A 72089-nucleotide genomic window follows, 5' to 3' on the forward strand; every position below is an offset into this window, starting at 1 on the left:
GTGCATACTGCACATCTTCTGTAACAAGAGCCTCGACAGGTAGATTTGCTGTGAAGACCAATACGTAAGAGGTAAGTGGCATAACAATCACTGGAAGAGTCTCTACAATAGGAGCATTTGAAGACTCTAGCACATTGATCTCCTCTAACTTTGCTTTGCCCTTGTTTGAATCATCAGACTTATAAGTGTCATCGGATTGTTTATCCTTCTTGCTTTGCTGCCATTTCCTACAATCCTTCTTCACATGCCCTTTTTTATGGTAGTGATAGCACTCGACATTACGCATAGAACCCTGAGACTTACTGCGTGAGCCTCCACGTTCCTTGCTTTGGCACGACTTTGAGTGCGACCCCTCTGTCTATCACTAGCAACATACGCATCACTATCCTTCTTGCCTTCGAGAGATTTCTTACGAATCTCCTCGGTAAACAAACTCCCAAGGACGTCATTGTATACTAGACCGGTACCAGGTGCTGAGTTGCTAATTGCAGTACAGAACGTATCCCAAGACGAGGGTAAACTACATAGCAAGAAGATACATTTGATTTCCTCATCGAAGACCAAACCCTGAAACTGAGTGAAAATGATATTAAACTCATTAATGTGAGTAGAAATAGTGTCCTCTTCCTTCATACGAAGGTCAAACAACTTCTTCATCAAGAAAACCTTATTAGTGGCACTTTTGTTATTATAACTAGAACACAATTTATCCCATACATCTCTATCAATCCTTTCTCCAACTATAATAAAGTACACAGATTCGACCAAATGCAAACGGAGGGTAGATTTGGCCTTAGCATCAAGTCTCTTCCACTCAACATCTATATACTCGCCCTCTGGGCGCTCCATGATAGGATCCAGCTGGCCTTTTTGTATAAGAACATCTTGAATCTGCTCTTTTCAGATGGCAAAATTCATCCGATCAAATTTTCAGATATTGTAAATATTCTTTTCACCACTAGATGACATGGCTATAAGCTAAAGATAATATGACGACTGGTAATTCTAGGAAAAATTTGGCAGAGTTTCCCCAGAAAAACTGACAGAATCTCAATCCAAGACTGTCACAAGAGATCAGTAATGCATCAAAAGTAATGCTCTCAAAGCATAAGACAGGCGCATCAACCACTAACTGTGCATAAAAAGTCAAAAGCTGACCCAAGACTGCCAACACGACGTCAAATGCACCTAGCCCTCTCTATACATGTCCTATGGCAAGACCACAAAAAAGGGTACTCCAGCAACCTGTATCACCGAAAGGATCTCAACATTCGAGAATCCCCCAGCTTAAGAAAACCTCACGCTATCGACCCTCACAAAAGGTTATGCAAACAAGAAACCATCCCAGTCTTAGAAAGAGCCTCCGAACCGAGTCTCAAAAACGGTCGAGACTGCTAGAAACAAGCCAAATTGGCTCCATAAAAGGCACATATGGCAGTTTTCACAACTCAACGTACATCCACTATCAACAATATTGCAAGGTGCAGTATATGCGCTCAAACAGGCGCCAAACAAAATTTGCAAGCAGTAAAAAAATCCCAGCGGGGAGTAAAACCGCTCTCAAAAGAGCTCAAGCACTATCAAAAGTGCCAAAACAATGCATATGCCGTCAAGTACTCCCACTCAAATCTGTGCTGAAACACTGCAACCTGTAAGAAACCTGGATGTCCTGTATGTATGCAAGAATTTGTGAGGAGATGGATGCCTGAAAAATCTGAGGCAATGTCGATGCTGAAAAGTGCTCCTAATCAGCCCATAAACACCGTCTCCATAGCATATAATAGCCATGAAACGGCTATATACCATCCCAAAATAGTCTCTGAACAACCTGCACCTGTGTCCTGTAGCAAAAGTGGAGTTGAAAAATACAACTCCTAAAGCGTAGCTCGATGAAGCTTTCGACTGCACGAACAGCTTTGAAAGGGGGGTAAAATGTCAGGACACCTGATGGAAACGCTCTCAGAACGCTGAATTTGCTGATGCCAAAATCAAAAACCTGTTTGAACTTTTGAAAGTGCGCGTGCGCGGACGCGAAAAATGCAAGCACAAACCTTGCTCTGATACCAATTGGAGGTGCCACGGGAAGCGTGTGCGAGTACAAGTGCGAGAGCAGAGAGAGAGAGAGACCTGTTTTGGGTGGAGCGCACGACAACGTTATCGTGTGCAACTCCTTATTCTGTTGTATTAAAGAATAAGTGTATACATGGGTTAAGTTAGTAGATGGGTTAGTAGTAAGTGGGATGTCCGGCTAGTTGGCGTGAATCCCAATAGCACTACCATCCAATTTGCATGAGGATCATTGTAAGAAACACATGACTACAATTAACCATGTATCATGACAAATATTGTAGTGAGAGTCCTATCCTTGCTTAAAGAGGTTATGGGACCTTGTGAAAGAAATACAATGTTTAAAGAAGCACCAAACAAGGAAATGAATTTTTGTGCATTGTCTATTTGAAAATGATCTTTTGGATTGGTTCCTCCACAAAGCTATCATTTGTGAATGTTTTGATAAATTTTTGGTCATCATGGCCATCTTAGAAATGTGATGGTAGGATGATATTATCATAATCTGCTCAAAGATTAGTTTACAATACTGATTTCCTTAAGAAAAATCTCGCTCTTGAATGCAAATGTGATAAATTTACAAAATTTTGTAGATTGTTTGAATGCTTTGGGGAACATGTTTGTACTTCTCACTTGAAAAGTATGGAAAGTTAGAAAGCAAGAAGGTTGATTTCTAAAGATTCGAACCATATTCTAGTTCATCTTAGGGATCCCCATCTTGCCTTTTTAGCCTTCCTTGTCTATTTGACCTACTTGGTTAGTATACTTTAACTACAATCATCAATCCAATATGGCTTGTGCAGATGCTTGAAAGAATTCTTTTTTAACAAGATCACACACTTACCACCTCGATGGCTCTCACTTAATAACTCTTGGATTACTTCAGAGATAGGATCTACTTCCAAAGTCTTTCATAATAATGGTTTATTGTCTGGCTTGACAAAGCTTCTAGTGCTACTTTCATGTGTAAAATGCTTGCTTAATTAGCAGCTCTAGCTGTCTCATGGGAACATAATTTGTCCTTCACACACTCACTCCCATTCTTATCTCCTCTATCATTGAAAACTATTGTGGCATTAAATTACATATTCTCTTATTTATTTACAAAATTGATAACACGAGTTTAGATGGATGTTTGATGCTTCTAATGGCATCTATATATCTATATAGATACAAATAAGGGTATCACAACCTCTCTTAATCTAATTATCTCTAAATTTGAACCCATTTGTGAGGAAAAACAGAAAAGTTGTAGAGACTTTTTGCAGATTGACTCCAACCCCCTTTGGCTTGTCAAAAACTTTATTGAGGTTAATCTCCCATAGAAATTTTTGTGTATAACTTATCTTCAATTTAACTAGTTCATATGCAAGACCTTTGCACTTTCCTTTGGAGGCTCTATGAAGCTGACCCAGAGGAAATAATTCTAGGGAAAGAGGGTATCAAAGTTTATCTCGCATAGGTGCCCCATCCAGCTCTTTCATCCAATCACTCTCCTCTAGCAAATTGAACCAGGCATCATTTGATGGTATGTCAGTTGCCTCTGACGTCCATGTGTGCTATTTCCTCATTGCAAAACCAGCATTGTGTGCACAATCATACTTTTCTTCTTGCATATTGGTGTTTTACAAACGACCACGTTTACTTGGTCTTCACGCCATCCAACAACAGTGATGATATCACACACCATTCCATAACTATCTGACTAGTAGACAACAACGAACACACCTTTATCATCTGCTGGTGACAAAGCAAGACGAGCAAGCTGTCCAAGCCTGCATACTTCCATTCTATTCCAATCTGGCACATTGGAATCAGATAGCCCATACACAGGTGCATTGGTTGGTAAAAACAGAATGGAAGCATTTATTACAAAATCCACGGCCGATCATGCGTAGGATGAAGACATTTCTCCATGACGTGTGGGCTCATAGTTCTTAGCAAGGCATTCATCAAGTCATCTTCGGTTTTGTTTGAACCAAAATGCACAATTTGAATATGGTCACCAACACCATGTAGAAAAACCCTCAAACATATCAAGCAGGATTCTGGAACACATTGCAATTGCATTCAAGTTTATCACTCACTCGTTGATGGGTATGTTACCAAAGGCAAGTCCAAAACATGCAATATTTTTGTCTCTAGACTAGTCTATCACCTCCTTTGCTGACATTCCACTTCTCTTTCCTGATCACCAAGGAATGCACAAATTTTCAAGTGAAAAAAAATATTGATGATCTGAAGGCTAGTCAAACATACACACGTTTCTCCCTTACACGAGCCAACCCTCTCGAACTTGATTCCTCCTTGGACTTCTCCATCTGCAAAGCAACATTGAATAGGTTATCTAAAACTAGCTCGAACAATCGGGGTAGCCACTATGTAATTATGAAGGCAATAACTTTGATATATGAGATGTTGTATCAAACCCCTCCAATTGAGGCCTTTGGACATTGGACTCTACTATTGTAGATGTTTGTGCGCCTCCGCGTGCTCTTCCTCGCTATCCTTCACTGCATCATTGTGTGACTTCTCCTCATTCGGAGAGAAGTTTCCCTCACCATACTCCAAGAAATAGGGCAAATCCTGGTAGACTCTGCTCCTAAAGTTGTGTGCTATCTGCATTGGGTTAAAAATATGCTCCACTTTTTCAATATCAAGCATTGCATGTTGCAAGCTCCTGACCCCTTTTATATTAAACTTGCGCATCCACAACCATCTAGGACAAACAAGAGTACTGTTAGCTGCATATTTTAGATCTTGATTGCACTGTAATTTAAATTGTGCGTACCTGCAAAGACACCTTTTCCCTACATCTGCCAATGCCTTGCTCACCTCAGACTGTGTTCCCTTTTTCATCACACCCAGCTCATAAGCAAAGGTCTTGCCCCTATGTATTAATTTAGCGTCCTCAATGAATGACTTTAGGTCCAACCCAGGCATCGATTGAAAATGTATACTACGGGTACAACTGTACATGTTCTCTGCCTCTCTAATAATGGAAGGCCAAAAAACTTCGATCCTCAACCACTCTAAAAAAACAGCAGACTCTCCTGTGACAACGAGAAGAATGAATATGTCAAATGGACACAATCTATCTCTATGACTTGAATGTTTAATGTGGCAATCAAATGCTGTCATAAGTGATTTTCTCATATTGAACTGATCATTTAATGTGGGAGAATAAATGGGAACAAGAGTTAGAATATAGACATGTGCTTATGGATCTATCTCAGCATGGGACCAAAGGCGATGGGTCCAAATGGGAGATGGTTTGTCAAAGAGCAATGCTAGCCAATGGAGCTTGAAAGACCTTAGGGTTAGCTTCGTTAAAGACCTCCAAAGGTTAGTGTTACAAGTCCTTAGACATAGGACTTTAGGTTAAGCTAGGCTCATGTTTTAGGTTTTAATAATTAAGGTGCTTGACATGTTTGATAGCTAAGGTTCATGGTAAGTTGGCCCTGTGCTTGAAGCGGCCAAGTCCAAGTCAAACTTGGGCCCTACAAAGAGGGGGGGCGAGCCTACAAGCTAGGGGCAAGAGATAGATAGATAGATAGATAGAGAGAGAGAGAGAGAGAGAGAGAGAGAGAGAGAGAGAGAGAGAGAGAGAGAGAGAGAGAGAGAGAGAGAGAGAGAGAGAGAGAGAGCCCATGCTCATTCTAATTCCATGCTTGATGAGTAAGGTGCCTGAGAAGATTCCCATGCATGGGGGGTAAGGTGCTTGAGGGGCTTGAGTAAAAAAGAGACCCTACAAAGGAGGGGGCAAGCCCCAAAGTAGGGAAAGCTTTGACTTAACCTCCCACTCACCTAAAGGGCACCTCCTTCCTCAAGGGGCAGATGGACACATGTCAGTCTCTCCCTATGCTTAGCCACATAAAGTTCTTGAATCCTATTGGCTAGGCTAAAGAGGGGTCCAATGAGCTTTTATTTTAATTAAGCAATTATATAGATATTATCAAATGCTCTCTCTGAATGGGGTAAGGAGAACACTTGTCCGAAGCCTACCCATGTTGCTTGAAATGTACAAGGCATGTGATTGGCCAAGCTTTAGGGGGTCCAACCAAGTCTCATGTTGAGCTAGAAGAGGGGTCGACTATGAGAAGCTAGGTGGTTGCTTGAGGGGTATACATCCTCTCACACACTTATTTTCACATATTCTCTCTTTGTGAAGTGCAAGAGCTCCTTATCCAAGCTAGAGAAGTTGAGAGTCTACACCAACACTCTTGGCTATGGAATGCAAATCCAACCAAGATCCATGCTTCAATGCTATGCTTGCCATCTTCTTCATCTCCATTACTATGCTATTATGCTATGCTAAGCTCTATGAGTGATGGTATGAAAGGACACTACTTCTTTCTTGCATGTTACTTCTTCTTCATCTTCCCTACCCTCATTCCCTGCTAGCTCTCTCCACCTTCGAAGGTGTTTGAGGTATTGGGACAGAGGTCGGGGACAAGTTAATGCTTTCATTAGATTAAGTTACGGGCATAATTGTGGTGCATGAAGCTCTCTATCTTCATTGCACCATCAAGGTCTCAAGCAACACAAAGCTTGTATTGGACCAAGTCTCTCTTTACGGGAGAAGCTATAATACAAAAGCCTTTTGGAGGGGGACCGAATCCACATAAATTCGGTCCTCAATTGTTGTCAAGTTCTCTAATTCTCTCTCTTGCAAAGTATTGTTCATGCAAAGCTAATTAAGTATAATAGTTATGTTGCTACCTCTAATCAAGTTATCTCTCTATTTTCTCAAGTATTCCCATAAAAATGCTCACTGCAACTCTCTAAATTACGGTATTCTAATTGTTCATAGTCCAATTCCATTACATTGGTATCAGAGCAATTGGTGTCTCTTTTCTTACTTAGAAGAGAGGTCCTTAAGTTGTCCATGAAAGGTTGGACCTCTTCATTGCAAGAGGGTAAGTGGGATAGGGATCTATTAACTTGGTTGAAAAGGACTTAGTTTGAGGTACACCGTTGGGAACTATAGACTTAATAATGGAGTCTTTCGGGGCTTGCCTTCGGCTTAACCATTATTGATCTACTAGAAAGCTCAATAGGAACCATAATCAACCGAGCAATGTCAGACCCTCTCCACTACTCTTAGCAATCGATAGTCTCTAAACAAGGGTATGGCTCCTTGAGAGCTAATTTTCAAAGGTAAAGAAGAGTAGCAACTAAGGTTTTTGGGGTGCCAAAGCACAAAGTAGCATATACATAAATTTAGTTAGCATGGCTGACAATAATAAAGAGAGTAGAATGAATATTGACAACTTTGGGTTTGCACATGAAGGTGCTACTGATAATGCCCCAATGTTTGTGAACTATCTTGTTACTAGGTTGCAACAAGCTATGGGCAACCTTGCCTTGCAAGCCGAAGTTACCGAACAACTTCGTGCTTATGGGATTTCCTTACCTCTCCAAGAAGAAAGAGAGCTTAGGAAGCCTCTTGTTGAGACTTCCAAAAGAAGACTCTCTTCGATAGAAGAAGTGGAGGAATCCAATGAACGAGAAAGAAGTGAAATCTCCATATTCCTTTGAAGATGTGGCTCCACAAAGACGGTGGTCTCAATGATCCCCAACTCCACCCAAGAGGAAAAAATCATCCTATAGTCCTTCTCCTACTCACTCGAAAAGGGAAGAGAGGAAACAAAGGAAGAAAAAGGCGAGAAAGAGGTCGCCCTCTTTTCCTTCTTTATCACCTTCCTCCTCTTTCGATGAAAGCAGCGGAGATTCTCCTAGATAATACAAGAGGAGAGGATGTCGCAAATCCTATCCTGCTTGTAAAAGGTCCCACAAGCTTAAGAAGTTCAAAGGGAGAGGAAAGAGTATCTCTTTTCTCACTTATGATGTCACCTTTGGTGCTACTGACAAAGTATTGGCTTCATCCAGAAATTCAATGCAGCCTTTGGAGAGGAGGGCTTCAATGAATCCTCAAAGCTACATCATGTAGCTACGCACTTTCAAAAATCTGCTCATCAATGGTGGGCTAGCATTTGTGGCAACAACGAAGCTCCAAAAACATGGAAAACTCTATGAGTTTCCATCATGAAGCAATTCCTTGCAAGCGACGCCAAAGATAAAGTGCTCACTGAATGGAAGAGTTTGAAGCTACTCTCCAACGAGTCTATCTACAAATATCTGGACAAGTTTGGGATTTACATCTCAAAGCTATAGTCATTCAAAAGATAGACTTCATCGAGCAAAAACAACAATTTGTGCAGGATTACCCGAAGAAATGGCCGAGTATGTCAACTCACAACGGCCTGGTTCTATCACCAAAGTCATCCACCACAATATGGTTGCTTCTTGTATTAATTTCCAAAAAGGGACTAAGAGGAATGCCAAGCTAAACAAAGATAAAAATGATTCAAAGGGGAAGAACAATGCTCAAAGTTCTTCCCAAGGCAATTCCAACAACAACAACAACAACAACAATACCAAGGAGAAGGGAGCCTATATAGGTAAAAATAAACTCTCTCCTAAAGAGCTAGATGCTTTTTGCAAAGATCATAAATGCATTAAGTATGGGGAGCAAGGACATGGCTATTGTTCTTGCCCCAAAAGAAATGTCCGCAATGAGACTCCTAGAGCCTCCACGGTTGAAGCTCCAAAAGAGGACGCGCATTGCAAAGGGGCATCCCTTTCCTATGATTGGGGAAAGGTGAGGGAGCATGATGCCTTCATCCTTCTTGATCCTGGCTCTTCTCACAAATTCATATCAACGGAGTTGGCCACAAAGATGGGCATACAAGCTTTTGAGATGGGAGATACTGTAATTGCTGATGGAGCTTTCGAGGGAGAGCAAGCCTCCATTACTCTCTTGATTAAGAAGTTGAGGCTTCACGTCCAAAGCTACATCGACAAAGACTTTTTTTTATCTCCCCTCTCAAACATGAGGATGACATCCTAGGGGCACCATGGTTCAACTGCATGGCTGCCAAATTGAAGTTCCCTAAAAGGAGAATCTACATCACCTACAGGGAAAAGAGTATGTATATAGATCCTAATGAGTCCGGTTGTACTATACCACTTGTAAATTCACTTGCTTTTGATAAGTCAATGAAAAGCTCGGTCTTCTCGTACATGATTTTTGTCAAAGAGTCTCTAAATGATACTGATGTTTTAACAAAACAAAGTGGTGGGAATTAAGAAGAATTACACTTGTCTAATTTTCTAAATAGATTCCAAGATGTATTTATTGATGACATCCCTATGGAGCTACCTTCAAAACAAGGGGATGATGACAAGAAGATAGAGCTTCGACCTAGGAGCTCACCGCCTAATAAACCTCCTTATAGAGTTTGTCAAGCTCAACAAGAGGAGATTATGAGGCAAGTGCATGAGCTCCGGTAGACAAGGGGATGGTGAGGCCTAGCTCCTCTCCCTTTTGCTCACTAGTCCTTTTAATGCAAAAGAAAGATGGCACATACTGCATGTGTGGACTATCGAGCACTAAATTGTACCACTATCAAAAACAGATTTCCCATAATACGGGTAGAAGATCTGTTTGATAAGCTACAAGGTTTGACCTTATAAGTGGCTGTCATCAAATAAGGATAGTGAATGAAGATATCGTAAAGACCGCGTTCCATACAACGTTTTGTCTTTATGAATATCTTGTCATGCCTTTTGGTTTGACAAATGCTCCAACCACGTTCAACCGCCTAATGGAGAAAATCTTTAGACCCTACCACAAGTTCACTGGAGTGTTCTTCTCCACGACATTATCATCTTTTCCAAATCTTTGGAGGAGCATAAGCAACACCTCCAAGTAGTTTTTCAAGCTATGAGGGAGAATAAACTTTTCATTAACCAAAAGAAGAGTGAATTTTTCCTCCAAGAGATTCAATACTTAGGTCATATTATCTCTCAAGATGGTCTCCGTATGGCCAGCCAAGCTTGAGGTAATAAAAGGATGGCCTAATCCAAAACAAAGCTTTATTGGTATATGTGCATACTATAGATGCTTCATAGCTAAACTCTCCCGAATAGTAGGACCATTACATTGATTGACAAAGAAAAATGTTAAGTACATATGGACTGCTAAGGAGAAAAATGCTTTTGACAAGCTTAAAGAAAAGCTTACCTCTTAACCCATGCTTACACTACCAAACCTCTCAAAACCTTTTGAGGTCCAATGTGATGCTTGTGGAATCTAAAGGGGATACACCAAGCGATCAAATGAGTGTACCACCCCATTATAAGAAATACACGCTTCAAGGTAAAAGAATAGTGATACAACAACTTGTGAGAGAACTGAAGAAACCTAGCAAATCTTATGACGGTCTAAAAGATGCTAAGAAAATAGATCTTGCCCTTTCATGTGAGGATCTTAAGCCAGCATACATTTCCACTGACTTATCTCTTGAAGAAGAGTATTTTTTAAAAAAAGATCCTACAAGAATATATACATGCATTTGCTTGGTCTTATAAAGACGTAAAAGGGGTGGACCCAAAGATCTGTCAATACACAAACTCCATGAGAGATGATGCCAAACCTTTAAGGCATAAACCTTACACCTATAATGAGACCTTTGTTGAGAAAATAAAAGTGAAGATAGAAAAGCTTAGGGATGCTCATTGCATGTCTGAGATTGAACATAAAGATTGGGTTCTACCAATTGTGGTAGTGCCAAAGAACAACGACAAACTGAAAGATCGTGTGAATCTCAAGAAAGTGAATGTAGTCACATAAGGGATAATTATCCTCTATCAATCATAAAACATGACTTGGAAAGCATAACAAGTAAGGAAGCTTATAGTTTTATGGATGGTTTCTCACAATATAACCAATTGGCTATACATCCATCAGACTAACACAAAACAAATGACAAACACAAATAGCAAGAGGACAAGCCATTTTGGAAGCTCGTTTGCATTTCCATGAGAGAAAACACAATCAAACTTGCAATTTTTGCTTGTTGGTTTGCAAACGTCTTGCATTGTCCCCATTGATGGTTTGGGTAATTCATATGCAAAGCGGCAAGCATGAATCGAAAGATTCCGTTTTTGGAGTTTGCTTGCATTTTTTTCTCTTAAAAATGTAATGGAAATGGCCTATGAAATTTGAGAATAGCTGAATTAAGAGAATGAGAGTGAGCCTTTTCATGAGACTACTTTGAGAACATAGAGGGTGAACTTAATTAGCAGTAGCAACATAGCCATAATACTTAATTAACTTGGCATGAACAATCCTTTGGCAAAAGAGAGAGTTTAGAGAACTTAAAAATAGTTGAGGATCAGATTTATGTGGATCCAATCCCCCCTCCAATAGGCTTTTGTATTATAAATTATCCCATCCTTGGTACAATACAATCCTTGTGTTCCTTGTGACCTAGGTGATGCAATGAAGATGGGAAGCTTCATGCATCACAAGCATAACATAATCCTTTGTAAAAACATTAACCATACCCGGCATCAGTCCCAAGGCCTCAAACACCTTCAAAGGTGGAGAGAGCTAGCGGGGAATGAGGGTAGGGAAGAGGAAGAAGAAACATTCATAGGAGAAAGAAATAATTCCTCACTTATCATCACTCTTCTTGCTTAGCATGGCATAATAGCATAGTAATGAAGAAGATGGAAAGCTTAAGCATTGAAGCATGGCTCTTGGTTGGATTTGTATTCCATAGCCAAGAGTGTTGGTGTAGGCTCTCAACTTCTCAACAAGCTTGGAGAAGGAGATGGAGCTCTTGTACTTTGCACCTCAGATAATGAGAGAATGTGTGTGTGTGTGTGTGTGTGTGTGTGTGGGAGAGTATACCCCCCAAGCTAGTCCCCTCCTTGCTTCGGTCGACCCCCTCTTCTAGCTCATGGCGGAAGCTCATTGGACCCCTTCAAGTATGGCCAATCACATGCAGAGTGCATATCAAGCAAGCATGCTAGCCTTGGGACAAGTGTCCTCCTTTCCCCTTTGAGAGAGAGGGCTTGGAAAATGTTTTAGACAATTAATTAAATAACTAAATGTTCATTGGACCCCTCTTTAGCTTAGTCAATAGGATTCATGCACCCCATGTGGCTAAGCATAGGGAGAGCTTGACATGTGTCCTTGTGCCCCTTGAGAAAGGGGTGTCCTTTCGGTGAGTGGGAGGTTGGTCAAATCAGTCCCCTAGCTTTGAGGCTTACCCCCTCCTTTGTAGGGTACTTTTTGACTCAAGATCCTCAAGAACCTTACCCCCCCAAGCATGGGAATCTCTTAACACTAGACTGGTAACATAACACTTTTATGTCCTTGGACACTTTTGTGTCCTGTTAAGTGACCATTTTGCTTGAATTATTTGAAGAGTATGAAAATGAATTTCTAGGTGCTATATATCCACAAAGTTGCCTTATGAGCTGAAAAAAACTTGACATTTTTTTTGGAATATCGATCTCACCATTAACCTTACTCTTGCACAACATTTTTGAACGTAAACTGTGTGGAAAAACGGGTCCAGGACCTGTTTTTGGTCTCTTTTCAAATTTTTGCAACTATACACTCTAAAATTCATGTTTGTGAGGTCTAGATTGCTAGAGGATAATTTTTTGTAGTTCTTAACATGTTTTGACGCTTCTAGGTAGAACTAAGTGTTAAAATTGAAAGTTATGACCAAAATACAAGAATTGCCTAAATTTCTCGTTTTTTGGCCAAAATTAGCACTTTTATAATTTTTTGGGGTCTTTCTTGATATTCAAATGCAATTTTGATTTGTGTAAGTGTCATGTATAACATAAAGTTAATCTTCCTTGAGTTTTGGGGGACCAAATATGCTATATAGTATAATATATGATGGTGGTTGAGTTTTTTGATTGCTGAAGAATACAAGACATTTTAGTGTAGCAAGTGTAGCTTTTTCAATATTGCTAGTTTCTTAGGCCAATTGTGTGTATTTTTTAAGGTAGTAACCATATCTATCATAAACTATAAATTTGGCTAGATATTGAGTCATTTCTATGGGATTCTAGAGGTCATAATGCTAAACCAAGTTTTGTCATGTTTGTTGTAATTGGCACTTCATCATTGTCCCCAAGGTTCCACTTAGTAAGACATCCTTTATTCGTTTGATATGTTCCATGGCTCCCTGATCCAAAGGCCGAAAGGGAACTAAGAAAACATGTATATATTATCTGTATTGAGCGTGACTATATAAATTTTGATGCTACGTCCACAGAGTGGCAAAAATGCAACTTTTTTGTACCTATTTTTTTGCCCAAAAAAAATAGTGAGGCAAAAGTAACCATATGTTTTGATCAGCAACCCATTGAAGTTAATAATTTTTTTAATCTCATGTCCTATAAAAATCCCCACTCTTATTTATATGCAATCAATTGTAAGAAATGGTTGTTTTGAGAAAAATGCAACGGTCCAACAAATTTGGAGGCTTTGTGTGATCAAGACATGATAAATTTTAAAAATTTCTCATTTTTGCCATATGTAGTAGTCTTTGAACTGTAAGCTCATGAAAGGATTTTTCAAAATGAGTGGATGTACTATGGTTTTGGAATTTTTTTTTCAAAACCCTGAAAGGACACTTTTATGTCTTGTTAGGTTACCAGACTAGTGTTAAGCACCTTAGTCATCAAGTGCAAGCTTAACAAGAGTATGGGATCTCTCTCACTCATGCCCCTAGCTTCAAGGGCTCGCCCCCTCCTTGTAGGGATTGGTATGATTTTTCAAGCTCATGCCTAGCTTAAGCATGCACCTTAGTTATCAAGCATCACATCCATTTTAATCATCAAGCACCTCAAGCATAGGCCTAGCTTAACCTAAGGTCTAAGGACTTTTACACTAACCATTGGAGGTCTTTAATGAAGCTAACCCTAAGGTCTTCCAAGCTCCATTATACAAGCATTGCTCTTTGTCAGACCATCTCTCATTTGGACCCCTTTAACCTTGGCCTCGTGTTGAGAGAGATCCATAAGCACATGTCTATATTCTAGCCCTTGTCCCAGTTTATTCTCCCACATTAAATGATCAGTTTAATATGAGAAAATCATTTGGGTTGGTTAGATATTTGATTTTATGACATTACCTCTCTCTTGAAATCATAGTCGTCCTTGACTATAGAGGTAGAAGAGATAAAGCCTTAGCTATAGGCGATGTTTCTTAGCGGATAGAGGATCCCTTTTTACCCTACGACATCATCCAAAATGGATGACTAATCCATTTGGGGTTGGGGAGACTTAGCTACCGCAAGCATGTATGCTCTTGAGTCCATTTCATCTTCCCAAAGTAAAGTGGCAAAGTCTACTTGGTATTCAAGAAACGTCGTCATCACAAACATAATTCTAAGCATGCATACTACTTAAATTTGTGCACAATAAAAAGAGAATTAGTCTTATAAGACAAAAAAATTCATATTTTTTTAAAAGAAACATGTACATTGCTTATTGTAATGTAGCATTGTAAGCACTGAAAAGGTTCATGTACATTGCTTACTGTAATGTAGCATTGTAAGCACTGAAAATGTTCTCACTATCCTTAAGCTATATTCCTTGCATCCAACTAGCATCTTCAAAAGGATAATTTTTGAACTTAATAAGATACCATCGAATAATCTTACCATTTCGTAGTACCTTGTCTCCATGCCTAAGGATAGCTTCGGGTTGTAGCACCTCTTCTTGGTCTTCAATTTGTGGAGGGTTTTCAATAACTGGTTCTCTTGGTGGCTCTCCTTTGTAGGGCTTGAGTAGGCTCACATGAAAAGCATTGTGTATGAGCCAATGGTTGGGCAACTTAAGTTGATAAGCCATCTCATTGATTGGCTTCAAGATTTGAAAAGGAACATTGTATCTTTTTGCTAGTTTAGAATATTACTTTTGATGGCTTGTAGGATTTTTGCATGTCGTTTTTCTTAATCGAGCCTTGGGAAAATTGAGTCCCAATCATTTTCTTTGAATGTTAAGGCCCTTCTGTGCTTATCAGCAGCCTCCTTAAACTTTTGGAAAGATTCTTGTAGGTCACGACTATACTCATCAGCATCAAAGATCTTCCCATGTACTTTAAGTAGCAATTTAGGTCTTCCCTCTATGGTCTCAAAAGGTGCCTTTCCCGTTACTATGGACAATATTATTGTACGCATACTCTATAAGGGGTAACTACTTCTCCCATTGTGAGCGTCGATCTACTTCTGTAACATAAGTCTTTAGTAGACCGAGAATCATAAGATTGGCTATCTCACTTTGACCATCCGTTTGTGGGTGACAGGCCGAAGAGAAATTCAATCTTATACCTAGATTTTTAAAGAGACCTTCCCAGAAATTACTGGTCATTCTAGGATCTCTATCTGACACGATGGATTTTGGTAATCCATGGTGTTTGAAAATCTGTGATATGAAGAGAGTTGCCATTTGGTGTGCCTTAATAGTATTTTTGATAGGAATAAAGAGTGCTTGCTTGCTAAACTTGTCAACTATTGTCCATATTCCTGTATTCCCATGGATAGACTTGGGTAATCTAAAGATAAAATCCATGGATATACTCTCCCACGATGAATTAGGGATTGGCAATGGATGGAGTAATCGAGGTTGCTTCCTTCTATCATACTTGGTCTTTTGACATACCACACTTTTTGAAACATACTCTTGTATGTCCACTTTCATGGTAGGCCAATAGAAGTACTCCTCGAAGAGTAGGTTGAATACCCCGCATAGGGAGGAGCATGGGATTCATACATGACTTTCTCACAAAGGGAGTGGGTAACACATAGCCTATTGCCATGGAGAAGATAACCATCTTGCAAGGTGAATGGTTCTTCTTTTTTCCCCAGTGCAAGGGTTGACATTATGTCTTTAAAGTCAAGGTCAGTAGCATACTCATCTATCATAGAAGATAGATCATTGTGAGTTGCCATAGACACCGCATTAACTCTTGGTCATCATGAAAGTGAATCGGCCACTTGATTGTGCTTACTAGCAATGTGAGCAATATGAAAACAAAATTGCGAAATAAAATTTGCCCATCTCATTTGTTTGTTGAAAAGTTTGATTTGTGTCATGAAGTACTTGAGACTTTGGTGGTCCGTTCGCAAAATAAATGGAGTCCACAATAATTAGTGCTTCCATGTGTCTAGGGCATGTAGAAAAACTAAAAACTGTTTTCGTATATGCCCAAGACTCATTCATTGGCATTGAGCCTCGACTCTCATATGCTATGGCATGCCCTTCTAAAAGCAAGACTACTCCAAGGCAATCACCACAAGCATCACGTTGGACCTCAAATGGATTTGAGAGATCCGGAAGCATAAGGACTGGTTGGGAGGTAAGCTTCTCTTTGAGCTTGCCAAAAGCATTTTGCTCTTTAGCAGTCCATGAGTACTTAACATTCTTCTTTGTTAAGTCATGTAACGGTCCTGCTATTTGAGAGAATTTTGCTATGAAGCATCTATAATATGCACACATACCAATAAAGCTGCTTGCTTCTTAGCTCATGTAGATTCCTTGGATTAGGCCATGCTTTTATTACCTCTAACTTAGATGGATCCATACGGATTCCATCCCAAGAGATAATATGACCTAATTATTTAATCTCTTGAAGGAAAAATTTGCTCTTCTTTTGATCCATACGGATTCCATCCCAAGAGATAATATGACCTAATTATTTAATCTCTTGAAGGAAAAATTCGCTCTTCTTTTGATTGATAAAAAGCTTGTTCTCCCTTAAAGCCTGAAAAATTACCTGGAGATGTTGCCTGTGTTCCTCCAAGGATTTGGAGTAGATGATGATATCATCAAAGAACACTCCAGTGAACTTGTGTTAGGGTCTAAATATTTTCTCCATCAAACAATTGAATGTGTCTAGTACATTAGTCAAACCAAAAGGCATGACTAGATATTCATAAAGACCAAACCTTGTACGGAATGTGGTCTTTAGGATATCTTAACTCACTATGCTTATTTGATAATAGCCACATTTAAGGTCAATCCTACTGAAGTAGGTTGAACCTTGTAGCTTATCAAACAGATCTTCTACCCACGGTATGGAAAATTTGTTTTTGATAGTGATATGGTTTAGTGCTTGATAGTCCACACACATGCGGTATGTACCATCTTTCTTTTGCGCTTAAAGGACTGGAGAACAAAAGGGAGAGGAGCTAAGACTCACCATCCCTTTGTCTACCAGTTCTTGTACTTGCCTCATGATCTCCTCTTATTGAGCTTGGGAAACTCAATAAGAAGGCTTGTTAGGTGGTGAGCTTCTTGGTAGGGGCTCAATTCGATGGTCATTGTCCCCTCGTTTGGGAGGTAAGTCCATAGGGTATTACCGACGAACACATCTTGGAATCCATTTAGAAAATTAGACAAGTCTAATTCTTCTTGATTCCTAACACTTTTCTTTGTCAAAACATTAGCATCATTTAGAGACACTTTGACAAAAATCATGTACGCAGAAACTGAGCTCTTCATTGACTTATCAAAAGCAGTTGAATTTACAAGTGGTATAGTACGATTGGACTCACTAGCATCTATATACATGCTCTTTTCCCTATAGGTGAAGTAGATTCTCCTTTCAAGGAACTTCATGTTGGCAGCCATGCGGTTGAACCATGGTGCCCCTAGGATAACATCCTCATGTTGGAGAGGAGAGATGAAAAAGTATTCTTTGTCGACGTAGCTTTGGACATGAAGCTTCAACTTTCCAATCAAGGGAGTAACGGAGGCTTGCTATCCCTTGAAAGCTCCATCAACAGTTACAGTATCTCCCATCTTGAAAGCTTGAATGCCCAACTTAGTGGCCAACTCCATTGATTATATGAAGTTGTGAGTAGAGCCACGGTCAAACAAGATGAAGGCATCATGCTCCCTTACCTTTCCCCAAGCATAGGAGAGAGGTGATCCTTTGCAATGAGCATCCTCTTTTGGAGCTTTGATTGTGGAAGCTCTAGGAGTCTCATTGCGGGCATTTCTCTTGGGGCAAGAACAGTAGCCATGTCCTTGCTCCCCACACTTAAAACATTTGTGGTCCTTACAAAAAGCTTCAATGCCTTCAGGAGGGTCTTTTTTTTACCTTTGTAAACTCCCTTCTCCTTGGACCGGTTATTGTTGTTGTTGGAATTGCCTTGGAGAGAATTTTGGGCATTGTTTTTTACCCTTGCATCACTTTTGTCTTTGCTTTCCATGGGCTTGGCATTCCTTCTAGCCCCTTGTTGGAAATTGATGGGCAAAGCAACCATAGTGTGGTGGATTACTTCGTGATAGACCTAGCCGTTGGGAGTTGAGGTACTCGGCCATCTCTTCAAGTAATCCTGCACAAAATTGTTTTTTTTGCTCTGTGAAGTCTATCTTTTGAAAGGCAGTAGCCTTGAGATGTAAATCCCAAAACTTGTCCACATATTTGTGGATAGACTCATTGGAGAGCAGCTTTAAACTCTGCCATTCGGTAAGCACTTTGTCCTTTGCATTGCTTGCAAGGAATTTGGTTCATGATGGAAACTCGTAGAGTTTTTTATGTCTTTGGGGCTTCGTCGTTGCCACAAAGGCTAGCCCACCATTGACAAGCAGATTTTTGGAAGTGCATAGCTACATGGCATAGCTTAGAGGACTTTGCGAAGCCCTTATCTCCAAAGGCTGCATCAAATTGTTGGATAAAGGCCAATACTTTGTCGGTTGCACCAAAAATGCCATCATAGGTGAGAAAAGAGATACTCTTTTCTCCCTCTTTGAACTTCTTAAGCTTTTGGGACCTTCATCATGCAGGGTAAGATTTGCGATGTCCTCTCCTCTTGTATTCTCTAGGAGAATAGCTATTGCTTTCGTCGGAAGAGGAGGAAGGTGAAGAAGAAGGAGAAGAGGGTGACCTCTTTCTTGCCCTTTTCTTCTATTGTTTCCTCTCTTCCCTTTTGGAGTGATGACGAGGAGAAGGACTATGGGTTGACCGTTTCCTCTTGGGAGGCGTTGATGACCGTCTAGACTACCATCTTTGTGGATCCACATCTTCAAAGGAACTTAGGGATTCTCTTCTTTCTCGTTCTTTGGATTCCTCCTCTCTTATGGGAGAGAGTCTTCTTTTGGGAGTCTCATCAAGAGGTCTCCTAAGCTCTCTCTCCTCTTGGAGATGAAGGAAAATCCCATAAGCACGAAGTTGTTGGGTAACTTTGGCTTGCAAAGCAGGGTTGCCCATAGCTTGATGCAACCTAGTAACAAGATAATTAACAAACATGGGGGCATCATCATTAGCACCTTCATGTGCAAAATCAAAGTTATCAATGTTCATTCTAGTCTCTTGGTTATTGTCATCCATGCTAATTAAACTTATGTATATAATGACTTTGTGCTTTGGTACCCTCAAAAACCTTAGTCGCCGCTCTTCTTTACCTTTGAAAATTAGTTCTCAAGTAGCCACACCTGTGGTTTAGACACTAATGATTGCAAAGACTAGTGGAGAGGGTCTAACATTGCTCCACTATTAAGACTATAGTTCCCAACGGTGTACCTCGAACTAAGTCCTTCTTAACCAAGATAATAGATCCATGTCCTACTTACCCTATTGCAATGAACATGTCCAACCTTTCATGAACAACTTAAGGACCCTCTTCTTAAGCAAGAAAAGAGAAACCAATAGCTTTGATACCAATGTAATGGAAATGGCCTATAAAATTTGAGAATAGCTGAATTAAGAGAATTAGAGTGAGCATTTTCATGAGATTACTTTGAGAACATAGAGGGTGAACTTAATTAGCGATAGCAACATAACCATAATACTTAACACTAGTTCTATAATTGGACACTTTAGTGCCCTGAGACACTAAAGTGTCGTGCTTTTCTTCCAAGTTTTGGCAATTTATTTGTCAAGCTAGAAAGAAGTTTTTTATACCTTGCTTCTACCATAGGTTGGTCATGAGGGGAAGAAAACACTCGATTTTTCTCCATGTCAAAATACAATCCTTATGGATAGAATTCTGGTAAGTTCTAAGTCATAAATTTTAGGAAAATTTCAAGCTGTTTTGCCAAAAAAATCATAAAATTTTGATATCTTTTTGTAGAGATGGCCCTTTTTATGTTTATAAAAGCCAAGTGTTAGCATTTAGTGGTACGAAACAATGGAGTGCACTTTAAAGACAAGTTTCCAAGTCACACACAAGTTATAGACATAATTTTATACTTGAGCACGTGCTAAATTAGAGCTTAATTTTGGTCTTCCAAAGCTCCCCTCATGGAATTAGGGCTATTCTAGTGCAATTTGACAACTACAAATGACTTTATAAGTTGAAACCAAGAAACTATGTATTTTTTGGACTCCCTAACTCAATTAAATCTCGTTGCTTGAACTCTATCTTGAATTTTTTATCGTGGAAAAACTCTTAAAAATCTTGAGTTCTCCATAATAACATTAAAACCAAGTTTTTGGGCACCCCAATTGTGTATGTACCATGTACTTTGATACATTTAGTTGATCTACGTAGAAAGTTTGATATTATTTGAGGTTTTGAATGCTTATGTCTCAAGAATGAAAATATCAAAGTTCTCTCTTATGTTGTTTTGAATATTTAAAATAATCCAATAATTGTTGCATACCAAAGCCCTTCTATTTGCCACCTTGAGTCCTAGATGGAAAGGGTAAGCAATGCATCACTTTTTAAAATTCACAAATTCATCAAAAACTTATTTTTCTTTGTATACAACGATATGCTTGAAATGGCTATATCAAACACATAGAACTTTCCATTATTTTATATATTCCCAAGTCAATTTTTTTTCACATGAAACTTTCAATTATCTATAGCAAAATTATGGAAAAGACACCTAAAACTTTCTACAAGGTCGCTTCATTTTTTCTTGAGCTTATAAAGTCAATTTCTTAAAACCATCAATCGCAGTCTTACGAGGGTCAACTTGATGAGTATAGTTCTTGATCATGGTAGATTCTAAAATGCAAGGTTATATTTTTTAAAGACCCTCTAGCTAACATATTTAAGAATATCAAGAGGGTTTTCGTAAATAAACTGTCTAATGCAAGTAGCATCTAATTTAAATTTGTAAAAAAAGGACGCTTACGTGTCCTGTTTTGGTACCAAACTAGTGTTAATTAACTTGGCATGAACAATACTTTTGCAAGAGAGAGAGTTTAGAGAACTTGACAACAGTTGAGGACCGGATTTATGTGGAGCCGATCCCCCCTCCAATAGGCTTTTGTATTATAGATTCTCTCATCAAGAGAGACTTTGTACAATACAATCTTTGTGTTCCTTTTATGACCTAGGTAATGCAATGAAGATGGGAAGCTTCATGAATTACAAGCATAACATAATCCTTTGTAAAAACATTAACCATCCCCAGCCTCAGTCCCAAGGCCTCAAACACCTTCAAAGGTGGAGAGAGTTAGCGGGGAATGAGGGTAGGGAAGAGAAAGAAGAAACATTTATAGGAGAAAGAAATAATTCCTCACTTATCATCGCTCTTTTGCTTAGCATAGCATAGTAATGAAGATGAAGAAGATGGAAAGCTTAAGCATTGAAGCATGGCTCTTGGTTGGATTTGCATTCCATAGCCAAGAGTGTTGGTGTAGGCTCTCAACTTCTTAACAAGCTTGGAGAAGGAGATGGAGCTCTTGCACTTTGTACTTCACACAATGAGAGAGTGTTAGCAGCGGCTAACACATGCTACACCGATTATGCACCAAGTTAGGGATGTGCTATGGATATGCACAATATTTTCTATTCACATGGGAGTATCCTCTTAGTGTTAGCGGCTTATAATTTGTTCGTTAAGATTTGGCTATGTAAAGCCGCTTAGTGATGGCCACTCTAAATTTGGACCTTGAAAATCAAGGTTTAATGGAATTAAAATAAATATTTTTCAATTTTCAGTCGATAAATTTACACTACAAACCGAGATATGTGAGCATTGTAGGGTTGGTTGCTCTAAACAAGGTTAGGACCGGTTTAGGGTTTAGTTAGAAGTTGATCATGTAAAGCCTCATAGGGTTGTCTCTCTAAAGTAGCTAAGGGTTGGTTGTATAAATATGCTTAGGATTGGCCACCCTGAAGCTACTTAGGGTTGCATTCGTTTGGCTATTTCAATCTGCTTAGGGCTAGGAGCTTTTGGTTTGGCCGCTTAAGGTTGGCATATAAAGCTACTTAGGATTGGCCACTCTAAATCGACCGTAGGATTGCATTTTTTTTTGTCCTTTCAATCCACTTAGGGATAACCACTTAGGGTTAGTGGCTTTTGGTTGGCCGTTTCAGGTTGGTTGTGTAAAGCCGCGTAGAAATGGCACTCTAGATCGGCTTAGGTTCGTGTTGGTTTAGTCATTTCAATCCACTTAGGGTTAAAAAAATTTGGTTTGGTCTCTTCAAGTTGGCCGCTTTAAATCAGCTTAGGGCCATGTTGGTTTGGTTGTTTCACTCCACTGGGTAGCTACTTAGGTTTAGGGGCTTTTGGTTTGGCCGCTTAAGGCTATCTATTGAAATTTGCTTAAAGTTGGCATTGTAAACGGCTTAGGTCCGCATTGGTTTGGTCATTTCAATTTTCTTGGGGCTCGTTGCTTAGGATTAGTAGCTTTTTGGTAAATACACCCTAAATCGGCCGCTCTAAACTGGCTTAGAGCCGTGTTGGTTCAACCATTTTAGTCTGCTTACAGCTATCTAGTTACAGACAGTGATTTTTGGTTTGGCGACTTAAAGTTGGCCGTGTAAAGATGCTTTGGATTGGTCGTTCTAAACCGGCTTAGATCTATGTTGGTTTTGGCGTTTTAATGTGCTTAGGGCTAGCAGCTTAAATTTAGTGGCTTTTGGTTTGGCCGCTTAAGGTTGGCTTTGTAAAGCTACCTAGAGTTTGTGCTCTCAATCTGCTTAGGGCTAGCAGCTTAAAGTTAGTGGCTTTTGGTTTGGCTGCTTAAGGTTGGCTTTGTAAAGCTATCTAGAGTTTTTGCTCTCAACCAGCTTAGGGCCACATTGATTTGGCCATTTTAGTATATTTAGGGCTAGCTGCTTAAGGTTAGAGATTTTTTATTTTTTTGCTAAGAGTTGGTTGTATAAAGTCGCTTAGGGTTGGCAGTTTAAAGCCGCTTAGGATTGGCTACTCTAAACCTTTGATCGTTTTAGTCCACTTAGTGCTAGTGGCTTAGGGTTCATGGCTTTAGGAGTTGGCCATGTAAATTTGCTTAAGATTGGTTGTTTAAAGCCACTTAGGGTTTGCCACTCTAAACCGGCTTAGGGCCGCATTGGTTTGGTTGTTTCAATCCATTTAGAGCTAAATGCTTAGGGTTGTCGTCTTTTGGTTTGGCTGCTAAGAGTTGGCCGTGTAAAGCCATGTAAAGTTGCTTGGGGTTGGCCGCTCTAAATCAACTTAGGGTCGCTTCACATATGGCTTACCTAAACCATTAATAGTGAGAAGGGCAATCCGTGTGCAAAAGCAACAAGTAGAAATGACAATTGTGCAAGCCATTTCTAAAGTCCCTCTATGTCATAAAATCTAATATCTAACCAACCCAAATGATTTCTCATATTCAATTGGTCATTTAATGTGGGAGAATAAATGGGGACAAGGGTTAGAATATAGACATGTGCTTATGGATCTATCTCAATACGGGGCCAAGGTTAAAGGGGTCCAAATGAGAGATGGTCTTTCAAAGAGATATGCTTGTATAATGGAGCTTGGAAGACCTTAGGGTTAGTTTCATTAAAGACCTGCAATGGTTAGTGTAAAAGTCCTTAGACCTTAGGTTAAGCTAGGCCTATGCTTGAGGTGCTTGATGATTAAAATGCATGTGATGCTTGATAACTAAGGTGAATGCTTAAGCTAGGCATCGGCTTGAAAAGTCAAAGCAATCCCTACAAGGAGGGGGTGAGCCCTTGAAGCTAGGGACACGAGCGAGAGAGAGCCCATACTCTTGCTAAGCTTGCACTTGATGACTAAGGTGCTTAAGAAGCTTCCCATGCTTGGGGGGGGGGGGGGGGGGGGGGGGGTAAGGTACTTGAGGAGCTTGAGTCAAAAAGTGCCCTACAAAGGAGGGGGTGAGCCCCAAAGCTAGGGGAATGATTTGATCAACCCCCACTCACCCAAAGGACACCCCTTCCTCAAGGGGCACAAGGACACATGTCAAGCTCTCCCTATGCTTAGCCACATGGGGTGTCTGAATCCTATTGGCTAGGCTAAAGAGGGGTCCTAGTTATTTAATTAATTGTCTAAAGCATCTTCCAAGCCCTCTCTCTCAAAGGGGAAAGGAGGACACTTGTCCCAAGGCTAGCATGCTTGCTTGATATGCACTTACATGTGATTGGCCAGACTTGAAGGGGTCCAATGAGCTTCCACCATGAGCTAGAAGAGGGGGTCGACCAAAGCAAGGAAAAGGCCAGATTTGGGGGTATACTCTCTCTCTCTCTCTCTCTCTCTCACACACACACACATACACACACACACACACACACACACTGTTGGGGATCATCATAGCATCACCTCCAAGACAAAAAAAATTATCAATCCATGGATCGGCAACCCGGCTAGAGCTTGGAGGCATGAGCATCATTGGATGTATTAAAGGAGAGGATTCAAGAGAATGCTCTTCCAATGCAATAGAGATTATCCATGAATCACTAACTCTAATCACACCATAATCATGGATCGTGGAGAGGGCTGAGAGCCGTGATTATCCATGTGTTCTGATATGGGACTAGCGGTAAGTTATCGGCCATCCCAATGGCGTGGTATGCAATTCGGATCAAAACTTTTGGAGCTCCCAAGTATGTTACTTTTCCTTCCTTCTTTGTGCTCTTGAGTGTTGTAAGCACATATTGATCATGATCTATTATTGTCTAGTTGATGACTTCAATACTTGTGTAAACGTGGTTGCAACAACATGATTTGCGATAGTGTCCCTTGGTGGTTTCTTGGCGAGGAAGTGGAAGCACTCATGATATAGACGGGCGGGATTCTCTACTTGCTTTAGCATAAGGTCGGAGAAGGTGACGGCAACTGTACTCTTTGTGAATGTTCCAGCTGTTTTCCTATCTCTGGCTTTATTGTCATACCTTTAGTGGGCAGCTTTAGTGCTTTAGCCACTATGTCTTTGTTGATGACTACTTCAACTTTCTGTCCTTGCTGATCTGTGATCTAGGGAGATCCATCCTCTTTAATCGTTGACAGTAGTTCGTAAGCCCTCTGGAAGTGTACTCAACATGGTTCTCGATCATAAAATTCTCGAAGTCCTAACCTCCTGTTGGCTTCTTTCATTGTTGGATCAGCTGCTACATCATAGACTTCTTTAGGTAACATTTGCAACTCTACCTGACTTCCATCTTCACTTTTGAATCTGCCGGTGAAGACTGTGGTGTTGTGCTCCTTAAGTTTTTCTTTCGACAGGTAGGTTACTTTGGCCGTTTTCATAGAACTGGGCTCCAACTGATATGGTGGCAACTCTTCCACCTTTTCTTTTTGGGTATTTCTCTTCTTTGCTCTCTCAGCAGCTTGCATTGCACCTATTAGAAAAATATAGTTTCAAAGTTAGAAAATTCCACAAATTCCGCTTTGATATGCCCTGTGTCTGAATCGCTAGCAAATGATGTCCGTTTTGCTTCAAACCAATTTTGGAGCATGCATAAAAACATGTAAAGATCAAAACCATTCAATTCAGGCAAAAATTAAAAGCAAAATAAATAATCGCAATTATTTACCTCAGGGGAATTTTTCCATATTTTTGCATTTTTTACCTTATAGGCTTGAATAACATGTGATTTAGATACTTTGAGTGAAGTGTGAGCTCATTTGAGTGTACAAGGTGGAAATGGTACCAGATTTAGTCTTCAGAGTGTGAAACACTAGATATAAAGGAACTTTGGGTTTTTGAGATCCAAATGTGATCAAACTTGATTGTTGGGCTTGTTATATCATCTACTTTGGTCCCATGAGATAAAAAATGAGAATTAGGCTCATTCTGGCAAAAATGTAAATAATCACGATTAATTACTTTTGCATCAATTTGAATATTTTTTCTTGCAAATCGATTCTAGGCATGGTATAGACCCTCTGTGTGAGATATGGGAGGTTTTGACTAAAAAATGTGACAAACAACTCAAAATTTGGATTGAAGAGCTTTTTAGTGCGTTTTTTTGCCAAAATCTGAGAATTACTAGACATTTTGGGCTCATATTTGACATGAGACAAATGTGTACAAGTGAGAGGTGAGCCATGATGATGATTTTCAAGCCAATTTTGTAAAAAAGTAAATAATCGCGATTATTTACAATAGTTGAATTTTATGCTTGAAATGATAATTTTATGACCTACACATTTTTATTACATCTAAAACAAGTCCTAAAATGAGTTTGATAAGGTTTGGTTATGTCGGCATCACTTTGTGCTCTTGTTGACTTTGAAATCACCGATTTATTTAGCACTTGGTGTGTAGAGATGTTTGGTCATTGTTGAAGCCATGGACTTATCCGCTACATAGTCTTGATGTTGCTCATCCAATTTGGACTCATTCGGAGTCAGTTTGACTCCATATGTCAAAATTGATGCTTGGTAGTTTGCGAGCTATTTCCTGCTGTTAGAGGGATTTCCTTGACTATTGTCTTGAAACCATCTAGGTACATTGTGTATAGACCTTGTCTATAAGCTGCCCGTGGAGTCAGAATTCAATTCTGGCATGTGGCAAAAACCTAGATTATTTACTTGAGACCCCCTTGATCCCTGCCAAATGGCCATCTAATGATATAGAAGTGTTCTACTATCTAAGGGTATGCTACAGTTCAAATCTTGTCTACTCGGTTGAGCTGATAGGCCACTATGGCCGTTTTTGTGTTCTAGGAATTTGTACACAGCTAGGATTCTAGGTTTTTTTTGGGACCTAGACTTGCTACCCGACTACATAGAAATATCCTTTGATGAGTTTAGAACTTACCCTCATGTCTCGTGTAAAATGACGCTGAAAATGGGTGACTATGGACTTTTGAAAATCGCACGCGAAGAAGGTAGAGAGCTCTTTTCTCCAAGAGTGACTAGTAGAAATGAAGTGATTTTGGACTACCTAAGATATCTATACTCGGACTTCCCAAACTACTTTTCCCTAGATTCCCTTGCTAGTCCTAATAGGTCGTGAAATCTACGTTAGACTCGAAAATTTCCTCAATTAGACTCTATTAGCTCATTCTACAAGAATTTGCAAAAAGAGACTCTGACGGCCTAATTTAGGCCTTCCGCTTTCGTTTGTCGTTTTGATCAAAAATATTGTGCTTGTTCGTCTAGTCCTCCAGATCATCAACGTATTTTCAGTTCCTCCATCTGAGCTCATGTGCTATTTATTATTAATTTTTTCAATGTTTTTATAAAAAAATCAAAGAAAATAATATAATGCACTAGAAAAGCAAATTGAAAGATCAATAATTAAGAAAATCCATTGAAAAACACTATTTTATTACTTTTTGGTGGATTTCTCCATTTTTAAGCTCTAATATCAAGAAAAATTAATGAAAATAAAAAAAGGGCTATTTTTTGATGTAATATAGTATATACACTATTTACACTCATCGAGGAGATTTTATCAGCTAAAATTTCCCTGTTGATGATTTTTAAGGACATTATTGGGTAATTTTGTAAGAAACCACACGTTAACATCCAACTTTTTCTTCCCTCTTCAAACATTGCCCTTAATTAATGAAGTTTCCTTCCACCCCTCCTAGATGGAGTACTCCAGGACGATTGTGTGCATGGGTTAAACAATTGTGTCTATGCATAGCCGTGGTTGGCTCTATCATGCTTTGAAGGTCAATGCAATTCAAATCAATACGCGGTGCAAGAGTTGGGTCTTGAGTCGTTAACTCAAGGGTTTCCGTGGTTGAGGTTTCTTGTTGATGTTTTCTAAATAACAGATTTTGTAATTTATGTGCTCTTTGCCTGATTGTACTGTCTGGATGCTTTGGCACACTGATTTCCTAAACTGTCGGTAATAATAATGGCGGTTGCTGAGATTTAACTCTCCATTGGTATTTTGGTTTTCGGTTGATGAACTGTTGTGGTGGAGTTTATGAGATTTAACTTTCCACTGATTCATCGTCTTTACTGTTTGTGGAGAAGATAAAGGCTCCTTTGGTTTCCAAACCCATCTAGTGCTAATTTATCTTTTGAAAGATGTTTTTCTTTGAGTTATTAGATGTGAGACTTCCTTCAGTATGGTAGATGAATTTTTGGGCACCCAAACTTGAGACGGATCGTCCTTGATTTGTGCTTTTGGTATCCAAATCTGCTTGACTCCTTGCATGTTTCTTGTAGCATTTTCTTGTCTAGAGGATGACGTAGATTGATTATTCCTTGGTTTCTTTTGTGGGCGACCTCTTTTTCATTCCTCTTTGCTCGGTGCAATTGAAACTAAGGGTTGTCCTCCTTTAAGTGATAGCTTGAGTTGATTGGTGTCCCAATCTGGTACTGCCTTGTATGTTCACATCCACGAGATTCCAAGAAACATTGTTTCATTCATATGTTCATCTGGTATGCATATAAATTGATGAGGGCATGAAAATTCGTTTACTATCAGATTCAAGTTAACCACTCCCAATGTCAGTGTTGGGTTTTTGTTGCATCCTTTGATAGCAGATATTCCCGATGCTATAGAATAATTTGTAGCTTTCTTGTAAGTGGAATAACTGAGTGCATTTATTCTAGCGTTGGTATCTACTAATGCATTTGTGCTATGATTGTTCAATTGTACTATGATGCGGAGGTAAATTCCATCCAACCATTCATCATCCCTTGGTACTGCATCATTTTGTTATTCCCATAGTCTTTCATCTGGTTCCAAAGTGTTGATAGGAATAGGTGTTTTTATTTTTGAAAGCAACTTTCCTTTTGAGTACTCAAAGTCGAGCTTCCTCTTGAGCTTTGTCAATAACCTGTTGTCGTTTAATCTTTCTCTGCTTTGCTGCATGCATTTTTTCTAGCAAATCATTGGTTAGTGGCAAATGGTACTTCTTTAAGCGACATCCACTAATCCAGTTAGCCATTGGTTCACCATCTATAGTGGACAATTTAACTGCTCCACTTGGAGATACATCTTCAATGACAAACAGTTCATTTTTCTTTTTACTTGGTGAGCCAAAGGCTCTTTTCCGTCTATGTGGTCGCACAAGTCACCACGTGGCAGGTTCTCATTAGCAGCTTTTCACGTAGCCAAAAGCTAAATAAAACACCTGCTTAATAATAAAAACGTCGATAGCAGCTTGGCACGTAGAACAACGTTCGCAGACAGATCTCCACAAGCACCACAGGCAGCTCGCAGGTTCCCCACAAGCAGTTCGGACAGCCAGTTCCAGTTCGCAGGTTCCCTAGAAGCAGCAGGTTTGTCTGACGGGGTTGTGGAGTCCAGAATATTTGTCCCTTGGGCTGCGCGGCATTAGCTGGAGATGGAGGAAAATTAAGAAGAGGAACATCGCACAAGCAGTAGCTGCAGCGGCGCCTGCACGAGTAGAGGAGGAAGCCATGGCCAAAAGACGATTAGGAGATAGTAGGTGCTGGGTGGACGCGTCTTCTGTTTCAGTAGCACTAGAACAGACCTCTGCCGTGGCTTGATCGCACAAAATATTGAACTTTGACAGTGCTCATCACGTCGGCAACCATCCGAAGTACCTTCCAGCTTGATGATCTGCGAAATATAACTGGCAGCTCTTCCATGGCTTGATCGCACTAGAACAGACCTCTGCAATGGCTTAATGAAAGCTATTTAAAAGTAAAATCATTATGCACTGCTATATAAAAATTTCTCTGCACTATGCGCAATCGAAAGCAAGAGGCAGAATCAGTTCGAAATTCACTATGCGCAATCGGAAGCCAGAGGCAGAAAGTTCACTGTGCACAATCGGAAGCCAGAGACAGAAACAATTCAAAATTCTCTAGGTTTGTCTTGTCTCTAGCTACTCTTTGAGAGAGAGAGAAAGAGAGAGAGAGAGAGAGAGAGAGAGAGAGAGAGAGAGAGAGAGAGAGAGAGAGAGAGAGAGAGAGAGAGAGAGAGAGAGATTCCATGCAGCAGGAAAAGGAAACCCGAGCATGGAATCTGTCACAACAACCCACAAATGAAATGAATTAACCAGCTGGCATATCCAAAAACAACCCCAAACGAAGTAAAGCAACCAGCTGGTGTACTTATGGTCTGGCTACATCAACTCGTTATCCTGTGAAGATCATAACTACCCATAATAGGGAGACCATAGCTCACTGCAGGCATTCATCACACTGCTAGGCAGGGCGAACTTGTGAAGAGCTGTTGTCTTGCGTCTCCTAAAACTGCACAAAAAATACACAGCTCGCTATCCCCTTCTTGGGTCACATGAAACAGCCCACGTAGGCACCAATGTAGACATCCACGAAGGGCGAACTGTACTCTGCATGTCTCCTTTCTAAGAAACAAAAACTTTTTTTTTCCTTCCTGAGCTAGACTCGTAGGTCCCCATATCACCATGTTTAATGACTCAAGGGGCCATGCCCATGCATTAAGTCCCCTACCATCCATCTCCTCAAAAGATGCCATTCCCATGATATTGGCTCCCTAGGGTTAGGAGACCTTAACGCCCTAAAAAGTGATGTCAAATCACAGGGTCGGGTGGTAGTGAAGGGTCTCCCCCAAAAGAGCACATCGACGTCGATAAAGACCAAAGTGTCTCCACCTCCAAAAGAGCTATGCCTTGACAACTACCAACCTCATACACATGCGTAGAATGGACCAGAAACCCACTATAGCACACATCACAACAAGCGTACCGCTCACGAGTTGCCTCTCGACGACCGTATATCCTATGGTTCCATCTGTCCCGACAACGACTAAGTGTTGAGTGCATCACCAATTCCACCCGCCACTCGCTCGAGAGCCTGGTTCTCAACTGGCCATTGCAATCAGGTGTATGCAAAGAATCCCTCAGTGACAATCTAGCCAAAAGAGCATTGCAATCAGGCCCACATCGTACTATCATACAAGGAGAAAGCGCACCACAAACAGAAAGCTGGATATACCATAAGATAGGATAAGAATTTGATGGCCGAGAAGAGGGAGATAGTGCAATTTTAGCAAGTAAAAATCTACAGAGAAGCACTCATAACTCTTTATGTACCAGACCTTACATAGAACATGAAATTTGATATGTTTCTCTTTATGCTTAATCAATATGCTACATCTCATGTACTTATCATAATGCGTGTTTTGTGTCTAGAAGGGAGAACATATATTCACAACACTGAACGTTTCAATTGCAAAAGCGCAACTCCAGTTGCACTACACTGCAAGGTTCGTTATCTGAATCCAATTCTCCATGACTATACGTTTGCTTGGCGCAACACATAAACGCTACGGGGCAGGGCACGGCTTCCGTTTCTTATAATTTTTGGAGAGACCACAGTGCTAGCTCTCCACCATACTTTTGTATGGCACTTCTGCATGATGTACACTATATACTTTGCAATTTCAATCTGTGACATTTCATTGTATGACATAATGTTTAACTATTCACATTCGTTTCTTGTAGCTCAACTCAAATATCGGCTTGTAGAGTGGATAATTGAAAAGTACTAGTACAACATTGCAGGTCAGTAAAGAACATTTCATGTTGTAGTTGATCATTAATGCTTTATCTATTTTCTTGTTTTCTCACCAGTACATGCTCAATCTCAATCATCATATCTATGTATGAAATAGATACAAACTTCTCTTCTCATAGATACTTGATGTCAATCTAGATATGTTTTGTATGTTCTATAGTGAAGCCCACCAAGCAAGACTAGTTCTTGAATTTGGGAATGTGTTGCTTAAGGGAATAAACTAAAACTAGGTCCCCTTTTTTTGAAGATTTTTGTGACTAGATGTGAATCAAAAAATTATTTTTGCTTACGTTTTTGTGCATAGATGTGAGCTACAGTTGTTAGCCTTTGTTCATCAATCTTTTCTAAAACTTCAAGCCTCTTTGACAATTCATGTCCTGTCCACTCGATATCCTTAGCTACCCTTAGTATTGGCAATATAAATTCTATTGGTAGTATGACATCAAGACCATAAACAAGGTTAAAGGGTGTAGCATTTAAATCTATCTTGAATGAAACTCTATAAGTCCATAGAGCAGCATGTAGATTCATTTCCCAATCAGTTCATCGTGAACTAACCACTTTAGTCAATACCAAGCTAAGAATTTTATTCGTGTGCTCAACTTGTCCATTTTCTTGTGGATGATATGGACCGGATTTATTATGGATGACTATAAATTCATTCAGAAGAGACTCAATTACCTCATTGAGAAAATGAGTTCCCCTATCATTGACAATTTCTATTGGAAGTCCATATCTTGTGAATACATACAAGAATGCAGCTATGATTCTAGCATCATTCTTCCTGGTTTCCTTAGCCTTTACCTACTTGGTCAAATAGTTCGTAGCTACAATGATATATTGAGATTGAGTTCTATGAGAAGGTGGTTGTATTGGTCCGACAAAATCTATGTCCCATTTTGCAAAAGCTCTAGTCTCCATCATTGGTCTTAAAGACATTCCATCATTGGTCTTAAAGACATGTCATTTTTGCTCGCTGGCATGCATCACATCTTTGAACACATTCTTTGGCATCTGCAAAAAGTGTTGGCCACCATATGCCTGCCATTAAAATTGGTCTAGCGATGGTTTCACTAGAAAAGTGACCTCCAGCTAATCTAACATATGCTTGTTCTAGAGTGGATATATATTCACCTTCATTTGCACAAAGACGCAAATGTTGATCCTTTCCTCTCTGATACAATTAGTTTTCAATAAGAGTATAGTCTCTTGCTTCAGTTTCAATAGCTCTTTGGCGGCGTTTACTCATATCCTCTGGAAATGTTCTGCTTGATAAGTAAGTAACTATATAGTTACTCCACTTAGGAACGAGTGAGATTTGAAATAATGTCACATGAGGTATGGGTGTTTGTTTCTTGAATTGAAGACAATTTTTCACAAATGAGTGAACATCACTCCTCATGGTTGGCCAAAAGACTCCAAGTCTCAGGATCTGTTGTATAGTTTGGTTTTTCGCAAAGTGAAGTCCTACTATGGTAATGTGTGCTTGATTTAGGTATTGGGTTTTCTCCTCAGGATTAATACACAAAAGAAATACTCCATCTTGATTTATTTTGTATAACCTTCTACCTAGTAATTGATACATAGCCGATTGCCCAATTAATCCTGGTGTAATAGGAAGCGATATTTGAGAATCCACTTGAGCTATAGTCATCAATAAAATCATATTCTCTGACCAACGGGATATCATTTCCACAAAGAATAGATATGCATCTGGTAGATCATCGTCTACCCCTTTTGGTGGTTCTCCTAAAATAATCCTTAATAAATTGTCTGCTCTTTGATGTGTGGTGCCCTTTTTTACAACTACAGTGAAATCAAATTCCAAAAGAATGATGAACCATCTCACTATTCTCCCTGTGTTGCATGGCTTGTTGACCAAATACATTAAAGCTTGGTGGTCCACAAAGAACACAAATTTGCTGGCTAATAGGTAATGTCTATACTTTTTTACGACATAGATCATCTCTAATCCTTCTCTTTCGGTGGTTGAATAGTTCTTCTCTGCCACATTCAGTTGTCTACTAGCATAAGAAAGGGGAAATCAAATTTCTCGTCTCCTGGTTGAGCTAATATACACCCAATGGCAAGATTGGAAGCATCAACATGTACATGGAATATCTTATTCCAATCTGGTGCTTTCAATATTGATGTTGTAGTGAGAGGTTTAAGATTTATGAAGGATTGTTCACACTCATCAGTCCATACAAAGAGTGTAATCAGGCCATACATGGGTTTTGCGATTATAGCATACATATAAATGAATCGTCTATAATATCTACAATGTCCCATGAAAGGTTGTACCTCTTTGACTATTGTTGGTCTAGGAAATTCAACAATAACATGAATTTTATCCATATCGGTTGCTATGCCGTTTTTAGACATTGTATGTCCAAGAATTTTTCCTTGTCTGCCCATAAATGTGCACTTTTCAGGATTTAAGCAAATCCTATAAAGTCTACATTTTTTGAAGACCTTTTTGAGATGTTCAAAGTGATCAGCCCGGATCGATGAATGTACACATAAATCATCCATATACACTTCCAAGAAATTCCTAAGATATTCTTTGAAAGCATGGCTCATCAATCTTTGAAAGGTGGCAGGAGCGTTAGTTAGCCCAAAAGGCATTACCCTATAGGCAAAAATACCCCATTCAATTGCAAAGGCATTTTATGATGATCTTTTGGATGAACCAAAAGTCGATTGTACCCTGAAAAGCCGTTTAAAAAGCTGTAAGCTTCTTTTCCTTCAACTTGTTCTAAAACATGCTCGGTGATTAGAAGAGGGTAGTTATCTCTAATGGTGGCTGCATTCACTTTTTTGACTCTTAGTTTTCCATTTTTCTTGGGTGACACCACAATTGGAGGCACCCAATCTGTGTGTTCAATTTCATAAATGAATTTGGCTTCCTTGAGCTTTTCTATATCTTCTTTGATCTTTTTGACAAATGTTTCATTATAAGTGTATGGCCGTTGTCTACCTGGTTTTGGATCATCTCTCATAGATATGGTATGCTGATAAATTTTTGGATCAACACCCTTGAGATCTTTAAAAGACCAAGCAAAGATATCTCGGTATTCTTTTAATAAGCTTAGAAAACACTCTTCTTCTTCTTTAGTCAAGTTGTTCGCAATGTAGGCAGGTCTGGGCTCTTCTCTGGCTCGACTAAATCTATTTTCTTTGCATTTTCAGGTCTTTCATATGACTCACCCTGCTTTCTTAGTTCTCCTACAGGTTGTTCCACTATGATCTTTTGGTCTTGGAGGGTATATTTCTTGTAATGGAATGGAACGCTCATTACATCTTCACTTTCTTCCTCGATTGTTTCCATTTCCGTGGTATACACTCCTTTAGAGTTTTCTTCAACTCTTGATATTTTTCTTTCGTTCAACCCATGTCATGGATGATTCATCATCCTGGTGCTTAGGTTTTGATCGAGTTTCTTTCTTCATTTTCCTTGATGTTTTTGATGTTCCTTGCTTGTTGTCTGAAGGATATCTATTTGTTATTTTGTCTTTGACTGTTAACCCTCACGCACATTCCTATCACCTACAATGGGCGCTGCATTATTTATTTGGTAGAGTCAGGTACCGGGCTGTCGATCCAATAGGAAAAGGGTAAGAGTGATCATTGATGAGAGGCGCACTCTAACTGGAACATTCAAGGGATTAGTTGGCTAAGCATGGGCGCCCAAGTGTGAATGGGGCGAGCTCATATAAAAGTCGCTAAACCTAAAATTAACGGATTCTCTCATTTATGCAATTGAAGAGTGCTCTTGCTCCATCTCCATCTTCTTCTTCTTCATCTCCTTGTGTGTGTGTGTGTGTGTGTGTGTGTGTGTGAGAGAGAGAGAGAGAGAGAGAGAGAGAGCATTGCGGCGGCACGACGACGGTGAGGCGGTTGAGCACGGCGTAGCGGCGTCTCCTTCTTCTTCGCGGCGAGGAATCCTCCATGACAGTAAATGTAGAGCGGTGAGTAACACACCATTGCCATCTTTGAGCTTACTAGTTTAGGCTTGTTGTGTGCTTGGAGCCATTTGTGGCTCGCACACAGTGTATGGGCAAGTTCCTTGCATTGACAAGTGCGACAGACGCACATATTTTTGGCGCTGTTTCCAGGGAATGCTATACACTAAGCTTGAATGGCACTCTGTGCTTCTTTTGTGGTGCAATTTCAATTGTAGGAAAGGTAGGGACAGAGGGTGTGTGTGTTGAGAAGAAGGATTCTGTTTTTGCTACTATGTATTTCCTTGTTAATGAAGTTTTGAAAGGTACCGTGTTTTCTCTGTGATAAGGAGTTAGTATTAAGGTTGTTAGTTCTGTGTAATGTAATGTACAGTAAGTAGGAAGTAGATCTATGAGAGCTAATGAAGTGTGTTAGTGTGTAACAGTAGGTGTATTAGTTGTAAGTAGGTAGGTAGAGTGTGTATGTGCTCGCGCGCAGACCGTGGCGACCTTTTTTTTTTTTTTTAAAAGTAAAAAATTTCAAAGGCAGGACCGGGATCAAGAATATCTCCTAGACCTAAGCCCAGACTCAAGCCCAAGCTCATGTTGAGGCTCAGGACTCAGTCACCCTTTGAAATTACGTATTTTAGCTTCACACGTAGCTAAAAATCGACTTTTTTGAGGACCAACGGAACTTTAGGTGATCGAACATTGTGCTGTAAAGCACAGCGCGACCCTCTGAGTGATACACTCGTTTTGAGCTATCACACACTTTAATTAAAAAAACCGATCATTAAAAAACATTAAAAAAAAAAACGAGTGAAAACGGACGCCTAAAAAAGTAAGCACTTAACTTTCGAGGTTATTCGCCCACGCTTGTAGGGTGTCAAAGGCACATGCATCTGCGCTCTGATCATGTGCTAGAGACGCAGTAACTAGAGAGAATTTCGATTTACACGAGTTCTCATTATCTGCCTACCTTAGGTTCTGGGCCCTCGGCGGGGACCCAAGGTAGTACAAACCAAGACCCCAACATAGCGGCTAGTGACTCTTCCTCTGACTACAACGTCATGGAGGGTTTCCCAATGCCTAATCTCAATAGCTCAATCCAAGACATGCATGCCATGGGCCCGCGGTCTGGGCCGAGTGTGCTTAGCCGCTTGAAGGAAACCTTTAGTAGAGCCACTTGCTCCGAACATGGAGTTAATGATGTAACTGAGGGGGGTGGGAAAGTAAATTCGCCATTCATAACCAACGTAGACCCTATGCCCTTAGAGAGTGTGTATGTGGATACTTCATTCACTGCACCTCCTGACTCTTCAGAGCTATTCTCCTCCGAGGTCATATTACCCGATGGTAGAAGCCTTGCCGAAGTGCAAGAGGGAAAAGGAAGTCGAGAGCTTATGCAAAGCAGAGCAACGAAGAGAGTTCAAAGTGAAATCCCGTATGTCAATATCCTTGCTAAGAGAGCAATCGAGTGCTCCTGACTTAGCAACTGCTAAGGGCCAACCCCTAGAAAGCAACACTGCATTTAGCTCAAAAGACACCCCTAGCACCTCAATTCTAGATGGAGCGTTCTTAAATGAGAACTGGGAGTACGAACTACAAACTGAAACTCTAACCGACCTATACACAGGTCACACCTATCACGTGGGTTGATTAGATGTCCTACAATCCACAATGGGTGCTACTAGTGTGGAGGATCAACAACAAAGAGTTTGTGAGGTCATCCATAGGGTCATTGAGTTAGAGAGACAGAACAAGGGGATCAACATGCCTTCAACGGGTCTCATGAGATTCTTGGATACAGGAAAGGCTAAACAACTGACCTTATCGCAAATGAAGACTCCCTCGGTAAGTCCGATGGATCCTCCATATCTTGTTTCTCCATGGCTCTCGGTGCAATCTGAGCCCACAAGTGATAGCTTTACCTTTCCAAGTCTAGCTCATCTTTCCCTTGATGACACCACCACTACCATGCCTACTCCAATGATGGGCATGCCAAGAAACACGCCATGGATCTCATTTGTTAGTAAAGCACCGTTACATGGTAGCTCAATGCCTGCAACACTACCTACAAGTGTGTACCAATCGTATACACCCATGGGTCCTCGTACTCATGTAGCCCCTACCCCTCCCATTGTTTCAACTACCTATGCTCCACAACCACAACACCCAAGTTCTTATTTCCATGGGACTATACCGACTAGCATTAGCATGTCACATCCAATGTCTGCTATGCATAGGGCCACACATATGAACTTTGGGCCACCACATGGCACACCATTGTACCCAACATGGAACCCAAGGGCTTTCTATGCGCCAAGCCCAATGTTAATACCTACTCCACATGTAGTCTCCGGAGCGCCTTCACCCACGGTTCCTACTCACTTAGGTGACTTGGCAACGTTTGCTCAAGCTATGGGTCGATCTATTGATGAGAATATGCGTAACACGCCTGATAGAGATCCTAGAAGTAAGGCAATACAAATAGCCAAGCTCACACAAAAATTTAGTGGAGACGGGGATGTGAGAAAGCATATCGAAGTGTTTGAACAAATATGTGATTCTCTAGGAGAACACAATGACCTACATAAGAGTAATGCTTTAAGACTAACCTTAAGTGGGAAGGCAGGGGATTGGTTTAGAACCCTAAGGGTGGAAGAAAAAACGATTTACCCTACTCTTAGGAGACTGTTCTTGAAAGAATACATACAAGAGGGACTGCTTTGGGGTGTAGCCTCACAGCTCCAGAAAGCCCAACGAGAGGAAGGAGAGTCGGTGAGAGACTTTATTAGTCGCTTGAAGCATTTGAATTCTCGTTGTAATCCAAATGAACGCTTCAATAATAATCAATTGCTTGATAGATTCATTAGGGGATTACGACATGAGGATATCTACAATGGCCTAGTCATTAGAGGTATCACCACTTGGGAAGCAGTCACCACCAATGCGATCCAATTGGAGGATAATTTAATGATTCAAGGAGAAAGAGTGTTTGTTGAGCCTAAATCTATTAGCTCGCAAGCATCAGGGCATAAACCAATGACCCTAAAGCCTATTGCTAAGGAGCCAAATATATATGAGATGACTTTAGCAGATCTCACCAAGGCTATTCAAGAGAGTCTTAGAGATAATCGTGCTCCACAAAACAATCATATGTATCCAAGAAGGGAGCAACAATGGTGCTCAGTATGCTATGGACCGCATAGTACCAGTGAATGCCCTACTTTTATAGTAAAATTCAATGGGAACTGCAATGCCTATGGGAGGTATGGTCATCAAGCTAAGGATTGCATAGTATTTAAGCGCGTGATGGCCAATAGACCAACCTTAGCATGGACAGACACACCTCGAGTGCCTGCATTGATGCTGGCCCCACCTCTTGAACAAACAGTACAACACATGGTCCCTAGGGCCCAAAATGTTATTCAAACAACACCCTTACCACCTCCAGTGCTAGGACCACAACCACCACATTCGAGAATCACTTCTGTGAATCGAGTAGGTTGTGAGTCATCTATTGCTTGTTTGGAAGGCTGTGAGAAAGATATGGACCCTAATATTGCCTATGGGATGGATGTGCTTGAAGAAAGTCCACAATACTATATGGAGGACTATTGGGGACAAGTCAAACCTGTCTATCAAGTAGCTGCTCTTACGGCAAGAGGCCAAAAATATCAATTACACTGCTAAGAGACCGCCTCTTCAATGCTATGAGTGTGGAGGTCCACTTTGTATAGCCGAGTGTCCTATTAGGATACAAAAGAATGCCACACTAATGCAAACCAATCAAGCGAGCATGTCTACAATGCCGATACTCATGTATAATCGATGTGGCATACATCATTTGATTGCCCAATGTCCAAATAATCCAAATGCACCAAAGATCACACCATTAAACTTGATTGGAGTTATCGAGGAGCCATCACAAAGTACACTTGTGGTACCAGTAAACATACTCACACGATCGATGCTCCAAAAACAAAAATATATTCTTGAGGAAAGAGACACGGCATCAATTGCCCAATCTCAGAAAAAGAAGAAAACACGAAGGAAGAGATCGCAAAAAGCAGCGAAGTCAGACCCCAGTTCAAAGACCAACATAGGATTGGTGACGACCCCGTATATATGAACAACGCTGAAGAGGATTCTGATTCAGGTGAAACCATGGAGACCAGAACGACCACTAAGATAGAAACCAACAAGGAAGATCTTCATGAGCCACAATGATGGCCAGGATCCAAGAAGAAGATAGGAACTTATCCAAACCCTACAGAGGAGATTGAGCGAGTTAAGCAATTAATGAGTTTGATAGAAGATACCCAAAGGGATCTAGAACCAACACCTAGGCAGAACCAGCACCTAAGCAGATCCAGATTACAGACACCGTGTTCCCTACGCAACAACAAACTCACCAAGTCCATAGACCCTTAGCCATACCTAGTGTCATCCAAGAAGAAAGTGACTTAAAGTCATGGGAAAGTGGGCGTACTCACTTCTTGATGGAAAGAATGTTTACAGAGGGACTACCTGATCCTATCGAAGAAACGGAGATCCCATCTTCCCCATGTCAAGGGACCGAAGTCCAAAAGGTGCCGTTAAACATTGCCAAATTGATGGATTTCACGTCTTCAGAAGTTAGAACCACCAACATGTCCAAACTATATAAAGACCCTGAGCTAGTCTCAGCTCTTCAAGCGTTCCTCAATGGAGAACTAAAGTTTGGGCTACCACAATTTGCACAGATCGATGGAGCTAAGGAGATGCCAATAGAGGAGGAACACTTAGATCCACAACCCAACCTAGATGAGAACCTTGTTATAGAAATACCTGTTAACAAGTTGGTACAATACTTTGAGGGTGATGAATCCAATGCAACCATACCAATCACTACTAAGGGATTAACTGTGAAGGAAATCCTTGATGGTGGCGCTGGGGTTAGCATTATGACTAAAAATTGCTGGGAAACTATGGGAAGACCTCACCTTGCGACCACAACAATTGTAGTGAAGATGGCCAATGGATCTATCGTTGGATCTATCGTTAAACCTATTGGGATGCTAGAAGATCTCAAGATCAAGATCTTTGGACATAAAATAAGGATTACCTTCATTGTTATGGATTTCTCCAAACACACTATGGAATCGGAGATGATTTTAGGACGTCCTTTCATGAGGGAAGCAAAAATGGTGCATGACTGGTCTAAAAACCATGTCTACTTGCAGTTCCAAGATTCTGTCATTCAAGTGGATCTTGTGACTGGTCGAGCACATCCTCTAGGAAACAGGTTTATAATTGATCATAGATCTGACACCACAGTTCACTCGACCCCATTGCATTATTGTTACACCTGTAAAGTGAACACTGATGTTAGGAATTCTCCTTATATGGATGTACTACCTGGGATGACTGAGTTGGACAATGTGGATTGGGTCCACCTAGCAGCAACCATAGACACTTGGGGAAATAGGGGGACGACTTGGGTAACACCTGAGGGCGATGAAATGCCACCACTCGTACCCTTAAATATGCTAGAAGCAATGCATATAGCTTCTGATGACCTACAAGATGAAAGTTTGACTGGCATTGGAACCAATAGCGCCTTACAAGACTATAGCCCACACGATTTGGGGTTAGAATCATCAGTTGAAATTGACTCTGAGGACGAAGAATCTGAGTTAAATCTTAGTACAAATGTGGGGACAAACCATTCAGGACCCAGTGGTACCCCAGATGACAATCTATCCAAGGGAGCAGAAGACACAAGAAGCGATTCATCTAGTGACTCTTCATTGGAGATCTGTTGTAATACAAAATTAGACAAGAAGAGTAAGAGATATAAGAGGCGACGATATCAAGCAAATGTGTGTACTAGAATAAATGAAAAGAAATCTACTGTAGAATGGCTTAATTATATAGAGGCATGTGATGCTCATCGAAAGTTAGTAGATAACTGGGGTGAATACCTTCAAAGCGTTGTGTGGTGTAGCCCACAACCCATTGACATCGCACAACTAGAGGCTACAGAGAAGCCAAAGTTGGGCCGTACCATAAGGAGACGACAAAATCGAGAGTTAGCTCAACAACAAAAGGAATCAGAAGTGAAATCACAGTCCACAAAACAACAAGACCCCACAAACTTACACCCTGCACCTGAACATTTCAAATCCTATAGCACAGAGGAACGTAAGGTTGTGTATACAAAGGATCAAAGAAAAACTATCGATGGGAGCAATGGAGTCTATGATGGTCTAGCGATAGTTAAGGAAATAGAGTTAGCAAACCCAGGAGAAGAGTCCAAACCTATTTTCATTGCCCAAGATCTGACAGAGACTGAGGAGTGTGTACTTAAAGAACTTCTCAAGGAATTCAGGGATATATTTGCTTGGAAATATCATGATATGAAAGGTGTTCCACCTTCCGTGGTGCAACACACAATCCCCATGAATAGCATGGCTAAACCAGTTCAGCAACGACCCTACCCAATGAATCCTAAATATGCAAAGATCGTTCAAGAAGAGATTGAAAAGCTTGTGGAATGCGGATTCATATACCCTATTGAGCACTCAGAATGGGTGTCTCCAATAGTGATTGTGCCAAAAAAGAATGGGAAACTCAGAGTGTGCGTGGATCTCAAGAAGGTCAATGCCGCCACTAGGAGGGACCATTACCCCTTGCCATATTCAGAACATGTGCTTGAAAGAGTTGCAGGGAAGGAAGCTTATAGCTTTTTAGATGGGTACTCTGGCTACAATCAAATCACAATTGTGCTGGAGGACCAAGCTAAAACAACCTTTATAACTGAATTTGGAGTGTTCGCATTTCGTGTTATGGCTTTTGGCTTAACCAATGCCCCTGCTACCTTTCAAAGATTAATAAACACTGCTTTTAGAGAATATTTGAGGGAGTTTTGTGAAGCTTTCTTAGATGACCTTTGTGCTTATTCCTCTTGGAAAGAACATCTATGATGCTTACGAAAAGTGTTTGAGAAGTGTAGATTGTATCGCATCTCCTTAAACCCTTTCAAATGCCAATTTTGGGTTAAACATGGAGTCATTTTAGGGCATATAGTGTCCAAAAATGGGATTTCCACAGATGAGAGCAAAATTAAAGCCATTGCTAAATTGCCACCACCTACAAACTATAAAGGAGTTCAAAGGTTCATGGGCCATGTTGGTTATTACCGACGGTTTATTTTAAACTTTGGCGAGATAGCTCATCCTTTGTACAAGCTTCTTATTGAGTTCCAATGGACTGCGGAGTGTGACCATGCTTATGAGTCATTGAAAAAGACCTTGACTAGCGCTCCTATTCTACGAGTGCTCGATTGGAATGTAATTTTCCATGTACATAATGATGCATCAAACTTTGCTATTGGGTGTGTTCTAGCTCAACTAGGAGAACATAAACTGGACTACCCCATTAGCTTTGCAAGTCGTCAATTGAATGATGCCGAGAGAAACTACACCACTACAGAGCCAGAAGGTTTAGGTATGATTTATGCAGTGAAGAAATTTTGCTACTACCTTTTGGCCAACAAGTTTGTATTCTATGTTGATCATCAAGCCTTGTTGTATCTAGTAAATAAACCTTGTTCCACGGGGAGAATTACATGATGGTTGTTAATTCTCCTTGAGTTTGATTTTACCGTTGTGGCAAGACCTGGTAAAAGACATGTCATGGCGGATCATTTGTCTCGCATACCCAATGGTGAAGCCCCTACTGGAGTCGATGATGAGTTGCCCGATACTTCTCTATTCCTAGTCGAAACCATATCTGAATGGAGTGAGAAGATTGTGAACTTTCTAGTTAATGGTTTTCCACCCAAAGAGCTTCGTAAAGACATAGCTCGAAAACTGTTAAAAGAATGTGAACCTTACTCTCTCATTGCAGGAACTCTCTACAGGCTAGGGAAGGATGATATTCTTAGACGTTGTGCCCATGAGGATGAGTATTTATACATATTACAAGAAGCCCACATGGGTATAGCCGGAGGACATTTCTCAGGGGAACTAACAACTAGAAAGGTTTGCAATTAGGCTATTGGTGGCCAACCTTATTTAAGGATGCATCACTTTTTGCAAAAGGATGTGATGAATGCCAACATTACAAGATCACACAACGAAAGGATAGGATGCCCTTACATCCTGTTAAAGTGACTCAACCATTTGAAAAATGGGGTTTGGACTTTGTAGGGCCAATTAGTCCGGTAGCTCGTAGCACTCAATCTCGATATATTATCGTTGCCACTGACTGTGTGACAAAGTGGGCGGAAGCCAGGGCGACATGTAAGGCTGATGCGAGGTCAACTGCCAAGTTTATCTTTGAGAACATTATTACAAGATTTGGTTGTCCCTTTGAGATTGTGAGTGACAATGGTACTCATTTTATAAATGGAGTAGTAAAAGAACTCACTACCAACTTTATGATAGCTCATCATAAGTCCACACCTTATTATCCACAAGCAAATGGCCAAGCTAAGAGCACCAACAAGACCTTAATCTCTATCTTAACCAAAATGGTGAAAGCTCATCACACAAATTGGGATTTAAAGCTTACATCAGCTCTATGGGCTTATCGTACTGCGTACAAAGTTGCCATTAACTGCACACCATTTAAGATGGTGTATGGCCAAGAAGCGGTTATGCCATGGGAGTTTGTCGTTCCTAGTCTTCAAGTAGCTTCTCAAGAAGGTTGGGATGGTAACCCCTTAGTTGAGCGATTATATATCCTTGAAAGGTTAGATGAAGAGAGGCAGTTAGCTGTGCAAAATGCACTTGTGAAGAAAGATAGGAGGAAGAAATGGTTTGACCGTCATCTAAAGAACAAAGATATCAATGTTGGTGATAAAGTCCTTATGTAAGGAGTGCGTAACGAAAAGAAAAAGTTGAAATATGAGGGAAAAGGACCATATAGAGTATGTGAGATCACCCCACAAGGAACCATTCGTGTGGAGACTCTTGATGGAGTTGAAACCATTGGATTCCTCAATGGGAGAAAATTTAAAAGATACTATGATCCTTTGAGCCAAGAGGAGCTACGTGCCATCCATACAAAAAAGGTAGCCAAGGCACAAATAGAATTGAAGAAGATACAAGCTCAAGCAGAGGCTAAGGAGCGACAACAATGCATAAGAAGAAAACGAGAGGCTAACCTTGGAGTCACACATGCATTCCACGTTGAAACCGATGAGGATTGGTTGGACTCTGACACACCTCTACGATATCCTATTAAGCTAAACAGCACCTATAGAAAAGTGCTATATAACGCCTTATTGGACACGGGTGCTAAATATAATCTGCTATCATATGGGGTGTGGTGTCAGTTAGGGAAGCCACCTCTATTTGAGAGTATTATCCAAGTCAAGGGTGTCAACAAGAAAAAAACTGCGGTTTTTGGAATCTAACACACTTCTGTCAGTTATGACAATGGGGTTGTAGCTCAAGACTTTTTGATCATGCCTGTTGGAACTATGGAGGGTAATATAAACCTAGGACGCACGTGGATGATAGCCACCAAATGCACTATTGATTGGGGGACAGGGGGTGTCACAACACAGAAACCAGCTCTTAGGCTTGCCACTCAAGCCATATTCCCTGAGATATTGCCTCTTAAGGAAATAAAACCCAAAACATTGCATGTCCAAGAGGTTGAACCATATGTCCCCATAGCCCAACTCTCTAGAGCTTCAACTGATGTAGTTGAAATAAAGCTTAAGACACACAAGACCCATCCCAATATAACAAAGAATACATACAAGTGGGTCCCTAAAACTTCTTTAGTGACCATAGCCAGTGCTAAAAGACAGGAGCCCGGTAAAAGACGTCCCATTCGACCCAAGAAATGTAAAGAAAAGTTGCGCTGGATTCCAAAAAAAACTATTGGAAGCCCAAGGCTACTATGAAGGAAATGATCAAATCTGGGTGCCAAAACGTAAATTGTACTCTTACTTGTCACCAGGCCCATGTGAGCTCAATCCTGTGGCTCCAAAACAAATTGAAGATCGCGGAAAGGAAAAAATCACGCAATGCTATACACCTGCTCCGGAGCCAGTTTGGGTACCAAAGAAAGAATGATTTGTTTCACCTAGCTCAGGAACAGGGAAATCAAATGAAGCTTCTTGCTCTTCGTGTTATTCATATACGAAAATAGAAGCTTCAACACAACCTCCACCTACCATTGTACATATCCATACAAGCAAGAAAGAGTTTGCACCTCCCGTTGTAAGTTCACCACCTACAACAATGTTGCAAATAAAATCATGGGAGAGTACCTTACCACCCTTGCAACTAGATGAAATGCATAGGGCGGTCAAAAACTATTGGTTGAAGCCTTCACCTATAACAACTTGGAACAACTGGTTTCAAAGGGTGACGAAATCATTCCAAAAGGTATGATCTACCCAAGGAAGGGGGGAGTGTTTGCTGACATCCATCATTCACTTGCTTCCCTCTCACCTTTCTCCCTGACCTCTTAATCTCCAATCTTAGGAAATGTATATATAAAGCCTTATACTCACAAAAACAAGATAAAAAAGTAAAAGAGCAAGACCCTTAACACAAAATCATAAAAACACATTATGCACAAGAACACGACCCTTGTAATATTTGCACTCTAACCATCATCTATTTGCGTGTACAAATATGGCTAGTGTACAGATATGGCTAGTACACTAGAGTCATCCACTCCTGCCTTGGGTGAGAGGTACCCTCATTACTTTTCACAAATGTTTCACATGGTCTTTCCGGTGCTTGCCTATGAATGGGATTTGGTAGGTACGCTAACATGTGAGAGGAGTTTCGAGGAGTTAGAATGGCTGATACGTCTCTTAACCACGATTGATCCATACTTAGTAGAGAGTGTATCTCCCATTGCATAAGCCTATCCTTTTGACCAAGATGACTCTAGGCGTATACTGACCTTCTTAGTAAACATTGGTGCCTCTCATGATGAAGAAGATTTAAATGATTATACGGATGGCACATATGGTCTCACGGATGATGACTTTGTTTTTCTCGATGATAAGGATAGGGGTTTATCCTTAAGGTTTCCCCCCAATCTCTACAATATCCTATTCCCTTGACTCTCTAGGGGGAGTTCAAATAATTAGGTTAGGCTTCCTTATGTTTTTCAATTGTGTTCAATAAGTGTTGGTACCTTTTCCCACTGATGTGCCTCCTAGAGGTATTCTTTGTGTTTCTTAGTGTGTACAGGAACGTGTTGTTGTTGTTAGGATTTGGACCTTCATGGGATCTTTCTCTCATTCACACTTCAAATCAAGCGCGACTATCAACACAAACAGGTGTTTCTTGTCCATTAGCATTGCCCCTTATCTTTTTGCATCCATGTTTGTCAGCTTTAATTGTGATTGATAGCATAATATCCATCAATTTGCTTAGTATCAAACATTTAATTCAATGTTATTTTCTGTCATAATCACTTGTTTACGTTTAAAAATCAAGCAGTCTGACTAAGCTAGTTTGATCAAGCTAGGTGTTAGAGATCTTCTCTTAATACCATGGGGAATGCCTTCCTAATAATCAATGGTTACTTAGGTTCTTAATCCGATTTAGGCAGCATTGTGTGAAATGTACTAGGGCTTTCTAGTGGGCTTAGTCCCTATTGACCTTTAGCTTAAGTATAATAAAGGGAGTTTACTAATGTGATGAGCCTGGGAAGGGTAATAGTGTTATATGACCCCCCAAAATTACAAAATTAAAATGTTGAAAACGAACAAACAAAAAATCAAAGTGCCACAATGTAAAATCTTAAGCTGGAAGAGAAACTTCAGCTTGATTTGGTACTCCACGCACATGTATCGCCTATGGTACTAGAGCCCTAGAGGTTCCCAGTGTGGGCGCTTTTCCTGGAAAAGCAAAAAACCCAAGGCATACAAAATAAGCACACACATCAAAAGTGAATCACTGTGAAAAGACTTTGGGGGGTCAAAGAAAAGGTAATCAGTCAGGCGATTGTTTCATGAGAAATTCCTTTTATCGTAGCTTCACTAAAAGGTCTTCTAGGTATAGCCTCTAGTCATCCCTCGGACATGAAATACTTGGCTCTCGCGATTAAACAACTTAATTGACCAGAGAAAATTGAGAAGCTTGCCCATGGTATTAATAGTTGATCTTTAGTGCCTTTCGACCGTTAAATTAGCGCCCCATACTTGTTTAATTTTTTACCTTTACAATTGTTTATGCGTTTGATTATATTGCAATTTAATGTTTATTGCTGACAAATGGTTTAGAATTCTACTACCAATCAATTTGTTTGCCTAAAACTGCATATGATTTTTAATTGTATATGAGAATGCAATTACTGTGCCAATGTTGTTTGATTTTGCAGTGACTCAAGAAGGCTAAGGACATTCATCTCGAATGCTCTTCCACCTCAACAAAGGAGCTTCAACTCAATAGCTTCCGAGGACAGAATCTACATCAGGAAGGGGGACATGTTAACCCTCACACACATTCCTATCATCTACAATGGGTGATGCATTATTTATTTGGTAGAGTCAGGTACCGGGCTTGTCGGTCCAATAGGAAAAGGGTAAGAGTGATTGTCGATGAGAGATGCACTCTAACTGGAACATTCAAGAGATTAGTTGGTTAAGCATGGGCGCCCAAGTGTGAATGGGACAAGCTCATATAAAAGTCAACTAAACCTAAAATTCACGGATTCTCTCATTTGTGTAATTGAAGAGTGCTCTTGCTCCATCTCCATCTTCTTCTTCTTCATCTCCTTGTGTGTGTGTGTATGCGTGAGAGAGAGAGAGAGAGAGAGAGAGAGAGAGAGAGAGAGAGAGAGAGAGCGATTGAACATTGCGGCGGCACGACGGCGGTGAGGCGGTTGAGCACGGCATAGTGGCGTCTCCTTCTTCTTCGCGGCGAGGAGCGGTGAGTGACACACCATCGCCATCTTTGAGCTTACTAGTTTAGGCTTGTTGTGTGCTTGGAGCCATTTGTGGCTCGCACAGTGTATCGGCAAGTTCCTTGCATTGACAAGTGTGACAGACGTGCACATTGACACAATCATGTGCATCTATCTACATCAAAAACCGTGTTCAGCTAAACACTGATGTCATAGGTCTAGATTTCAAGTTTTTTGTTTCTCTTTTCCTTCTATACCATTTTTGTCTTCTTGTTTTTTGGTATGGAAAGTAAAAAAGCTTTGGGCTCTCACATGTTATTTTTCTAATCCAGAATCTTTGGATGTAGTTGAGTGTTCTTCAAACTCGTCAGTAGCATCATAATAGAGGTCTGAAAAGACTTGTTGAGCTTTCAGTAAGTCCTTGGGTTCCTGAACTTGATCTTCAATTTCAAGGGTTGAGATCATTTGTATGGGCTGAAGAGACTGAGTCAAATTCTTGAATGGGTGTTTTCATTACATCTCTATAAGTGTGATCTTTCAAATTTAACCCTTGTGATTGATCCCACTTGCTTCAAGTACATGTAATTGTTTCCCCAATTTTGAATAAGTTGTACTTGCCGTATGAATGGCCTTCCCAAGATGATTTTGTAATTAAGTTTCTTTCCAAAGTCCACTATTGCAAAAGTATGTTGATAATCAATTCCACAAGAAATAGCTTTCACTTTTTCAAGTAGTCGTAGGGGTTTTTCTATGTGGCCAACCGCCAATTGTAATTTCATTCGAGTTTATCTAATGGCTGGTTCTCCCCATGATTCCCGTACTACTTTTGTGGCTATGGCTAGCCAGCCCCACTGTCTAGTATTGCCATGGTTTCTACATCATTATATCTTACCGGAAGGGTTGTGTTTCCTTCTTCCCCTCCGTAGTATTCTCCGACTTTGTTAATAGGGATGGATCTAATCTCCTTGTTATCCAATTCATGTTTCAATTTATCATTTTTTTTTCAATTAGCCATGTTATCCCACCTTCTCTAGAGTTTTTTGTAAATCATTCCATAAACATGGTCTGATTTTTAATAGTTCTCCCAAGGTAAGAGTACACTGAATGGATGTTGACATGATTGAATGTATGTTCTCTACCTCTAGAGTCTGTCCCGCTCTTTTTACCTGAGTGGTTTTGCACACTATGGGCGAGGGTAGTGTTTTTAGAGTCAACGGTTTAGACATTCCTGATCCTTCCAAACCGCAATCCCCATACAAGGATTGTATATCCATGTCCATATCAGGAGATAAATTGTCTAACTAGGCTTCCTCTATAGAAGCTGATTTCAAAGTTATGCTCCCATCATGAATCTCTCTCACTTTTTTCCATAAATGTCGTGGCCGATCTTCCTCCACAAACAAAATTCCATCTAAAGCATCTTCACTCTCAGGCACTATGAGTTCTAGCTCTTTAGTTTCAAGGTGGGGTTCTACCACCACTTTGGATTTCTCTTTATTGGTTTCTACCACAAGCTCCTTAGGTTTTGCTATACTCTCAAGCTTGGGTTTTTGTTTTTCCAACATTTCTTGAGTAATTCTTACCAAATTTTGATAAGCTTCAAGCTTATCTACTTCCATATCTTGAGAATGATAGTTTTTCCATTTGTTTTCCATATTTTGGCCTGCTTTAAGTTTCAATTGGAAAGTTTCCAAGCCTGCATTGATTGGCTCAAAAATTTTGTCTACCAAAATTGATCCTCCAAATTTTATTGTGGTTTCCTTGATTTCAATCCTAGTTTTTTTCACTTTTTCTTGGAATAATTTCTTGCCTTTTTTTTCAATTTCCTCCTTTTGTTTCTATTTTCTTAGCTCATATCTTTGACGTCTTCTTTTCTTGGTCTTTTGCAAGGAACTTCTAGTATTCTCTGATTCATCATAGGAGTTATGTTTCTTTTTCTTAGCTTGGGCTCTAGTGATCACCTTGATTGGAACAATAGGTTCACTCTCCAAAGAGCTACTAGGTATCACTTGGACTACATTCACCACTACTTTTCCCTTATTTAACGGATTTTCTGGACAGTTTTCAGGAAAGTGTCTTCCTTTTTTGCAACATTGTGTACAAAAAGCTTCAACTGGCTTAATGTTCTTGTTAAGTTATGGGCATTCATTTTTCCAATGATCATCTGCACCACAATCATGGCAATTTTCAGTCTTTGGCTTAATTATGGGTCTTACCATTGGAGGTCTAACACCTTGATCAACTACAAAGTACGTCGGTGTAATCTTTGGTGTAGCATAAGTCACAGGCCCTTCCATTGAAGGTGGATGTGAATTATACCACTCTCCTTCTACCATTATGGTAGATGGACTAGACTAAACATAAGGTGTAATAGGTACTAGTGCTTATTCATCTATGACTCCTTTTGATGCATGTACTTTACAAGCACTGCATTATGTCCAGAAAATGAAGGTTGTTGACCCAACACTGGTTGTGGTCTTTCCATACCCATCGATGGTCTTTGTGCTGGGGCCATATTAGGCTGATAGCTGTACATGGGTTGTCCTTGTGGTCTCATCTATAACATCAATCTGAGCTAAGTGAGTCAGCCAATGAGACTTCCAGATTCTACCATTGCAAAGAGTTAAAGGATTAATCTGCAACCTGGAAACTGAGTTAACATGTATTAATTTGGATCCAATTGAACCCAAACTTGACCAGTGACCTTGTATTATGTTGTTCTAACACTTTACAAGCTCAAAAGTCCAAAATTTTGTATCTGGGACTCAAAAGTAAATAATCACGATTATTTACTTTTCTCATTTTTACACTTTTTAGGCTCGTTTTTCCATATAGACACCTTGTTGTAGTCTTTGGACAAGTTTCACTGAATTTGAACAAGATTTGTCCAAGTTAATTGTTTAGTGTCTGCGGACTCAATTTTCAAAAATCTGGCTTAAGTCTCACTTTTGTGATCCAAATTTCATAAAATTTGATATGTGTAGTTTTCTTGATATGTTGACCTTGTGGTATACTCAGTTATGCAAAAAATCTCAAATCTGGGACAGATGTAAATAATTGCGATTATTTACTTCTGAGGGTTTTTAGCATATTTTTGGTCATTTGAGTATACACACAGGTTAAACACTTTAAACAAGAGGCCTCTGAGTCAATTCTCACAAAATTTGAACAAGATTTATCAAGTCAAACTCAATTTCTTGACAATCAGTAAAGATTTTAGTTTTTTCCAAGTTTCTGGTCTGTTTTGTGATCCAAACTCTATGAGCCTTCACAAAAGATGTTTGGAATCATGCATTGAGTGTCTAGTATCAACCTTGATCAATTTTTAACCAAATATAAATAATCGTGATTATTTACTTTTTGCCTAAAATGAACAAATTTTACAATTTTTTCAATACTCAGTCTGTTTGTGACATGTTTTAATCCTCTGAGTCAAGTCAAAACTTAATTTGGCCTTAATTCTCAAAAAAATATAAATAATTTGAGTTTTTTCCAACTCTTGAAAATTTACCTCAAATGCATCCTTATGCTTACCCATTGGTTCATACAACTTTCATGAACATAATCTCCAGCCGATTTCAGTGGTTGACAGTCTTTTGATGTTGTTTTAAGATGTAGACCTGAAATTCTGTAACTTCACATAAAAAAACTCACAGATGATTCTTTCGGAGTGAGCGATGATTTGAGATCCCACCTCGGATTCTACTTACCCTACTCCTAGGTTCTATTGCAATTGGGTTGTGGAAGGTGTCCACAAACATTTGTTTTCTTGTTTTTAATGGTTTCCTGAGCATTGATCTTAACACTTGTCTTGTCCATCAATCATTGTCAAAATTCCAACCTAATCCTACAATCCTACAAGGTACTTAGCAAGTACAATCTACTCCCAAGCAACCTCTACATAGCAAAAGACGACACTCTTAAGCTATGCGGATTTAAAGAGAAAGTTTAACTCTAGGTGATCCTAGAGGCAGTTAAAGGACAACTACACTAAACGCTCTTGTTTTTCCTAGTTTAGGTCTACTCGTCCCCAGCAGCGATGCCAAATGTGGATGGGTTTCCTACCCTTACTCTTATCTTATTGCAGACATAACGAGAATCACAAACATAATGGTCAATCCATGGGACGAAGCTGACTCGACTAGTGCATGGAGGCTACAAGAGGGTGTCAATCTCTTGGAAAACAACAGACAACTCGCATCTAACACAAGCTACACTCAAATTACCTAAGTCATCAAAAGCTAGTCGCTAATCGGCAAGCAAACCATGCTTTTTACATCATCAAACGACATCCGAATGCTATGAAACTTCTAGGACAAGTATATAAGACATAAGCACACATGGTTATGGTCTCAAATCTCACTTTCAATGAATTGCAAAAAATGGATTATTAACAGCAGCAGTGAGATTTTGACCTAACCATTTTTAACCCAGAATGCATCTAAATGCTTAGCAATGATGTCCCAATACCCCGCCCGATACGTACTTTGTGGTTTCCTAGCTTAAATTCCTACTTATGATGAAATTAGGTTGCAGGTCGACGACGCCAAATGTCATGATTTATAAATCATGATATGTTTACGTCCACCTCTTTGCTTATGAAGGTTATGGCCACTTGCCATATATGCATCTCCATGGCCACCACTATCGACAGACTGATATCTAATCTCCAGGAGGAAGCACCTCCCTAAATCCATTGAATGATTCCAAGTTCACTGTGATCTTCTTAGAAGGAACAAACTCAAAGGGAGCCTTAGTTTATTCTGACTATCGAGGACGCAAGTGCATTTGTATTGAAGAAAGGCCGGCTCAAAGACTACGGCTCAGAGACTAGAGATAATTCGAGTCTATGATGATGGAGATAGATTCCAAGACGAAAAGGGGAACCACTATCTGATAGTTAGTAACCCTGAAGATTACAACAGATATGGAGATAATGTGGCGAAAGGGAAAATGGTTTCAGAAACTCAAGAACGGCCACCAAACATTGATCGACCTGGAGCAATTTTTATGTATGATAAGAAAACAACCAGGGTTTCAACTTATAATGAGAACGTGGGAATCTACAAGCATGAGAGCGAGGGTATAGTCTCTTACTTTTGCTGCAAAGAACCATACCCAAACGAGTTAAGCAAAGACAAGGTTCTTTACTTATTCTCTTATGAAACTGCTATAGGGAAGGATATAGTTTTTGTTGATAGGTACGGGCGAGAATACCAACGTATTCTACCAGAGGAGGTAGAAAAGGCAACAGTTCCAGGAGCATCAACATATGCCCCTGATGAAGTGCCAAGAAACACCTACACCCCTAGCAAGTCGACAAATCCCTTCTCAAAGGAATATGATGCGACCTCACATTCCACCAGACTGCAGACATTCAACAACCAAAACCAACCAACAACTCAGCCATCATTGCAGGCATGGCTTCGACAAAGTGCAACATTAGAGCAAGACCGAAACTGAGATGGTTATCAAGCCGCACGAGGGCTAAGGAATTTACAAGAACCACCACTCTATTCAAGGTATCAAGGAGAGAGTAAGCCAAAAAATCAAGGGACAACAGAGCCTGGGAGACCACACCTAGAACGAGTTCGAAGAGATGAACCATCTCTTGCAAGAACTGTTAGAAATTATGGCTTAGGAGCACCATTGGGAGAGGAACCAGCCTACTACAGAAGACCAGAGGAGGTATATAGATTGGGACGTGGAGATCCAATGATGAGATTTGTAGACCATCGTAGAATTAGACCTTCTCAAGTGCAAAAATGGGTAAATAAGAAATACACAGGAAACAGAGATCGAAGAGATCATGTAGCTGCCTTTGTGCGTGTAATTAGAGCGGAAGAGGTGTTAGACTTCCCTACCCAATTTGTAGGGTTTGGACTAACCCTAGAGGATGACGCTACTACTTGGTTTGACGCTATGGAGCATAGAGACTTTGAGTCTATGGAGGAGGTGTTTGACAAGTTTATCGAGGAATTCTCACAAAGGGGGATAGCTCATAATACCGTCTCACCAATCCATAAATTCAAACCGAAAGACAAGGAATCTGTGCGAAAGGCAGCCCTAAGACTAAAAAGATATGTTAAGTTATGTCCTGTGGAAGAACTGTCAACTCAGTCCAAACTTATGCTTATATTTATCCAAGGACTAAGGAATGCAGATCTCCAAAAGGACTTACATATGAAGAGGAGCACTACATTGAATGAGTTAACCAAGGAGGCTCTTTACCTTGTAGACAATTGTGCGGTCTACAAAGAGGGAGAGTTCAAGGATCTTGACGACGATTCATCCTCACAACAAAGTGGAAGCAAGTCTTCTAAGACAACACCGAAAGGGGAAGTAGCTGTAAACCAGGAGCAGCTTGTAGAGGAAGTGCTAAAAAAGATTAACTTGTACGCCAAACCCCAGGCTAAACATCCCAAGTGGTGTGCTATTGAACAAAAATGGACAAACCATGGGACGGAGGAATGTTATTATAACAAGGGATATGTGAGAGAAAGACCTTACGCTCCCCAAGCTCAGGTAGCTTCTCCTCAAGTTCCACCGATGCCTAGGTATCAAGCAAGCAACCTACCAGGACCTGTAGGTGTAGAAAGACCACAACCAGTGTTGGGGCAACAACCACCCTTACCAGGATTACGACCAGTCGGCATAAGATACACACCAACCGTAACCGAATCAGAAGAGAAGGCTTTGGTGCCTATGCATGCATATTATGAAGATCCCAATGGATATACGATAAATCCTGTCTATTATCCACCGGAAGAATCCTCGACACCAGAACCATGGAGCATGATAGGAAATACAGGACCACCAACAGCTGCACAGGCAGCGGGAGAAGGAAGATATAGCTTAGATGAACGAATATTGTTGTTCATAGCCAACGGAGGCATGGGCAGACAGAGACGTGCATACCAACAAAGAGGAGCTCAAGGAGCACCTCAACAGCCTAAAGGACCCTGCTACAAGTGTGGCGGAGACCATTGGCTAAGAGACTGTCCTCATGATGAAATCATTTGAGTCAACGGATATTGCACCGAGTGTGGAGTTACTCATTTGATTCTGGATTGCCCTAAGAACCCGAGCAAAGGAGCAAAAACTACCTTGAACATGCTGGAAGCAGTGCCTTCCAGTGGAGGGTCAGAAAATGAAACAATCAAACCTATTCAGGCAGTAACACGAGCCCTAGCTCAAAGAATGACGAACAAACCCATAATTGAAGAGCCAAAAACCGATGCCCCAAGTTCAGAAACGAAAAATCAGAGAAGCACTTGGAAAGCTAGAAAGGCGAGGATGAAATCCAGGAAAGAACAAGATCAAATGGCTCTATCGGAGGAGATAAAACACACAAAGGATAGATTAGAGCGGTTAGAGGATCTAGCTAGCCTAAGTTCACACACTGCGACAACCATAGTACCCAAGGAAATAGCAGAACCCAAAAGTGCAGGATCAGGAGGATCAGTTCTGGCAGACAAGGTAAATGAGCAGTTGGATGCACTTCTAAAAGCTTACGAAGCTAGACTCAAAAAGAACCAAACCCAAGAGCAAAGATGGATGACTTATCCATATGCTGAAATAGAAAAACAGAGGTTGGAAATGTGTAGAAAGATGATTGAAACAGCTCAATCCTTGATAGAAAACCCGCTTGGTAAACCTGCAAATTGACATGAAGTACCAGCTCCAACCCCTATCCAACCAGCTTTAGAGGAACAAGTAGAAATGAAGGAAAGACTCACGAATGCCTATGAGTCTAGGGGAGAACCTATCGTAGTGCCAAATACAACAGGTGAGGCAAGTGACGGGTTCCAGCCTAAAACATTGGCAGAAATGAGTAAGGATTGTAACGGTCTAGATAATCTGTGGAAGCAAATCCGTGAGGCCAACGAAGCTAACAGACTTACCACATGAACAACACGAGAAAAGATAAAAATGAGATCTTACCGCCTATTGAAGAATTTGAGGCAAGGTCACAAATGAACTTTGATATACAATCACAAGGGGGCGACCAGGGATCAATTAGTTCGGGGCACAGCCAACTAGACTCGCTGAAAACTCTACCCTCTTACCTAGGAGAGTATGAAGCCAAGTCTGAGGTGAGAGCAATCCCATCTCAAAGACTTTCTTCTAACAAAGTGATGGATTCACAAGGGTTGATTGAGTTATTGTCCACCCCGGTGGCATGCACAATCACATTAGCCGAACTCCTAAGGTTACGAACAAACATGTGGACCACAGTAGGAAAATGCCTAGAAAAATTTGGAGTGAAAGACCCCACCTCGAAGCTTCAAGAAGGGGTCAGAGAATTGGACAGGCCTCAACTAAACACTAGGCCAGTACCATTAAACAAAGTTGGAGAGTATTGTGAGGGAGAAGATGGAAACACCACGCTACCAGTAGAATTCCAAGGAGTAGTTTCCAAAGCTATTCTTGACAGTGGAGCAGGAGTTGCTATCGCCACCAAGGAAATCTGAAAAAAATGGGGAAAACCAGCTTTAAGAGCTACCAGAATGAAATTGCAATTGGCAGATGGGTTCATGGAAAAGCCTCTAGGACTCTTAGAAAAAGTGATTGTCACTTCGTGCGGAATCGAGTATGAGCATACATTTGCAATAGTCGATTTCGACAAAAAGAACAATTATGAGATCATCTTGGGAAGACCATTCATGAGACAATTGAAGATGGTCCAAGATTGGGGTTATGACCACATATACCTCAGACATGGCGAGACAACAACCAAAATACACCTGAAAGACCATAGTTACAAGGATGTGAACCAGACACCAATGGAAGAGTTTGATTCAGCTACAAACGCAAGATCGAAACTCCCAGCATGGTTAGGGCAACAAATAGAGTTATGGATGTGCGGAGCTTCACATTGTGGGAGCTTAAAAAGAGAGGAATGCGTCTTAGAAAGAGCGATTGAGGACAAGGATTATATTCCTGAATCTTTTCCTAAAGATGCCTTGGAACCTCTAGAATGGGAACACATACTAGCAACATTGGATGTCTGTACCATTACAGATAGCCCAACAACAAAATTTTGCGATAAGGATGGCTATGATGTGCTACCCTATTACATGGTAAGCCTTATACCAGGAGGAGATGAGACGGTAGAACCACCAGAACAAGAAGAGTTTTATAACTCCTATGAGCATCTGGAGGTAAATAACGATGTAGATAATGAGTGTTCAGACAGCTCAAGTGAGCGTGGGGAGAAAACAGAGAATATCAAGTTTTATGATTTTGCTAATCAGCACCCTAAATGCCAAGAACGCTATAGGAGAAAACAAGCAGGAAACAAAGCGAGAGAGAACACGATGCCCAAGATAAAAGGTAAAACTCACTATCTGATGCTTGTAAAAGCAAGGGATTGTGTAAAAGATCAAATATCAGGAAGATTCTCAAAAGTTCGAAGGGAAAGAACGCGAGAGGAAATAAGACAAGTAAGAAAATCTAAAACAGAAACAAAATCTCAAAAATCAAAAAAAGAAACAACGAAAGACCAAGAGTGGACCAAACTGGAGCGTAAACAGAAATACCAAGACTTGAAACGGTCTTTAAAAGAGATATGGACTACTGAAGAAGATAGTGATGGAAAAGGGGAGTCAGAAAAGGGAAACATGAATGTACCATCACACTATCGGAAATTCACCATCCAGAACAGAAAAATCATCATGACATCACCAGTCAGGGAAAGAACCAACCAGGAATCTTACGATGGGCCGAAAAATGCAAAAAGGATAGACCTCGCGGAACCACGTGAGAAGCCTCAGCCGGTCTATATCGCAACCGATTTAGAGCCTGAAGAAGAAGAACGGCTAACACAACTTCTCAAGAAGTATAAAGATGTGTTTGCATGGTCCTACAAAGACCTCAAAGGAGTTGATCCATCAATATACCAACATACAATTCCTTTAAAATCAGATGCAAAACCTAGCAAATAGCGTCCTTATACATATAATGACACATTTGCTAAAAGAATCAAAGAGGAGATTGACAAGCTGATGGAGGCTGAATTCATCTATGAAATCGAGCATACAGATTGAGTGTCACTCATTGTGGTAGTCCCCAAAAAGAACGGAAAACTGCGAGTGTGTGTAAACCTCAAAAAGGTAAATGCAGCCACCATAAGGGATAATTATTCCTTGCCAATCACAGAACATGTGTTTGAGAGGGTGGCCGGAAAACTGGCTTATTCTTTTTTAGATGGGTTTTCAGGATACAACCAACTAGCAATTGCAATAGAGGATCAACACAAAACAGCGTTTGCCACAGAATGTGGAATATATGCGTATCGAGTTATGCCTTTTGGCTTAACTAATGCCCCAACTACCTTTCAGAGGTTAATGACGCACGCGTTCAAAGAATATTCTTAGAAATATACATAGATGATCTTTGTGTACACTCTCTTCTACAAGAGGAACATATTGACCATTTGCAAAAGGTATTTTAAAAATGCAGAACATATCGAATCTGTCTTAACCCGAAAAAGTGTATTTTTATGCTTAGGCAAGGCCGCATCTTAGGACACATTGTCTCAAGAAATGGCATAACCACTGACCTAGACAAAGTCAAAGTCATAGTAGACCTGCCCAGGCCTACTAATGCGAAACAAGTGCAATCCTTCATAGGACATTGTGGGTATTATCGAAGATTCATATATATGTATGCAATCATCGCACAACCTCTGTATCGTTTCTTAGTCAATTTCGATTGGACTGAGGAGTGTGAAACTTCATTCCAAAAGCTGAAGGAAAACCTTGTATCAGCACCTGTACTTAAAGCACCGGATTGGAAAAAGATATTCCATGTTCACATTGATGCTTTTGCATATGCAATCGGGAGTATTCTGGCTCAACCTGGAGACGGAACAATGGATTTTCCAGTTTGTTATGCAAGCCGATAGTTAAACAGTGTGGAAAAGAACTACCCAACCACCGAAAGAGAGGGGTTAGGAATGATTTATGCTGTTAAGAAATTTCGGCATTATTTGCTCGCAAACAAATTTGTGTTCTTCACAGATCATCAAGCTCTTTTGTATCTGGTGAATAAACCATGCAATACAGGGAGAATTGTACGCTGGTTTATTATATTGCTAGAGTTTGATTTCATAGTGGTGGTAAAAAAGGGTAAAACCCATCTACGAGCGGATCATCTTTCAAGGATACACAACGGGGAAGCTCCTGAAGGAGTAGATGATGACATACCATATGCTTATCTTTTCAATATTGAAATGATACCCAAATGGTCTCAAGAAATTGTTAGCACTCTTTCCTTTGGAGATAGGTTTGATAACACGGAAGACAGATCCAAACAACAAACAATTCGACAAACAAAAAACTTCCAGTTGATTGCAGGACGGCTGTATCATCTAGGATCGAACCAAATTCTACGATTATGTATAAATCCGGAGGAATTCGAGTGTTACCTTGAAGAAGCACATGTCTAGGATTGGGCATTTCATTGTTCAACAGTGAAAACACATAAGAGACTGAAACAGTTAGGGGTTTATTAGTCAACTATGTACGCAGACACACATGCTTATGTTACCAATTGTACTATATGTAATGCCAAAAGACCAGTGGATCACGCGACATTGTTTCAGGTAAACATTGCACCTGCATGGAGTCAACATATCATTGATTTTTTAACCACAAGGACGTTTCCTGAAAACATAACAAGAGCACGGAAAAGGGCTATAGAGCTGGAGGCTCGTGACTTTTAGTTGATTGGGAACCAACTCTATAAGGCGATAAGACGGCAAAAATTATCTTAACCGTAGGAATATGGTGGCCTACATTGCATATGGATGCTGAAGAGTTTGTAAAGCGTTGTGACGCATGTCAGCGCACCAAGGTGCCGATAAAGAGAGATGAGATGCATTACGGCCAATGATGGGAGCAAGGGCATTTACAAAATGGGGCATTGATTTTGTGAAACCTATTTCACCCCCTGCATATCGCACCCATACCGAATATATCATTGTGGCTACGGACTATCTCACAAAATGGACGGAAGCCAAGGCAACACAAAAAGCAGATGCACAAACCACTGCACAATTTTTGTATGAGAATGTTTTCGTACGATACGGTTTACCAATAGAAATTGTCAGTGATCGTGGAACACATTTTCTTAATGAAGTCATTGAATATCTGCTAGAGGAGTTCATGGTCATACATAGAAAATCTGCTCCATATCATCCACAAGCAAATGGACAAGCTGAGGCCACAAATAAAACACTATGCACGGTTCTCACTAAAATTGTGTCAGAGTCAAGAACATATTGGGATCAGCAGCTCCACTCAACACTATGGGCATACAGGGTAGCTTACAAAACATCGATAGGAACGACACCGTACAACATGGTGTTTGGCCTAAATGCTATATTACCCATAGAGTTTTTAATTCCAACTCTACGAGTAGCTAAACGCTTAGAATGGATAGGGCATGAGCTCTCTTCAAGGATAGATGATCTTGAAAAGCTAAATGAACTCCGCTTGAGAGCCTATAACTTCGATCTATGCTAAAAAGAGAAGGCAAAAGGAGTTTTTTGACAAGCATGTGCGCACGAAAGAGTTCAAAACAGGTGATTATGTACTTGTTTATACTTTGAAGCAACATGCCAAAAAACTTAAAAAGCGAGGGATGGGACCCTTTGTGATTAGTGAACTATCACAGAGCGGAGCTGTCAAACTTGCTACATTAGCAGGTGAAGAAATGCCAAATTGGATTAGTGGGTGTCAATTGAAGAAATATCATTTACCACTAACACAGGATATGCTTCAACAAATCCATCAAGGAAAACAACAAATGAAGGAGAAACAGATGGTACGAGAAGAAGCTCAAGCAGAAGCAAAAGAACGCATGACAAAAAAAAGGCTTCTACGACAACAACAACAATGTAGAGCACCATTGCGAATCAATGCCATTCGTCTAACGAGGTTTGATGAAGACACAGTGGAGCCAATAATTGCAGTCAAAGTGGGTAGCAATCAAGTTGAATCGACGGCATTGCTTGATTCTAGAGCTCGAGCAAATTTAATCTCTTACAGATTATACAAACAGCTCAAGTCCACAGGTCAACTTCATCCTACTCCACAAGTGCTGGAAAGTAGTACATCACACTCGTTGAAAACATTGGGCTGGACTATATTGCATGTACAAGTACATCAATATATTTATCCACACAAATTTTATGTAGTCGAGGATGAAAGCACACAACATCCCATGATATTGGGACAACCTTGGCAAAAAGAGTACAATGTGCAGATAGATTGGAATGTGAATGCACTCAAAATTCAGCATGCACAAGAACAATAGGTGGTAGCCTTTGCTCAGCAACCCCGCAATAATCCACTACCAGCAATGCAATCACTGGATAAAAAGCCAAAAGGAAGGGTGCCACTAAAGAACAGCATGATACCCAAGGCTAACCACCAGGGAACTACCAACATAGTTCACTACAAGTATGACAAGTCACCAACCGCACTGAACAGATCAGAGTTACCAACAAGAGAAAAACAAATATGGGTGCGGAAGGATAGAAATGACATGGCAGACAAAAAACAATACAACGGAGGAAGTCAACATAAGCTGATAGTTCACCAAACACCAAGGGCATAAAACAGATATGGATCCCAAAGAAAATGCTCAGCAACAACTCAAGAGAAACTCGCATTTGGATACCGAAACCGAAGCAAAAGGAACTCCCTTCAGTACAAGCAACATCGGAAGGCACACAGCTGCATATAAAACCAACAAACCGATTTATATGGATGCCCATCAGCAGCAAAACAATGGCACCCAATGAAGTAGCAATAAACCCTAAACCGGCCAAGACAAGCTACCAATGGAAAGTAAAAGAGATAATTTCTACGGCCATTCCGGCCAAGCCAATTCTCTCCAAAGAGACAACTACGGCCATATCAACAGTAGCGGCAAAACAAGTGACTTTTGCTCGAAAGACAATCAAACAGAGAGCAATAGAGTTACAGCTTTTACTTGCAAAGAAAACAGGAAACCCCGACGGCGAATGCCAATAAGCATCTTGCTTATACCCTTCTCTTGCACAGCATTAATTTTTCCATGCATTGACCGAGTATGCATAAAATAGAGCCACATTACACGGCCAAGCATTAGCACAATTGTTTCAACCTATGAACGGCACATACTCTAAGGCGATACCTTGTCGTCCGGAAGGACTCCGGCTAGGAGGGGGGGAGGCATTCTCAAACGCGGACCCAATAGCAGAAAGAGCAAAAAAGGGCATGTTTTTCGACTATTTTTAAGGGTTGTTGTTTGATTGCAAAATTTTCTGGACTAAGCCAAGTACATATGCCCTTATACAGCATGAATCTACAGGTATATGGGGCCAAACGCCAAATCAAGCCCCTAAGTATGTGTGTATATAAGTAAAAATAGCCATTTTTCGGACAAAATATTTGTAAAACGAAGAAATCCGGCCATAAAAATTGCATGTGAGTGTATATAATGTTTTGCGGTGATGTTTTTGATCTATTATGATTTTTGGGGATTTTTTGGGTTTGAGTTGCTATTTTCCTTTTAATTTTGCTAATTTTCGGCAGAAAAACTTCAAAAATACAAAAGCAGGTGAAAAACGGTCTTAATGAAAAACAAAAAATATGGGGATGATCAGTGACTATAGAACAACCTATGGTACAGTGGGGGTGCAATTATGAGACTAGAGCGGAAAGCATGTTTTGGCCATATTTTGACCGAAATGCCAAATTTTTGGTAAAAAGGGCAAATGGAGTCCAAATCAAGAAATTTTTGAGCCTAAACCGCATCTCGCGAGAAGTTGGGAGAACATGTCAAATTTCATGAAAAGTGGTTCGGGGACCCCCATTATAAAAAAATTTCACTTCATTTTTAGCTCATTTCCACTATTGACCTTTGAGAGAGAGCTTCTGCCACCTAGAGCGAGCGGAACTTCCAGCAGCTTCTACAACGCGCACGACTACCTGACGGGCTTCAGACATGAGAGGTATGCTCACCACCTTGAGCTTTTCGCGCATGTTTGTCGTTTTGTCGCGAAAACTAGCGTAGGGTTCACACAGAAAGCGGGCAGTAGAGACCTACAACTAGAAGTGGCCACATAACGGCTAACCCAAAAGCAACGAGATTTCATTGGCAGCTTACCCTAGCATAGGAGACCAGTCTTGGATGTCCAAAGGCAGTAGAAAACCATCGGAAAAAACCCTAATTCCTAGAACCCCGCAAGAGGCCACCAAATGGGAAATCGGCGGAAAGGTGCCCAAATGCTACCAAAATTCATGGGAAGGAGCATCTCGACATGCTCGACAAGTCTATGTAGCACACATAACCAAAAGGTGACCCGAAGCGGCACTAAACTTCAGAATCGGCATCAAACATACAAAGTGTCAAATAGCTCTCGCATCCAAACCGCATGTCCGTTTGCCACCAAACTTCACGAGCGGCTTTCCTAAACCATCAACAACCAAGTCCTATGGTGGTAGACCACCACAAGTCATCGAAAACATGTAAACGCAACCACGGGTGCTTCTAGAGCGACAAATTGCCAAATGGAGCTCCGGTGAACCCAAAGTCAACAAAAACCATACGGCAAGGATCCCTACGGGAACGGGAAGCTATGGAGACCAACATCAAGAAATTTCATCGCCAAAAAGCACTTCAAAAGTCAGTAAACGTCTTGGAGGCTCTAAAATCAACACAAGGAGTTACTTTCTATCCATTTGACTTTTTTGTTGAAATTAGGCTTAAAAGGGACTCAGGGGGACTAAGGGCACGCACCAGTGACAGTTTCAAAGAAAAAATCATCAGGAGACATCCTACGCGTAGGATGTCTCAAGGCCATTTCTGGGCATAGAACCCAACATTTCTCATCACACACATTTTCTGAATAGCCTTTACATGCTAACCACCAAGTTTCATCACATTTTGACCGAAATTGACGTCATATGCATGAAAAAACGCAATGGCAGGGCATAGAGGCAATAATGGACCATAGACCTACCAAAACTTGTCCAAATCACATGAAACTTGCACAATACATCATGAGCACATAGCCAACCAATCTGTGTGGTCACCTGCAAGAAATGATGAAGTAGACATCCTATGCGTAGGATGTCTATTTGAAATTTTTGGCCTACAAAGGGTATTTTTACATTCCAGATCTTTTCCTATCATCTTCAAGAGCTCATATATCAAGTTTGAAGCCATTCTAATCATTTTTGGCCCCCAACACCTTCAAGATACACTTTTTGAGCCCAAAAACACTATAGAGGGTCTTACCAACATCAAATCTTGTCCAAATCAAAATCCAAGAGGATGGCCATGTTCCACATGCCAAGGACTACCCACAGTACAAATCCCAAGCCATTTTGATGAAATAGACATCCTACACGTAGGATGTCTCCAGCATGTTTTTGAACTTCTGTGCAAAGAATGACATCATGGGAGCCATTACCAAGGTGCAAGGAGCCCATATATCAAGTTTCAACCCATTTGGATATCATTTGCTACCTGTTGTGGACTTTCTACCCAATTTAAGACCTAAAGCCTGAATCTGCCCAAAAATCCACTTTTTGATGCCCAAATCCAAATCAAAGCACATAGCCATGTTGTACAGGCCAAGGACCACCAGCATGACAAGTATCACCCAAATCTGATGAAAAAGACATCCTACGCGTAGGATGTCTAGATGATAAATTTTTGCCAGAATTGCACTGTGAGCACATGCACAGTTTCCCAAGTTCCTTTTAAGTTTTATTTTCAATTTTCAAGTCATTTGGATAGTTAAAACTCAGTTTCTCAGCTGATATGGAAAAAACGCTAACTTCGGACTACTGAGTGCAACAGGCTCTATGGCAGCCGCAAAGTAATCGGCAAAGAAGAAAAGGATAACCATAAAGGATTATTTGGAAGAAGTAGAGCCCTTCGTCATACCAGAAGGAACTCTAAAGCCAACCAGCACGTGGATCCAAGAAGATCTGCTAGATTCAAATGATCTAAAGATCTACCAAGGCGTGTTCAAAGACACCGAAGGAAATATGATAGAGCTACCAATGCTACCGCGGGAACTCAATGAGTTCGTCAGCAGCAAGATGGCAGAGTATTTGGAAAAGATTGATCTCCACAATTATTTTGAAGCTGTGCCAGCAGGAATCGACATAAAAAGAGTATGGGAATTTGTGACGACAATCAAGGAAGACGGAGTGGCACGAGTTACGGATCTGCGGGGCAAGCCAGACACGGAGATTGTAATCACAGAGAGAGTGGTGGCACCTGCACTAGACCTCTCCAACAAAGAGGATAGTGTAACCAAAAGAAGAGACGAAGTAAAGGTGTACACCGAAAAGAAAGGCAACTACACCTTTGAAGACATTGCCAAACCCAAAGTGGCAATCATGAGTCAGCTGTACAATCAGGACTTTCATATGTGTACAAAGCGGCCACAAAAGTACAGAATGCCGCCTGGAGCAATTGCCACAACATTCACCTAGGGCAATGCAGAAAAGCAAGCTGAAAGTAATCAATTATGCAGCTTATATACATGATGATCTGGTAAAGATGGGCAACAAGAACCCCACATACATTGTGTCGGGCGAGCTAATCACGAAAGTGATTTATGGGGCATTGTATGCCAAGGGAAGATGGCCCGACCCTCCATCACAGAATGACTGGATGAGGCTCAAGGAAGATAAGGAAGAGGAACAACCCAAAGTACCAAGGGTGGCAACCCGTTTGAAACGCCGGTTAGAAACCGTGCAAGAAGAGCAGCCAGAGTTGAAGAAAGGGAAGAAAGAATCTGTCCAAGTGCCCGTCAAAGAGACGAAATCACAAAAGGCGGCACGGCTAGAGCAACTGATGGAAAGTTTCAGGGCCGAAAGAGCCCTCAAAGGAGATTTGAATGAGCTATGGAAGCTGTCTCTAGAAGCAATGTCGGGATCATCCCGAAGGGTGCACAAAGACAAATTTGATGACTATATTAAGAATTTTGAGATTCTGGATGCCACAGCGGAAAATATCCCACATGTACCATTTACAGAAGCAGAAGTGGAGCAAGTCCGACGGCAACTGTTAGAGGAGCAGGAAGGCCAAGAGAGAGAAAGAAAAACAAAGGCGGACAGGGATTTCAAGAAAAAACCGACAACGCCACCATCCAGCTCTGAGTCCAGCCCACCGCCCTCACCACCTCCTCGTAGCCCTCCACAGACTCAAGAGAAAGAGAAGCAAGAAAAACCTGAAGACCAAGAAGAGTCAAAGCAAGAACAGAGCCAAGAGCAAGAACCAAAAGAAGAAGCTAAGCCTAAAAGTGAGCAGCCAAAGCCAAATGAAGCAAGGTATAACACATTTCTAGACCTACTAGCTGCCAGATATACAAAAGAAGAGGCTGCCACAGTCGCATTTGACTTGGCAAGCACGGGGCCCAAAGAGCAAATGCAGAGCATGCGGTTAGTGGAGCTAAAGGAGATGGCCACTGATACAGTGGACCTGCACCCACTCGCCAATGATTGGGATGTGGTGATGACCAAGCTAACCGGGCTAAGAGCACAATCAATGGCCTCAAAAAGTGAAATGGAAACTCTCAAAGCCACTGAAGTGCAGATAAAGCTTGAAGTCGACACATTACAAAAACAAAGCCAAAGGCAAATAGAGAGAGAGGCAGAGCTGCAAGCCAGTTTGGCAAAGGCATTGCAAAGATGCCAGGAAATGGAAAGAGAAAATCAGGAAGTAGCTCAAAGACTGCAAGGAGCCGAAGAGGAATATAGACAACTCAGCAAGTCATTGACAGATGCAGAGAGAGAAAGGGATAACCTAACCCTACAACTTGCTGAGGAGTCCAAGGAAGTTGAAGCAATGTGGAATGCCAAGGAGAAGGCAGAAATAGAGCAGGAGGCTAGCCAGGATGAGGTCCTTGAGCTCAAGGACCAGCTTAAAGTTAAAGATCAAACCATCCAACGGCTACGGGCATCTCCTGCCAGAGTCAGAGCTACTAGCTCGACTCACACCACTTCAGAGAGCCAGATCTATGAAAGAACATATGAAAGAGCTCCAAAAAGAGTTGATCTTAGAGAAGAAGCAAAGGTTGATGATGGCAAAAGGGTCGGTGGTTATGCAAACACGCATGGAAGAAGAGCAGAAGGCAATGCAAGATGAGCTAGAAAATATCAAGAGAAAGCTTGAGGAGGCGGAGAAGATAAACGCCGATTTGAACAATCTCCTCGTGAACATGGGAGAACAAGCTGAAGCAGAGAAACAGACACTCCAAAAACACATAGAAGAGTTGAGAGGACAGCAGGCAAGCACAGGGCCAGCAGCCATGGAAGGCATAGACCTAGAGAATATGGCAGATTCAGTGAACACACACATGCAAGAGGAAATCCTTGTAGGACCCTCTCAAGAGCCACAAGATCTGACACAAGAAGAGGAAGAGAAGTTGTGCAAGGCCATAGAAGCAGAAATCAGAGAAACGGCTAAGGAAGCCTTGGAATGGGAGCAGAGGGTTTTTAATTTTTAAATCCATGACCATTGAGAAGATAGACGCCAGCAACCTTTGACGTGAATGGCTACAGCCCTCTCTCCCATATCCTTTGCTAAAGTACGAAGCCGCCACCATCAACAAGAGAATCAGAGAAGAGCCAACAGTGCCACTCTACACCGCAGATATCTCCAAGCATGAAGGGGCAAAGTTGATAGTCGACTCCCATTCCAGGTGGAGAAAGGCATGGCTGACGAAGTATCCACATTACCTAATCCATTTGGTAGAGGCACCCAAAATCATCAGAGATAACCTAAGCTTTTGCCCTCTACTAAGGATGCGGACATGGAAGGCCCAGGAGTTACTACAAAGAAGCCAACCCACTTGGCTAAACTATCCGAAGCTGCCAGGCTTGAAGGCAGGCGAGAGAATAAGTGTTCAATACATGGTGAAAACCCTAATGGGTGCCATCAAATTGTTCACTGGCTCGCCTGACCTATCTTGCATAATGATGAGAAAGATATGCAAAACCCTTTTGGTAGTCTTCGAGACGTTCAAACCGGGCCAGGCGACAAACTGTATCTTTTTCTTTCAAGATACTTACAGATGTGCATATGATCTATCTGGTCAGCCTTCCAAGAAGGTGATACATGCATTGTATCAAAGGATCATGTTCTTGTCATCCTATGACCTCCAGGCCTTTGAAGAAGCTTTCTACACCGGCTTCTTCACCATCAGCACTGATATATTCGGCCCAACACTACTGGCTCAACATGCAAGATACGACTCGCTGCTCAAGATGCGAGAAACCATAAGATGAAGAGGCAACTCAACAGCCATGTCGGAGACAATATGAGCAAGGAGGGGAGGAGTGTTAGAAGCTGGATACACCCTACGGACAATGACGGCTCAGCAGATCATCATTTTTTGTAATTATTCATTTATTGAGAAAACCCGACATTTCACTTTGTAAATATTGAGGCTTATAGAAGTTTTCAGATTGTATCCCAGTTTTGACATTTAGATTGAGTAGATGGTTAATTTGGAACTTTAGGGTTTGAGAATTGTAAGGTATTTATACCACTTTTTGACCTTAATGAAAAACCTTGTCATTTTAAAAAAGTTTTGAAATCTGTGAGTGAGCGTACTGTGTACGAGAGAGAGTGAGCTTTATCTCGATGCTACGTGTGCACCGGTGGTCGGAATCGAGTGCGAAGAAGTGCAACGTGTTACCCTCGATGAGAGTTACGCGTCGATACCTACGATGCGCACGTACGGTTCGGTTTTGTGAGCTCCATCTACGAGTTCAATCTGGTGATTCCGTGAGCATACGTTATCCGATTTTGCATTGCAACATATCCATGCATTCACATTGAATAGAGCTACACATTAGGCACTTTAGATTTCAAAAACGAAGACCTGCAAATTTCGGTCAGACATCCTACGTGATTTTGCACTGAATGTTTTGGGTTGGAGTTTTGGTTCATAAACCTTAAGGAGAGCTACCTATTGGTGTTAGTAGGGTCTCCTTCAAGTTCTGTGGTGTTTCGAAATTGTTTGATGGGTGTTCGGCTCTAGAAAGCGTTGTAGAAAGTTTCCTTTTATGCACTCATGAAAGCTGTGACTTAGACATTGGGTAGAGACCTCAGTAAGAATTAGTTAGGAGTCGGTCGAGTGTAAGTTGACACCCTATGCTTGCTTCCACGCGCCTGCGAGTCGAGCTTCGTTCTTAGCTGACAAATCTTGTTAGGTGAGTTCTCGCTGTGCTGACGTCCGTCGCGACGTATCCGTCCAACATGTGTGATACACACTATTTGATCTAATGCATAAGTTTAACTACTCATGTTGTATTGTAGCTCAACAATAGTGGAGTCCTCTATGTTCCAAAGTCAGACAATACCAATGCTCATTATCCAAGTCAGTAATACATTTCGATCTTCCCAATTTGCCATTGCTTGTTCACTAGTTTTACAATATGTGTTCTTGCTTATCCTTGTGCTTTCTTTTAGTCACAGCTTAACATCATTGTTATTGCCAAAAACCCCTACCAAGGCTTAAACATGCCATAACTCAACCAATCTAGCAAGTAAAAGTGATATTGTTGCAAATAAACCAATGCAACCAATCAATCTTTTCGCTACCCATGGACAACAGTTAGGAGACATTGCATGGTGACAACCAATTATATACGGTCGATTTTGTGATGGAAAGAGATGCTATGCAAGAACAAGAGCAAACACGGCAGCTAATAACGTTCATGTAAAGTGGTGGAAATATTAATGGATGTCACATTCTGCAAGTTGCAATCAACCTCGTATTAATTCCTAATGCGTTTTTTTAATTGTAATGGATGAAAATTTACTTGGTTGGCCTATGATGGTTTTGTACAATGCACCCAGAGGTTGCTCCATGTAGCCAAAATCTTAGCCATCAACAAAGTACCCACATCATATGTTCTTCATCCTAAATCTTTGCATCTAAACATGTCGTATCCTCTTTGAGTCTCCCTTTGTTTGTATCTCAAACCTTTATTTTATACACTTAAATCTTTTTCTTCTTTACTGATAGCAAGTCTAACCAAGCAATACTAGTTTGATTCTTGAAAACAAGGTTTTAGGTTTAGTCGGTGTAATGCAGACTGAATTATTCTATTGTCTAGCTTCCAAAGCTAAATAGAGTTCCAAGGTAAATAGAAAGTTTTTGTTATGTTGTGAATAGAAACTTCATATTAATTAAAATTAAAAATGTTAGTTTAATAAATGCTCATATTTTAATAACTTCATATGGTCAGTATCTGCGGTGCCAGAGCCATATATACCCATACCACCACACTGCACATCCCGGTTCTACATTAGCTTTCATTTCAGCATTTTATTTTCAGTATTTTCTTTTCCAGACACCCGAACTACCACTAGATGTACATTGATGTGTCTCATAGGCCGACTTCGGCCTTTAGAAGACGTAAATAAATGCTCATATTTTAATAACTTCATATGGTCAATATCTGCGGTGCCAGAGCCATATATACCCATACCACCACACATTACCATCATACCACCACACTCCACATCCCGGTTCTAGATTAGCTTTCATTTCAGCATTTTATTTTCAGTATTTTCTTTTCCGAACACCCGGACTACCACTAGATGTACATTGATTTGTCTCATAGGCCGATTTCGGCCTTTAGAAGACATAAATAAAGCTTTCTTTCTTTCTCTCTCTCCCTCTCTCTCTCTCTCTCTCTCTCTCAACAACGTCCTTTGATGTGTCTCTACACATGTAAGCAATTCCTTGGTATGTTTCTTTTGCCTACCATGCGACTGCCTTCCATGGCACCCTTTTCTCTTTTCTTCCGTCTCCTCCGACTATGCATCCATGGCAAGAGAGCTTGTCGTATGCTCGATAGTCTCTCTCTCTCTCTCTCTCTCTCTCTCTCTCTCTCTCTCTCTGCATGCCCACGCTATAAAGGCATATTGCCTAATGATATGAACGCTTTTGAAGCAATGATGAGTGGTTCTATCAGTGAGTGCTAACTCAGTTGGTAGAGCAATAGCCATTAGTGTCTAAGGTCCTGGCTTAGGGATTGTTCCCCTAGTCCATACGATGGGTTGGCCAACCTTATCTGACCAGGCAAACATACCTTAAGAGTCAAGCTATCTCCACCTACGAGGGTTGGGTCTAAGTTGTATTTTTAAAGTTGTATGTAATTCTCCCCCCAAAAAAAAAAAAAGAGGAGTGGCTCTTCAAATACGTTGGATGTGAGCTTTTTGTTATTAATGCTTGTCATGCTCTAGGTGTATACCTGTTTTCGCCTTACTTGATATAATTTGCTTTTGTTGCCAAACTCGGAAAGGAGTTGTGAAAGGTAGAACTACCATATTCTCTACAACTATTTGGCATGCTTACAAGCGAATCAAAAACTGCAGATTTGCAGAGATTGATAATCCACTAATGGAAACCACGCATAGCTGCATGAAAAGTGGTTCTACTACCCCAACCTAAACACTCAAAAGCCCTAGGCTATGAGTTGCTAGCATTGTACCTTAAAAAGAAGCTCAGTTTCTAACTTACTTCAAGACATTGTTTTGAGTAATTTGCTTCTTTGGAGATACAGAGACCAGGAGCTACGACAATAGATGCGCTGTTTCAAAATGTTTAACCCACCAAAAGCAACACACTACTTCTTTGTCATCATGATTGGACATCCCTGGCATAAGGTGTTC

The 72089-nt window shown here is 40.7% G+C and overlaps 1 protein-coding gene across 2 annotated transcripts in view; it reads right to left on the bottom strand.

Annotated features, from left to right (window-relative positions):
• Positions 1-72003: 72003 nt before the first annotated feature.
• LOC147456560 (putative boron transporter 2) overlaps positions 72004-72089 on the bottom strand; it is a 6701-nt gene continuing 6615 nt past the window's right edge. For both annotated transcript variants that reach the window (XM_086514990.1, XM_086514991.1), the window contains one exon: positions 72004-72089. This exon is cut by the window's right edge and continues 395 nt beyond it. The gene's annotated coding sequence lies outside the window, so the exon portion shown is untranslated.

This window comes from Adiantum capillus-veneris, chromosome 6 (assembly GCF_014529385.1).
Source record: "Adiantum capillus-veneris isolate H3 chromosome 6, ASM1452938v2, whole genome shotgun sequence".
NCBI classification, from domain to species: domain Eukaryota; kingdom Viridiplantae; phylum Streptophyta; class Polypodiopsida; order Polypodiales; family Pteridaceae; genus Adiantum; species Adiantum capillus-veneris.